Source organism: Phasianus colchicus, chromosome 4 (assembly GCF_987193195.1).
Source record: "Phasianus colchicus chromosome 4, bPhaCol1.hap1.1, whole genome shotgun sequence".
Lineage (NCBI taxonomy): Eukaryota > Metazoa > Chordata > Aves > Galliformes > Phasianidae > Phasianus > Phasianus colchicus.
In genome coordinates this window covers 67,592,896-67,664,984 of record NC_143439.1, presented here as the reverse complement: position 1 = coordinate 67,664,984, position 72,089 = coordinate 67,592,896, and the positions used below count along the sequence as shown (strand labels likewise).

The following is a 72,089-nucleotide window of genomic DNA, read 5'->3' as shown; positions in this document are numbered from 1 at the left end:
TTGTGAGAAACAATAAGTTCATTGTCATCAAAGGAAAAACATAACCTCCCAGTACTGAAGTATGAACTACTGAAAATAGATATAAACCTAAGACATTTTTTAACATCTCTTCAGCTGCAGGCAGGATAAATCACCCCTACATTTAACCATCTAATAGCTTGACATTCAGTCCCTACAAAGCAAGATTCACCTCATCTTAAAACAAGTGCCTAAGAGCAAAGATCACTGTTTAATCATTGACTCTCTTAACTGGCTAAAGAGCACAAACAGCTGCTTGAACTTCACACCAAGGCTTAACTTCATCCTGAGAAAGGTAAGATCAACTGCCTGAGCAGTTCACCCTGAACTCCCTTTTGAGTTCATGAAGATTTTATTAGCACATTCAATAGAATCAAGCAAGTAATCCATCTCATGCTCAAGCAGACACCTATATTTATTTGATCAGATGAATCTCACCCCAAACTCTATTAACTGTATTGATTAAATGCCCCCTGATTCTAATAAAAGCTTACATGACTAGTGCAGTTATAGATACTGAGAAAGTAGACTTTAAAAGTTAGGTTAGGAGAATACTATTTCTAACTTCCATATTGCTAAATTCAGTGAGCTAGATCTCAGGCTGTGATCATCAAAGTTGCAAACTTTGGGGGTTGGTTGGTTGTTTATTTTGTCTCCCCATTCCTCTCCAGAACTATTGGCAAGCAAAGCCTGCAGGCAGGAATAGTTTGCATTTCCAAGCCTTAATTCTACAACCTGTAAATACAGAAAGATAGTGATAGTGATTTAATAGTGATTCTGTGCTGTTTCTTCAGCATCATATATTTCACTTTACAAGACTTTCTCCCAGCCCTACATCAGTGCTTTGGCTACACCAACTTGTATGGCATGGTGTAAGGAGAAAGTAACAACCCTACCCTGCCACCTATACTACAGGTATACTGAAAGTGAGCAGTCCCTGAAGGAAATGAAAATTACACTCTTCCTTCACTTTGCAAGGAAGCATACAGGAACACCTTACCTTCTTTGATAGAAATGAAAGGCATTAATTCTCTTTCCTATTCTCTGCTAAGTACTTTGCAACTTAAAGGAAAAGTTCTGAGTGGTTCTGCTTTTCTTCTCTTTGTGAAAGACACTTTGGAAGGAATATCTGGATATAAGCTGAGGTGCTACCTGTTTTTGTGTTATCGCAGTCTTTCTGAGGCTCTTTTATGCCTCTGTAAAGCTGTGAACCAATGGATATGTACTGGATTTATGTCTTTGACAGCATTTCATTGGTTTAGGAGCCATTCTGATCATAAGTCTATGCATTTAAATTACAAAGCAGTTGGGCCAAATTCTATAAAAGACAGGTGATAAAATAAATTTTGTGCTTCAGGGCAGTTATTGCTGTCTGTAAAGTTATAGTCAGCATTGGACAAGCAGCAGTATCTACTTTCAGTTTCCACTCAAGGCACCATAATGCTGCTCTACAGATGCTAAAAGAAGCAGTCAGCAAACACAAGCTGATTGGCAGCTGTCAATGTACACTGTCTTCCTTTTTCAAAAACGATTCTGGCTCGCTGGAAAAACATAAATAAAGGCTGGCAAATGAGTAGATTGAGAGCAGCCCTGTGGAGAAGGACTTGGCGGGAGGCGGTGGATGAATAATGAACATAAGCTGGCAATGTGTACTTGCAGTCTGGAAGGCCAACAGTATCCTGGTCTGCATCAAAAGAGGAGAGACAGCAGGGAGAGGGAGGTGATTGTCCCCCTTTGCTCTGCGCTCGAGAGCCCCCATCTGAACTGCTGCATCCAGGCTTGGGGCTGCCAGCACAAGAAGGATGCAAAACTGTTGAAGTTAGTTCAGAGAAGGCCTTGAGGATGCTCAGAGGCTGGAGCACCTCACCTACTAAGACAGTCTGAGGAAGCTGGAGAGAAGGGTTTAAGAAGGCTTTGTTGTGGCATTCCAGTACCTAAAGAGTCCTACAGAAAAGATGGAGAGGGACTCTGTCAGGTGGTAGAAGAAAGGCTAATCATTCTTAACAAGAAGAGTGTAGATTTGTACTAGATATTAGAAAGAAATTCTTAAGGAATTCTCCTTTAAATTATGGTAAACTATTAAGTGTAAGCTATTTAAATCAGCTAACATCTGATAAGCATCATGTGATTGATTTAGTCTTACAGATAAATTTCAGTACAGCTAATGAATTAGCCTTTACTGAAGTATGGAGGAACTCTATGTTTACTGATGAGCTGAGTCCAATAATTCTAAACAAATTACAGTGTATCAAATGCATAGAGAAAATTCATCACAGTATAGTATACATATAGTACATTAAAAAGCTCATTCCTTGGTGACTATTACAAAATATATTTCTCATGTAGGTTAGAAAAGTTACAGGAATCAAATCTATGTAGAAAAATTATTACAAACATTTTCTATATATAATTACCAGAGAAAATTATTTACAACTTGAGTTATGGTTGCAAACAAGGGGATCTGTCAGGATTTCAGAGTGCTGGACAACAGATGAACAAGCAAAATGCAGTCTCAGTCCCAAAGAGATTACTAATGAATAACATAAAACATAAAAACATTCTCATCAGTCACCATTAGATTTAGGAATTCTTGTTAATATGCAACAGATGCTTCAATTAATCTAAATTACAGCCAATTTTCTATGTGGAAAAGCCATCACTAGAATTGTTTCTACTGTCAGTAATGATAATACTTTCATAGCAATTTTGAGCCTTAAAGTGCTTTGCAAACATTAGGTAACAAGCTTCCTAACACATCATAAAATTAATTTTAGGCAGGTGAATGTATGTTTCACTCATTATTTAAGAAAAACAGGCATTTATGGGTTTGTGGAGGAAGAAGGAATTACAAGAAATTACAATCAAATATCATGACTCTTAAGCTGTACTTCAACTGTTACATCATGCCTGAGAAGTACAAGACACCTATGTGCCCTTAGAAGGATAAGTGATATCTGAATATGCATCCCTTCATCTACTTTTTAGCAATGTCTTGCTTGCTGAGAAAGAGCTGGTGTGTCAGAAGGCTTTTCTGTTTTGGTTGTGGTTTTGCTTTTCTCACATGTGTAACTTAGTCTAGCAAGGCCTATTAACTCTCCTTATCAATGTGACTTAATGCAGTGGTACTTTCTGACCCTTTCATAAAAAAAGATTGGTCTGTATGCCCACATAGAAGAATAAAATAACATCTGCATGTAGACAGATGTAACAAACAAAAATCAAAGTTCAGTCACAGAACTCAATCAGGCCTGTTAAAATACCTGGCATCTATTGCATGAGACACAGGAAAGACAGAATTATTTACAACTAAACTGATGAAACTGAACCCATAAAACCTGTTCAATTTCTACACATGGGGGAAAAAAAAGAAAAAAATAATAATTTGGTAGAAAGAACAAAGGGACAGATCACCAAATAAGTTTTCTATTATTCACCAACTGTATCATTCAGATGAATATCAGTCGTTTCTATACTTCCCTTTGGAATGATTCTCTCTGCAATCCTGCCATGCCCTGACATAATATAACAAAGTTTCCCCTGCAGGGAAATACTGTTCCTTTTCAGTTTTGCTTGAGATCTTTTGATGTTTCCGAAGTCCATGTGCTATTTGATTCATAAAAACAGATGTGATTTGGGACTTTACAACAAAGGCCAGGTTTTTACCTGCCAAGAGTATGTTTTAAAAGCTAATATATATGGCCTAGATCCTCAACTGCTGTGGATTGAAGTAGTTTCATTAGTTTCATTCACACTTCAAGATGAACTTCTTCTATAAAACAAGATGAATAGATCACAGACATGGGCAGAGTACCCTTAAGCTTTTTATGATGAGACTCAGTTAGCCAAGGTCTTGAGGAGGATTTGTTATACCTTTTCTTTTGAGTCACAAAATGTTTATCCATCTCTAAACCTACTATAGAAATATAAAAACTGTAACTTTTTGGCTTGGGCAAATTAAAACAGAGGTTATGAAGACACTCAATTTCTCCCAAACCACCAAGTCCTTGAAGAGTAAATCCAGTATTTTCCCTGATTTAGAACCCAACAGCTTTCCTAGGCTCCAAAGAGTGGATAAAATTCAACATTCTGAACACAGCAAATGCTTTCTGTCCACACTGTGCAGGGCTCAGCTTAGGAATATACTTTGCAGGGAGTTTTTCCTTGCTTTTTTGGGATTCCCCTTAATCTTCCAGTGCTACAGTCTTTCCATATTTACACCTCTTGGGATATCTTGGGTTTTTCTTTTTTAAGTGCATTGTAGCATCTTATATATTAGATGGAGAATACAAATTAAGTTTTATTTAAGGCATAAAAAATTAAATCAGTTTGGGTTTTTGTGTCCTTAACTTTCATTTATGCAAACTGTTTGCCATTGAAGAATGCTTTTGAAAGACAATCTGAAAACAAGACAACTTGAAAACCATCTTGTGGTTTGCCTGGGAAGCTGCTTGCAAAAGAGTAAGAGAAAAAAAGCGGTTAGCAAAAATAATTTTTGATTTTACTTAATTCCTGTATTTCACAAGAAAAATGCTCTTGGGATTTTAAATCTTAGTTTCACTAGTATCTAACACAAAAGAAGGTGCAGGAAGCCTTCAAAGTCCAAAAAGACAGACGTATCTGAGGTAGAATTATATTTTCCTTGCTGTAAGTTGCAGCAGTTGCTACTCAAGACTGTGGTCTAGAAATATGTGACTTGAACATACAGGTGTAAAACAGGTTGGAAGATTAACACATTGTTTTCTTAATGTTAACTGAAGAAGTTCACCCAATCCATATCTCCACTCTGTTCAGGAAACCTGCTATTGACTGGTTGGCCAAACCTGGATGTGAAAGGTTCAGGTCAGAATAATTAACAAGCATCTTGAATTAGCATACTGGACAGAGATGTTGAGGATTTACATATAAAGGGATATAAAAGGTATAAAAGGTTGCTCTAGAGAAACTACTAAGGCTGCCAGCTTGCCACATGCTCCTCATGGAGAGCTGAAGTACCATCACATGGTTTTGCCACTAATGGGCAAAGAACAGTGTGACTCTATGTAAGGTCTTATGCTATACTTAAAATAAAATTGCTTGTTTGGTGATGGATTTCTGTCCCTTAATTTGCCCAGTGGTTGAGTTACCATTATCTCTCAAGCAAAATTGCAGCTTGTAAAATGTAATTTACAGAGGGAGGTTTTTAGAATTATATTGTAGCTGATGATTTCAGATTTTCCAAGCAAATTACAAGAAAGACAAGGGAAGCAGTATTCATAAAACATAGTTGAGATGGTGCTTTAATTTTGAGAACAATAAAATAAAAAAAAATCAGTCTTTTAAAGAGCAAGCATTATTTGAGAACATGCATTGGATTCAGTAAATAAACAGGAAAAAAAAAGTGTGAAAGCATCTTTTTTTTTTTACTAAAATGGCAATTAACTTGTTCTGAAATAAAACTTTCTGCTCTGTAAATGCTGAAGCAAAACCTTACACCTCAGAAATACTGAAATGCCTTGCATTAACACTACCCAAACAAGCCTTTTGAATTCTGAGTTCACTGTGGAATTTTTTCATTTAACAAAGATGTCTAATTTAAGTAACTTATGTAAGTTATGGGAGTCCAAGTAAAAGGCTAAAGAGAGGTAATCATCTGAAATGAAAATAAATATTTCCTTTCAGGTTGAACAGTCTAGACCAAGAAATCCACTAGTTGTTTAATGCAGTTACAGGAATATTTTATATTCTCTGGCTTATAAAATAAGCTCTGTATCATATGTGTGATAATAAAAGAACCTTCACTGCTTTTCTGAAAAGCCTTAGGTTTTGGTTTTTTTCAGATGTATTGTGCCTTGGAATTTTTAAGCATTGACAAGAGGAATGTAAATATTATACGCAGAAAGAATTTATGTCTCTTTAGGTACCTGCACTCTGTGAAAGGATAAGCGTGGATATTTTTAAGAGAAGAAAAAGTCACTGAGAATTTTAAGCAGGCTAAGAAGCTCTTTCTCAGCAGAAGTTCATCTACTGAACAGGACGGTAAGAGGAGAGACTAGTTAAAGCAAATGACCTGGCACAACTCCTTCTGTGCAACTCTGACCTACTAAGCTCAAGGACAGCCTCTGTATGTTCTTAGAGGGAGGTAATGACAATTTTCCCTGAAAACTGCCTGATAGTGTAGACATGGAATTAGCTATCCCAGGCAGCAGTTGTAGAAGATGTTAGGAGAAATAGGGGAAGGGAAGGGGAAGGGAGTGGGGAGGGGAGGGGAGGGGAGGGGAGGGGAGGGGAGGGGAGGGGAGGGGAGGGGAGGGGAGGGGAGGGGAGGGGAGGGGAGGGGAGGGGAGGGGAGGGGAGGGGAGGGGAGGGGAGGGGAGGGGAGGGGAGGGGAGGGGAGGGGAGGGGAGGGGAGGGGAGGGGAGGGGAGGGGAGGGGAGGGGAGGGGAGGGGAGGGGAGGGGAGGGGAGGGGAGGGGAGGGGAGGGGAGGGGAGGGGAGGGGAGGGGAGGAGAGGAGAGGAGAGGAGAGGAGAGGAGAGGAGAGGAGAGGAGAGGAGAGGAGAGGAGAGGAGAGGAGAGGAGAGGAGAGGAGAGGAGAGGAGAGGAGAGGAGAGGAGAGGAGAGGAGAGGAGAGGAGAGGAGAGGAGAGGAGAGGAGAGGAGAGGAGAGGAGAGGAGAGGAGAGGAGAGGAGAGGAGAGGAGAGGAGAGGAGAGGAGAGGAGAGGTCAATCGGAAGGGATCCATAACTTCCCTATTCCTGCTGGCCATGTACTTTATAACACATCCCAGGATGCCACCAGCCTTCTTGGCCACAAGGGCACGCTGCTGGCTCATGGCCACCCTATTGGCCACCAGGACACCCAAGTCCTTTTCTGAGCTCCCTTACAGCAGCTCATACCCTAACCATTACAGATGCATGCAGTTATTCCTCCCTTGGTGTAGGACTCTGCACTTGCCCTTGTTGAACCTCATATGGTTCCTCTCCTGCCAACTAGGAAGCCTGTTCCAGAGTTTGACCTTCCTCATGGTACAGAAACGTTTCCCAGTGCCCAGACCAGCTCTCCCCTGGTGCAGCTCTCCACCATTCTCCTCCTTGCATACATTCCAAGGAGCAGAGACAGCACCTCCTTCCACTTCCCCTCTTCAGGGAGCTGCAGGAAGCAGTCAAATTGCCTTTCAGCCTCCACTTCTCCAGACTGCACAACCACAGTTTCCTCAGCTTCTCCTCTCAGGACATGCCTCTAGCCTGGTACTAGCTTTAGTGCTTGTTCTGAATGCTTTCAAGGACTGTAATATCATTTTCGTATCGTACCTTTCTGGTTAACTCTGGGTATGCCTACATTGCACAGAACAGAACAGTGCAAGATACTTCTAAGCCAAGCAGAGAATTCAGTAATGTGGCTTTAGTTCCATTTTGCATCTCTCGGTGTAGTCATGTCCTTAGCACAGCATGCAAGAGCAGGCTACTTACCCACAAAGCATGTGATGGAAGTACCTAAAAATAAAAAAGGGCTGTGCATCAAAATTTATGTCCTTTTGCTTAGTCTGAAAGTCTTCCACAAAGCCTAATCAGTGGTTTACTGAACCTGATTGAGAGATCCCCAACAGCATCACTTCAGAATCCTCCAAACCCAACAACAGAGATAAAGGGCTGTTATAAATAAGAGGAAGAAGCGAGAGCTGTTCAAAGGATGTTTCAAGAGGGATGCAAACTCTGTGATGTTTAAACAGCACTTAGCAGATAAATTAAATGTCATTATTAAGAGCATACAGTATGTTCAGGGCTCACTTGCTCTCTGAAATCTCATGATCTAGTTGTCAGAATCAGGGAAAGAAAAATAATGTGGATAAAGAGAAAAGAAAACATGCCGTCTTTTCCAAAAGAATATCTGAAATACTGGAGAGTGAGATGTAAAAGGCAACTCACAAGTAGTTTGGGCTTCTCATATACAAAAAGGAGAGTGCCAAATGCCCCACTTGCAGTTGCACAGAAGGTGGAAAAGAAAATGCCTGTGCTTTGAATGGAGAATGCTACCTATTAAACTTCACACTGAGGGAGTCACAGATTGCTTTTAGAGGATATGGGGGATGAGGCACTGGTGCTGCTGTTCTCAGTGTACATCATCAAAGTAAGCTTCACTCCCTGAAATTACCAGAATTCACTCTGTAGCTGTCCAGCCAACCAGATTTCTTGTCTTCAGTCTCTGGCTGGACTGTGAGCTGGCAGCAGTGTTTCTGTAGGCACCATTCTCTTTCATTAGCACCTCTACAGGTTTCTTCTGTCAATCTCCCAGCCCCTTTCCCAGACCTTGCCTTGCCTGCTGCCATCAAAGTGACAGAATCACCTTGAATTCAGTTCTCCTATGTGTGAAGTGCCAACATCCTCTTCATAGTGCTTGCATCTAATTGCATGTCAGAAGACATAGGGCAAAACAGCTCCAGGCAAAAGCACATTCTGCTCAACTGCTAAAATATATTATTTGCCTACATTTTTAATCTCAACTAGTTGTACATACAGGGGGAATATAGGAACAAAGGTGCTCACCAAGAGCAGTGGATTACCAGGGACTTACAAAATGCAAAATGCAAAATTGCATACCTATCTTCCCCTGTGCAGGCTGATTCTAGTTCTTCTTGCTGCTCCTATGGGGGAATGCTGGGATGTATGGCGAGGTTATATTTCATGTAGGGATGTCAGTTCTCCACAACAGCACAAGGAAGCCTAAACCCCACAGCACTTTTATCTTCAACTGCAACTCTGACATCCTCCACCCAAACGGTGAAACAAATGATACAATCACAAAATTCAACCATTTTCAAAAAGAATTTTATATTACAGCTCCCCTGGATAATGTGTCAGGATATTTGGTACAAAAGGAATGGATCTTAACTTAAACTGTTAATGATCCTGCTGATATAATCTTCACTCTATGTAGTTCGGGAGAGCTATTTCAGACCAAATTTAATCCAGTTCTATAGAGAAAAAGCCTCTGCGATGCTTGTGGCTCAAAGACTGAAATTTCTGTGGTCAAACAACAGTCAGAGTATTCACGCTTCCCAGACAGTTATGTCCTGTGAGCATAATTAGTTAGCCCCACCACAATACTAAGCAGTGACCATCAGTGGACTTTCAACACTGCACCACTGTTCTGTATCAATCTGTTAACGCAGAAGCAGCCTGAACAAGCTTTTCAATGAGGCTGTTATGTGGTTTGGGTGATTCAATGGCATGAACACAGCTGACTGGCAGAGATGAAGTTAGTTCAAGCACCCGTCTTCTGTAAGGGCTGGATTGAACTGCTGCCCTGATACAATTTCTTCCTCGACTACCTTTTGCCTCGAGTATTAGGAGACTCTTTCCTCCTTTGCAAATTGCTTTATAATCTGAACTTTTATAACAAGTAAATCCCATTAGATTATCTCCTTATTTTCTCCACAATGCAAAACGTATCTATTCTTGTCTGTCCCAATTCCATTGTAATCACCGATCCAGTAAGTTCAAAGTCTGACTTTTCTTTTTTTCTTAAGCACATACCCTCAATGTAATTAAATATCTTGTTCCGTAATAACCAGCTGTTATCTTAGTCTTCCTCCCAGTAGAGGTTGTTTTTAATACCAACGAGGGATTTTCCACCAGCTTAATTATTTGATCTCCTGGTTCTGAAAGTGTTTGGAAGAAAAGCAGAGGGAAAAGTAAGTTGGTTTGTTTATTTTAATGGAAGGAATGGTTTGGAAAACAAGCTCTGGTGAATTTCTAATTTATTTAATTTTCTGGATGATAGGGTCTCTTTAATTTGACCATCTGTTTATTAGTGTTTGAATATGGATGAAGTTGGGAAATATATGTATTTTCAAACAAGGAAGTGGAGGTATACACAACCTCAGGCAGAAACTTAAGACACATCCTGGAAAAAAAAAAAAAAAAGAAGAAGAAGAAGAAGAACAAAAGACAAAGAAGGCCATAACAAACTCTCAGTGTTTTCTGTCTCTCCTCCGATTAGTGACTGTCTGGGACAAGTAGGCTTCCTTCCAAGTAGCAGATATTGTGCTGTGTTTTGAATTTTTGATGAAAATAGTAATGATAAGTGTGACAGTACCAGAGAATCATAAAATCATTAAGATTGGACAAGACCTCTAAGATCATCTAGTCCAACCATCTACTTACTACCGATGTTGGCCACTAAACTATGGTTGTACCACATCTACACATTTCTCCTCAAACTTCAGAGATTCTTTACCCACAACAGATTCTATGTAAGTGACTAACAGCTAGCTGAAACTTTGAAAACTTTGGTAATAATCAGGTGTACCTTGTTATTGAATCTCGTTAAACCACTGTCTTATTTACAACTAAACCATGTTAGATCACTACTTTGTATCAATAAGCATATCGCTGCTTCATACTTCCAAGTGAAAGGTTCTTGTTTCTTGACAATAACACACAGACATTTTAGTTGTTACTGAACAGCGCAATGTATTCAAAGTCCACAAAAGGAACATCCTCAAACAATATTTCAGATGTAGCTTGACTCTCAGCTCATGGAAATTCAGAGTCATTTGAGCTTCAAGATGCACCAAATACCCAAAAATATGTCCTGGAAAAAAAATAACTTCTGTAATAAACTGATTTTCTGATGAATGAGAAACAGGATGATACTATAATGCTTTCAGATAAACTCCTGTCTCCAAGCAGCTACGGATGACAGTTACAGTATGAGTTAGATAATTAAACTGCAGAAATAGTCTTATTTTTTTTTCTGAAGTTATTGGCAGTAAAATGACTGATTGAAACTACTCTTTGATTTAGAAAACTAAATAAAACAAACAGTAACCAAATACATAGACAAGAAAGACAAATTAGATGAACAGTTCAGCTGTTTTAACTAATTAAGAATTAATAATTTTGTAAGCAAATTGTTACAATTGGGGAAAAGGTTTGAATAAGTAAAATAATTTCTATATTTTCTTTCATTTTACTAATTCCTATAATTATTATATTCTGATAAAGAGAATAAAGCATTTCTATAAAAGAAATATGTTTAATAACCTGAACAATGTTAGTTAACTTTTTTGAATTCTCAGAATTATCAGTACATGAGTATATTGTCCATAATAAAGCTTCATTCTAGTCTTGCCTACACTGACCTGCTCATTGTTCATTTCAGACTTAATGCTTTAAGAACAAAGCCTTCATGCATGTTTTTATTTTCTTGGATCCAGCTCATCTTAAGAGCTTAAAGAAAGATGACAGGGTTCAAGAGAACACTATAAAAGGGGAGGAGGGCTTAAAAACTTTATTTAGAACTTATTCACCATTGAGAATTCAGAATATAAACTATTGAGTCAGCTGCACTCATCTGTTATATTCTCATCCTTTTACTATTCCAGAAGGTTTTTACTTCCTATCTATATATTTTTGGGGGAAATTTTGGCAATCCTGAAGAGAACTTGCATTTCCAGATTGTCTATTTGCAGTATCTGAGTTTCTTTTTAAAACTTATAGTGAGAAAGGATGGTAAATTCTGCACATGAGATATCAGGAAAACCTACCACTGAATATATTTTTCCTGACATAAGTTCCATTAAGATTTATTATAATTGGAAGCATTAAGAAGTCCCTTTGTATCTGACCTTCTTATTGAAATAATTGAGCTGGACATCATCCCAATACCCTGCACAAGTATTTATGCAGATATTGGCTACATATACATATTGAAAGACATTTGCCCACAAAGTAACCTCTAGATTCCAGGTAAGTCCTGGTGCAGAATAGCTCACATATTTTCAGTCTAGCCCTCTCTAGAGCAGTCTGGTCATGTGCAGAAATTTGCCCGAGTTTCCTCTAATCTCCTGTGTTGCAGCCCTGCAATTGTTAAGGAAGTCTCACTTTCTGCCTATATTTTTTCTGATCCCAGAATCCAGAATAATATGAGATTGATCAGAGCTCACGGCCACTCCAGACCTTTGTGTTGCCTCTGATACTCAACACTCTTTGACCACAGTTTGCTGTCCTCCTTCATCCCTCTGTCCTTACTGCTCAAGCTCTGTAGGCTCCTATCTTCAACAAAGAACCAACTTTCTCAGTCCAGAGTCTTAGCCACCTTTAACATGACATTAGCCCTTACACGTTCCCTCTGGTGATTTTAACCATCATACTGCTTGCTCAATTGCTTTCAGGTTTTTTTTCGAAATAATTTAGCCTGCTATATGTCAACATTCAAACAGGTGTTTTTGATTTGGTATTTTAAAGTCTGCTTTTCTTCCCTGAGCTTTGTCAAGTAATTATTAAGACAGTCTGTTTGGGACTTACATATTAACTTCAGCATTTGAGTCCCCTTTTCTATTTCAGGTATTAAGATAGAGGATACAACATTGTTTAGGAGTATAGTTTTACAAAATTACAGCTCTTGTCTCCTTCATTAACCTATCCTACACACATCATAGTTCTTTCGCTTTAAATCAGGGGATGTATGGTCTATATGATAGCCATAAAGTGTTAGAGTGTTTTATAACAAAGCCAGGAATAGGGCTAGTGCTACTTCCAGGCAGGTTCGTCGATAATAATGTCCTCTTTTCTATTGTGATGTCTCCCTGGATAGATTGCCATATTAGCAGCTAAAGTTACCATTGGAGTCTACCTGTTTTTACCCTGAATCCATATAGCCCTTAATTTGGATAAGAGGGATTTTCATAGTATTTGTGGCTCCTACTCTAACCTTACACAACATGCAATCTTGTGGAAGTGCGATCAGTGCTGCCTTCAAGGCTGTCTGAACAAATAATGATTGACTTAAGGTAAATTAAAATTTATTACGTAAGAGATGAGAGGGATTTATCTGAGGCATTTCTAGTAATAAAAAAGTTCAGTATCTGTGGCAATTATTTCTCTCTCAGAGCATCCAAGCTATTGTTCCCTTTTTCTGTTGCAGACTATGAACAAGTGACCAATTTCTCTGAGATCAGATTGAAGATGCCAGCAACCAGAACACCCAGATTCCCTTTTGCGGGGCTGCTCTCCAGTCCCTCATTCCCAAATCTATACATTCAATCCAGGACTGCCCCATCCCATGTGCAGAACCCAGAACATGCTCTTCTTCAGGCAGATGGGACAACCCTCAAATTTGCCAAGAACTTGGTGCAAGGCCTCCCTATCCTCAAGGGAGTCAATGCTCCTCCCAGCTTAGCATCATCCAAAAATTTACTTAACACAACTTCCAGAACATTATTGGAAGCAATAGAGAAAACAAAGAGAAACGGCCTTAAAATGGAGCCCCACAGACTGCCACTGGTCACAAGTAGGGCAACAATCAGGACATAGCATCCCTCAGCACAACACAGACATGTTTTGGTTATCATGGGACATTCTTAGGGTCACAACACCATGACCTTATGAAGTCACGAGACACTTCCCTGACAACTGCTATGAATATGAGGACCCTGATGTCAGAACATCAGTTGTGACACAAGCCAGCCAGGTAACAAAGGCAGGCAGGCAGGGGCTGCCATGGGAAGCCAATCAGCCAGCCATGGGAAGAAGGCAGAGACTGTGATGCCAATCACCCACAGGAGAAAGGTAGGGGCCACGAAGCCAGCCAGCCAGCCAAGGCAGGCAGGCAGAGTCTGTGAAGCCAGCCAGCCAGCCAAGGCAAAACAGGCAGGGGCTGAGATGCCAGCCAGCCAAGGCAAGGAAAGGCTGGGGCCACGACGCCAGCCAGCCACCCAAGGCAAGGCAAGGCAGGGGCTGCAACAACAGCCAGCAAAGGCAAGGCAAAGCAGGCAGGGGCTGTGATGCCAGCCATCCAGCCAAGGCAAGGCAGTCAGGGGCAGCAATGCCAGCCAGCCATCCAAGGCAGGCAGGCAGGGGCCATGACACCAGCCAGCCAGCAAAGGTTAGGCAGGGAGGGGCTACGATGCCAGCCAGCCAGCCAAAGCAAGGTAGGCAGGTGCTGCAACACCAGCCAGCCATCTAGCCAAGGTTAGGCAGACAGGGGCCGCGATGCCAGCCAGCAAAGGCAAGGCAGGCAGGAAGGGCCTGCAATGCCAGCCAAGGCAGGCAGGCAGGGGTCACAACTCCAGTCAGCCAGCCATGCAGGTCTGTTTTGGCAGGCCAAAATTTTAAAAATAAAGTATTCTTTCCTCCACTACATACAGTTTTTTTGTATTTTCTTCCATGCCAAGGAGTAAATTTTGCAGTACACTGCACTTAGCAGAACACGGTTACATTTAAATGCCCATTTTTATTTAGTTTCATTTTTAAGCATGCTTGCAACCTAAAAAAAGACTCCTGTAGAATAAATATGGATAAAGTCAGTGTAAGCTTGGCCTTATCTGGGCTCTGTACAGAGCACGCTGGGGCTCTGAAGTGTCACTTTTGGAAAGCAAAGCAGACAGTCACCCCCACATGAGGTAAGAGTGCCTTCAGAGATCAGAGACTTCACTCCTGAGATAAGAACTCCATCTGCAAGTTGAAACTATGGCTTGATGCAGGATTTTTCTGAGGGGCTGAACTTGTGTTAATGGAGGTGAAGCCTGAGCCAGCAGTTTTTCCTTACTGGCTGGACACACATATCTTCCTGAAAAATAGGTAATCTCATTGCACCTACTTCAAAAAAACATTTAGACACAAACTTCCTTATACTTTGACACTGTTTACAGAGATCTTTTGAAGGAAAAAAAATGGCTTCTTCTGCAGTTAGACAAAATAGGGACTTCTTTGAAAGGGTAACAGCATGCAGATACTCTGTCTGCAAGCCCTTTGTCATCTTTCTGCTGTAGGCACTGACTATATAGCTTGTGAGGGCTACCACTGCTCTGGTAACAACCAGGAGGGTGAGAAAATGCATCTGTTGGAGCAATACATTCACAGTGCAGCAACAAACACCGGAGCACTGCTGAGACAGGTAGCAGAGCGCTTCCATTAGTGGTGAGAATGTTAACCCCATCCAATCAACACTGAACAAAATGGGGACAAAGGATAGACTCCACAAACAAAAGATAATATGCTCTGCTGGCTTTGCTGTATTCATTTCTTCGGGTATTTTTTGTTTGGTTGGTTTTGGTGAGATGCTAATAATTCTTGCAAACTCCCCCATACACAACCAATCCCTATCAGATGATAAGATAAATGCTGAGATAAGTCCTTCTAGTATACAATTAAAAAACAAGAAAATAAATCACAGATTTTGTAAAGCAGATAGATATGAACAATAAAAGCAGAGGTACAGAAAAGAAGAGCTCGCTTGCACAGCAGCAGGTAAATAATGGACCCAGGAAAAACACCCGTCCATAACGTTCACACCCATATCTCATCCTGCATAAGACCCAGAACACCACAACTTTAAAGTAAAACTAGCTGACCTGTACTGGATTGAGCCTCTAAGCTTCTCTGCTTCTGTAATGCAAGTTTGTCTTTCTACTTAACAGGCAAACCTCATCATGAGAAGATGACAATATGGGTGGAATACATATGTAGCCAAATTCATACATTTAGAGTCAGTGTTGTGCATGGAAGGAAGGAACCATCAGGAGCACATGAAGGTTTAAAGTGCCATTCTTCTCTCACTTGTACTCCAAATGATTCCTTCTGCTATGTAAAGCATCATGGGAATCACTCAATCACGAGCACTCTCCCTAGTTTTTATGTCCAAATAGACGTGAAAAGAATCACAGAATTGCCAGGGTTGGAAGGGACCTCAAGGATCATGAATCTCCAACCCTCCAGACTCTTCTCTGGACAAGATCTACGTGCCCAGTATACAGCAGAAGTAGAGGCAAGACAATTTTAAGTACTGTATTGCTTTCAATATATGAATATTTTTAGTATTTCAGAAAAACACTTCCAGCATCAAAAGGACAAACAATACTGTTAGGGTGATGCCTAACTATAGGATGCTACCTTACCATCTGACTGCAGAAGGCTTGGTTTTCTACTCTGATGAGTCCCACCCATGCTACTCAGAATCACAGTGGCACTGAAGTTTGGGGAAACTTCCTCAACCAAAATGAACTAATACATCATCATATAAAGTTATTGGAGATACATCACTGCTCATTGTAGAAGGAATGAGACCATAAGATGTGTTCAGATACTTGACTTTGCTGCTGTGCATCTAATAACAAATGATGCAAAAGCAAATGATAGAAAGGGAAGTTTCCTCAGAAGTACTACAGCAGTTCTGCTCAATCAGGTTTTATTACTCTAGCCCTCTGCCCTCTTCCTTAAATTGCATAGAGAATTCCTAAAAGGTTTTCAACACTTCAGAAATTAGTGAAGAGGTGTGGTTATTCAGACCATACTGAAATTATCTGTTATTACAGAGAATGTGTTAAATGACTAACACAATTTATTGATAATGTAAACTAGAACTTCTGATGCTCATAGACACCAGCTAGACAAGAAGAGTAATGTGACAAGTCTATCTTATTTTTATTTTAATGACTTTATTTTCACACTTAATTGTATATTAAAAGATTAGAATCATAAATATAAATCTACCAACCTCACCTGACGTGTTCATTTTTGCTTTTTTAATCAGACAGTGAAATGACAGGGGAGGTTTAGGTTACATATCAGAAAAAAACTTATTTACAGAAAGGGCTGTTAAGCACTGGAATAGACTCCCCAAGGTGGTGGTTGAGTCACCATCCCTGGATGTGTTTGAGAACAGTTTGGATGTGGTGCTCAGGGATGTGATTTAGCAGAGGGTTGTTAGAGTTAGAGTAGTATGGTTAGGTTGTGGTTGGATTTGAAGACCTTTAAGGTTTTTTCCAACCTGAGCAATTCTATGATTCTCTGATTTTAAAATCTCGTTTTTCAGTATTAACTTACAATATTGAAAACCAAATACGATCGAACGTGAAATATTAATATCAAAAGATCAAATCGAAGATAAATAGGTCTGTCTTCTTGGGAAGTGAAAACATAGAAAAAAGGTAAGCAACTATCTTATACGTAGAATCCTTAACAACAACAACAAAAAAGCAGTAGGGAAGTTATTTAGGAATATATTCTTGCTGTCTTGTTTTGACAGTAAAATGACAAGTTTTCCTTTCACATTTCCTGCAGTCTCTGCCAGTTCCACGTTCCTGCAGTTCATTCACAGCCAGTGATTATGTTTCATGGTCTTAAGTGTCATGACTGAAATCTGAGCCAGTCATGCAGTTAATTTAAAAACCAACAGATTGTACAAACTTTATTAAACAAAAAATAAGATTTACAACAGCAATGCAGAACAGTTTGTCACTATGTACAACTCATGCTGAAACACCTGAGAATTTTATGTTCTATCCACTCGCTGCTTACTTCTTTAGAATTTTCTTTCTTCTTCCCACTCCACAATTATTCTCATAAATTCATAACATTGTAAAAACGAAGCAAAACAGATTGATGGGTAGATAGCAACGAGTCTGTTTCTAACAAATTCTGCTGCAAGACTTCTTTTCTTTCAAGTGTTTATTTTCCATTTGAATGTTTGATGTGCAAGTTTCTTGTTTTAGTAGACTGGCAGATCAGAATTAAAAATCCTTCGACACTTGAGATTAATTTCTTTTGCCATTTTTCAGTCGCAAGACAGTGTGACCTGAAGATTTAGCAAACCTGGGTTCTAGCACTGATCTAGTTACTAAATTTTGCATCAGTTTGGGTAAATCACTTCTCTGAGTCTGATTTTCTCCTTTCTTGCTTCATCTGTCTTATGCAATCCATTGAAGCCATTTTTTTTTCATGGAACAGTGCTTGTTTAGAACACATTGTAGAAGTGAATGTACACAAGTAAGCATTTTCCCCTTTCATCTAGAGAGTCTTACAAATCTTTCGTTCAACCTGCCATGACACCTTTACCACACCAGCCTTCATCTTGCACTACAGTAAAATGAAATTAAACATGCAGATCTCATTGTGGCTCTTCTCAATACGCACATTTGTGTGTACGTACATGGATGTATACAAATGCACAAATCAGGCTTTTAAACAGCATAGTCTTTTCCTTGCCTTGTCCAAAAGCCAGAATTTCACTACTGATCCATTGTCCTTTCAGCCTGTGCTGTTATCATGCCTCACTATGTGATCAGCGCAGGTTTTTTTCTCCCTACCTACACATAAAATCATCCTAACAAAAAAATTAACACAAGTCAACACTGCATAAAAAGTGCCTATTTGTTGAGACTGTACCTGCTTTGTAGATTTTGACTCTGCATGAAATCTGATCTAATACCAACAGATGGTTTAAATTCAAACATTAAAGTGCATTGACCTGGCTCTTGCTAAGAGTGTAATGGGAAGAGCCATAAATGAAATCAAGTCTAACGATATGGTTATGGTGTGCTGCAAGGCACTGCCCATCTGAAGACATCTAGATCTAAGGATACCACAGGACTTTTTCTTCACTGTGAGCTAAGGTTGAGTCAAAACTCTTCACTTATGTTGAGTTCCATTTAACCTACAAAGGACCATACGTAAAACCCCAAAGAAATCAGTTTTTTTTCTTGAGGTATTAGCCACATCTAAATGTATAAAAGAATATTCATTTCACATCTCCTACACATGCCTGTATTTGGACAACATATTAGAAAGAGAAAATGGGATAAGTGATACAGATTAAACTGTTACAGTAATAGGAACACAAAACTATTTAGATATTTGGCTATCAGTTTTCTGGGCATGGAACAGTCTCTCCAGTGCAGTGGTCTTAGAACCAAGCTCCTGGAGATCAAGAAGCATTTGGACAACACTTTAAGACATATTGTGCGATTTTTAGGTGGTCATGGAGAACCAGGAGTTGGACTTGATGATCCTTATGGGTCCCTTCCAACTTGAAATCTTCTGTGACTCTATATGTTATAACATGGATGTACACTTCTCTGAGCAAACCACAACCTTCCTGAAATGCTGCTGCAAATAAAATCCTCTTCCTATTTTCACGTACGTTTTTTAAGCAATATACCACTATAATATTCAACATCATAAACATTTTTAATGCTCAGCATCCTGGTGAAATCTATGATACCAAAGCCCTCTTTATTGCACTTGGACCCCATGTATTATGGAATTGTTGCCTTTATTGGTCATAAAATAGAGTTCTGGCCACAGAATATATACCAACAGCCATTTTAGTCTTAGTCTGCTGCATAAAAAGATGCAGCATCATGCAGCTTTACCACAATTTATCCTCACTGTTCAAAGTTCTATTAAAATCAATAGTGCAAGTACTTTACCCACAAAAAGGAGTTTGTATCATAAAGACAGACTGCAAAAACCTTCTCTATATTACTCGGTAAGTTACCACTATGGAATATACATGTGATCAAATTGCATGTTTAAAGTTTGGTGTGCATTTATCTTCTGTTCACATACACAAAAAAAAAGAGTGCTGGTGCACACAGGCAGGCCTCCTGCCTACCTACCAAAAGCTGGAACTCCAGAATAGTATTGGACAACAAAGGAAACGAATAGAAGAGGAATATCAGACAAAAAGACTGTAGGGACAGGTTCAATCCTTGGCCCACATTTTATAATCAAAGAATCTATCTGTGGAACTGTGGAAATAACCAATGGTGACAATCTCTGGTGACTAGGAAGATCAAACCACAACTTAGGATGGAAGATTTTAAGAACTCATCCAGATCACTTAGATACACATGCATATGCTTTCCTTAGAACTGAATAAGTTTATTTATTCCATAACTAACATAGTTTTCTAGTCTATGTTTTCAAATCTGTTGATACATGGTCTCTCTGATGCTTTTCAAAGGGTAGAGTTGTAAAGGCTTTTCTAAACATTCAGACTGAATATCCCTTGCTTAACTTCAACTTGTTAAAACTTGGACTGTGTGGAATACACATAGAGAATTCATGAGCTCCTGCTTTGCAGCAACCTCTCATATACTACAAAATAATTACCAAATTTCTCTTTAGACTTCTGATTTGGTTACACAAATCTAAATGTTCCAAGCTAGCAATGAGGGAAAACAGGTAGTTAAGGATTTGTACATCTGAGGCAGAAATGCCTGTAGATTTAGCTGCATTAATTTTCAAGTGGAATGAGTCTTTCAGAAAGCAAGAGTAACACAGTGTATTCATCACTCCTAAAAGATGATGGTGGAAGGGTTTTGAAGGAAGTGAGTGAAACGTGTGTAGCAAAGACTGAAAAGACACTGATGCTGCTGCCATCGTATAAATGAGAACGTTTAAAGTATCTTTGTAGAATCAAGGGAAAAGAGAAGGGGAAAAAAAAAAAAAAAAAAGCAGAGATCTTTGGATGTAGTTTGCCCTTCTCCCTCAGCTTTATTCCACACCAGGATTTTGCTCTCCAGCAGATCTGCAAGTATTCCTGGCAACACAAACTCACATACAGAACTCTGTAGCAACTGCTCTACTCCCAGCTTTCTTCTTTTCAAACATTTCAGACCAGAAGTGTAGGAAACCAGAGAATCAGGGGACTTCCTTGCTAAACGCAGTTGTAAAACGCAGCCAAGTGAAGGCATTTGCAGTGCTTAGCAAGACGTTTTCTTCCTCCCTAAAACCACAGAAGTTAGCTCCACATCCTTGAGCACCATCTACTGGCTTCTCATCTGCTGGCGATTTACATCTAAAGGACTAGAGATCCTATTTGTCCCACCAGCACATCGCAGTAGCTCAGAGTGGTGAATAACAAACAACTTGAGACCAGCCCAAAAGTCAGACTCAGTTTCTATAAAATGTTTGTCCAATAGTTCTGAGTAATTAACAATTTCATGATAATCGAAGTCTGTTTCTGGACAGTTTTCAGTGAGATAATAAGGCTTAACTGAGCCAGTGAATTCTCTGCTGTGAGCAGTTCAACCAGTTGTATGCTGTGTATTGCAGATTGTACCCTTTCAGTTTCTTCAACTCAAGCGACAGTTGTTATGTTAAAAGGATGAAATAAAGCCTAAATCTCTAAAAATAATAATTAAGCACTAGGGAGAAGTAAACAAGCAAAATAAAGTTATTAGTAAGTAGTTTTTAGCACTGTAAAAAAAAAAAAAAAAAAAAAAAAAAGCGTAGCTTATTTCCAGGTCTTTTTTTCCATAATTTGTTTTCATTGGATGGCTTCCAGATTCTCTGTATTCTTCTTCCAGATAATCACTGACAAGCCAGAGATCATGGCTTATTTTTACCAAGCTTGTTCTATATATTCCACAAGTGAAGGATCATATAGAAGCTACACAAACGAAGATCCAAGCCAGAAACAAACACATGGGCTTTGTGAGCTCTGAGATTTTTTTTTTTATAGTTAGACTCTCCTCATCGAGTCCATAATCCCGTATTTTTTCCCATTTGTCTGGTCTTCCATTTCCATGAAGGACACTGTTACCTTCTGTATGGAACCCACAGCAGAAACAGAGCAGGATTTTTAAATGAGAGAGAGGTGAGGTTAATGCTGTAAGGCAGCAGTAGCAACTTTGTGTGCAGTGACATGTCAATGGTCTGACTCTATAGACCAGATTCAGATACAGATTTTGCCTTCTCCATTCTCTAAAGTACTTAAAATTATCCTTAAGCCTTACTAATTTCTATTGCTTAAATTTATTTCCAAATTAAAGATCTAAGGAGATAAGAAAAAGTTCACAAAGCATTCATGTGTCATTTTATACTTCAGTAAAGGCAAACTATCATAAGAAATATGAATAAAGTTAAGCAATCGATCCACCTCAGATATCTGGATTGGCAGCTTGGCTCATGAACTTTGCACAAAGCAGATTATTTTTTTTAATCATGTAGTGATTTAAGATGTTTGTGTACTCAAACGTTCAACTATTTGATACTGAATGAATTAGAATTGATATATGCTTACATGCATGTGTGTGTGTATTCATAGAATAGTTTTTCTCTCCATTTAATGTGAAGGAAAAAGAAGAGAGGAAAGACACAATCCTTCTAGGACATCATGTATTTTCTTTATTTGAATCTTGGGAAAAAAGGTTTCTACTGTGTTAGTAAATTTCTTTCTAATAGTGGTGGGTCTCAGGTCTTGAAACAGAGGATTCATTTACTGTTCCATTAACCTGATTTAACACGGGTACCTTTGGTCCCAATGACTGTGCCTCTCAAATGTGACATCAGGGCACCCCAATAAGCTTATCTGTCACTGTTCTGTAATGGAGGATCCCCAGAGATACTCTTTCAGCCTACAAGAGCCTTCATGCATCACAACTCTTTCAACCATATAAAATAAAAAAATTCCATTAGAATTAGCACTTGCGCAACTTCGCTCTTACTGTCTCGGACAGGACCTGTGTGATATTCTTTTAATTAAGCAGCAAACGAAGCCTGATAGAACCTTCAACTCAGCTGGAGAATAAGGCACATGGAAGCTTCCATTGCTGACAATGTGTTTTGAGTACTCCTTACTGTCCCTTGTTTTAGAGCAACTCTTTCACAGGACTCGTGTTGAAACACTGGAGAGTCTCAAAAAGCACTAGGAAGGTCAAAAATGAGAGCATTGATTTGGTTCCCACACATTTAGCTGTGTATTCTTAAACACTGGAATTCATAAGGCTCTCCAATGTTAAGGCCAATAACCAAAACTGGTTAAACATCTCTAGTTGTGAGAAGACTCTTACGGAAAAAAAAAAAAATACTTTAACTGGGAAGAAAACCATGCAGCTTAAAAGCCCTCCTATCACTTCAGACTTTCAGTATCATGTCTACTGCCTTTCAGACAACAGCCAACTTCTACAGTACCTGGCAGTTGGAACTTGAACACACAGACCTGCAAGCTCAACCTTCAAGAGCATATCATTAGCCCAGTTTCACTGAAGGGATAACATGAGAAATATATCAGGTGAGTTGTTTTTAAAGGTCAGTGTCATTTACAGATAAGAGACATCTCCTACCCCTCACCTAAACAAAAGGAAAATTAGACCTGTACACACCAAGAGCAGAAAACAGATCTGCAGAAACAAAGATAAAATTGCTTTGCATCAGCTTTATTTTTCCCTAGCACTAACCAATGGATGAGACTTGAATTCTCAGCCCTCCAATTAGAAAAAAAAATGTAATTTAAGCAATGTATTTAAAACTTGTAAAGTGTAATACCCTTTTCTTCACAGAATTGCATTCATGAAACCAAACAATCCATGAAGCAGAATGCTGGGGTGCAAACACTGCTTCTGCAAGAAAAATGTTTGGCACTCTTTACCAACCCTTCAGAAAAAAATGCTCAAATACCACACAGTAGCCTATCTACCATTGGCTGGTATCTACCATTGCAGTAATGTTTTCATTCTTGCTTACTGCAACTTATTCAAGCACTTGACAATTCTTTGCTGGGTTTTGCTTCTCCTATAAGCAAGACTGAGCATAAATTGATGCTAGTGGTTGAGTCGCACACAAAAATACTCAAAAGTGACTATGTTGAGCTAAACGTAACTTTGAGGAGCTTTTTTGCCCGCACTTTGCTAGAGCTATTTTGGAAGAGGACAAGGACAGTACCTTAAAACATTTCAGTTCAAATGCTGGTCCAGGACATGAAGTTTCTGTGGATTTTTTCTTTTTCTTTTTTTTTTTAATTACAACAAACCTCCAAAAATATGCCTTCTACTATACTCCAAAATAGAACACAAAAGTAGATTCTTTGACTGGAATAAAAGACATCACAAAATACAAACAAGGAAGGAGGAGTCCAATTGGAAAATACAAAAAGGAATGGAAAATTTTTATTGTCTCACTGAAAGCAGATTTTCCTCTATGTATGCCTAAAATCTCAATCTTTTTATTTCACCTGGGTGTCTCACTTCAGTTGGACAGATCCACATATATGAGCCACAAAAAAAAGCCCATCACAGAAGTCATGGTAAATTTCCTCAATACTGTCTGCTCTCTGACCCAGAGGAGAAGGATGCTTAGCCACATTTAGTCTAGGTTTCTGTAGAACAGATACTAGCATCTGAGCCAGTACTTCAGGTTTTCTTTCTTCATAGTCAATGATTCCATTCCCCTGACCTATTTTAGAGGAATCACATCTGAGGAAGAGATGAATCGCCCACAAATGTCTCTCTGCAACTATGAAGAGATGATTAAGATAATTAGATGAGTTCTAGATAGTTACATTTGGCCAGACAAATTCCACCCAAGAGGTCTAGCATGTATATGAACAAACAAAGCAAAAAGAAAACAAAATCAAACAAAATCACAGCATGTGCAAATGAATGCCAGTCCTCAGTATTATCTGTGTCTGCAGGCTCACAGAGTCATGTCTGAGCCACCACACTGCACTTCATTATTCTACTCGAGACCAATTCTCAAGTGTAATACCTGTGTAGTTGTATCTCTACTCAATGGCATTCACATTAGGCTAGAGAGACTTTGCAGATTTTTGCCTCTCTCTATATAAGAATTTGTACTTGTCTGTTTTAGTACATGGAACATGTTTATTGAATACATTTTTTGCGTACATAACACTGAGGAACAGTAAGAAGGAGAAGTAAAAAAACAGGGGTATCTGACTATGAGATACACCAGTTTACCTTCAGAGCCAGGAAGAGTGTAAGTGGTGTTGCATTAAAAGGTTAATACCTACTTCAGTGCTACAAGCCCAGTTGTTTTCAAATTGGATTTGTATGACTAATCTTAGGAAAACTGGCCACTCCCAATAAGAACTCTTAAGAACAAAACTGGTGAAGGGTCTGGAACACAAGCCCTACAGGCAGCAGCTGAGGAAATTAGGATTTTTCAGTCTGGAGAAGAGGAGGCTCAGGGGAGACCTTACAGCTCTCTACAACTTCCTGACAGGAGGCTGTGGTGAGGTGGGTCTCTTCTCATGGGTTACAGTGATAGGACAAGAAGTAATGATCTCAAGTTGTGCCAGGAAGGTTCAGGTTAGATATTAGGAAGAATTTCTTCCCAGAAAGAGTGGTAAGGCATTGGAACAGGCTGCCCAACGAAATGGTTGAGTCACCATCCCTAAATGTGTTTAAGTAAAGGGTAGTTGTAGATACAGAACTTAGGAACATGGTTTAGAGGGTAATATTAGTAGTAGGTGGATGATCAGACTAGATGATTTTAGAGGTCTTTTCCAGCCTTAATGATTATATGAATTTATCCATCGTGCCTAGCACTTCCATTTATCTGTTCAAATGGACTCATACAACAACTCTTAAGGAGCTTGACCATGCCTAATGAGAACTCTTATGACTACCCTATAGAACTGTGCTCTTTATTGGAGCAACAGATTCTTTTGAATTTCTGGTGATAAATACACTGTCTGCGAAGCTTGTGTACCAATAACGTGAATAATGCAGTCAACCACAAACACATTAAACTAAGGAATAACCATAGAAATTTCTATATTTTCTGGGGGAAGCACTCAGTATAACTGAGCGCACAAACCTTACCCAATAATTGTTGCTATGATGGGGAGGGAAGCAAGGCTCAGCTCACTGACTGGTTCCAGAACTACTTGACTTGTCTCCAATGGTACCTTCCCCAAAATCCCTTCTCTCAAGCCATTTTTCTACTATTTTTTAACTTTCAGGTGGAGCTTGTGTGACTATAACCATACCTGTCTTTGTTGTTACTGATGAATATCCCAATTAGTTATTTCCAATAATTACTCTACATAATCCACCCTGTGACTGTAGTCACTCAAGCTTCTCAGTATTTAGAAGGAATTGGGAAGATCAGATGCAGTCATAGAACAAAAAGAAAAAAAAATCATGGAATCTTAGAATGGCTTTGGTTGTAAGGGACCTCAAAGATCATCTAGGTCTAACATCCCTGCCATAGGCAGAGTTGCCAACTACTACATCAAACACAAGAACAGGCTTCCCAGGGCCCCATCCAACCTGGCTTTGGATGCCTCCAGAGATGGGACATCCACAACTTCTCTGGGCAGCCTATTCTGGTGCCTAACCACACCTCAGTAAAAAGTTTCACCCTGACATCTAATCAACATCTCCTCTTTTTCAGTTCAGTATCACTCCCCCTTGCCCAGCCTTGTTAAGAAAATCAGAATTTAAGGGCTCTCAGGTTGTTCATCATTTATGGGGTAAAATGATTGGCTCATGGTCATATTATTTAGCAGGACAGTATTATCAGTTCTGAGCAAGGTCTCAAGCATCATGTCCATGCTAAAATAGAAGGCTGAGGGGAGCACACTGCCATAGGTGAAGGAAATGGACTAACAATTGCCCCACGCCTCCGCTTTCTATATCTATCTATAATAGTCCTCTTATAGAGAGATACTAACAACATTTGAGAGAGGTCAGGGAAAGGTAAACCAACAAAACAGGGAGGGCCAGGAGACAAAAGTAAAATGTTTTGCTCACAATAGCCGCCTATTAGATGTTCTCAACTTCCATTACTGCTTTTGTACCATTTTTTTTTTCCTTTTTCCTTCTCCACAAGTATCTTGGCAAAAATAACAGGCTTTGACAGTTGTAACAATAAAACCTACCTTCCCAAAGGGGAAAAAAGAACCTAACAAGTAAAAAATTTGCTACTCTTGAAAAATATGTTGTCAAAATCCATAGAAGACATTTAAGACACAAAAAGGAAGGTGCATCCCTTTGTGATAGGTATTTTCTATTAAAAAAAAAAAAGATGCACATCACTCCTTCAGATTGTAAAGAGGTGACTTTTTTTTATCTCAAGAATGCCAGGAAAATAAAGCCCAGCAGAAAACTCTGGTCAGGCTCTGTTCTCAGATAAGCCTAGTAGAGGTCACAACCTAAAGGCATCAGCAAACTGATGTTGTTTCCATTCCCAAAAGCCAAGCTAACCAAAAAGAATAAGTGCACTTTGCTTAATGAATGCACATTGGATCTATGTGCTGCGTTTACAACATAGAGCAAAAGTGTCCACCAGCTTCCAGCCCTCACTGATACTTTGCTGTATTCTCAAGCCACATCTCATCCTTTACATGGACTGTAACCTCCTTAGGGTATCTTTCTCTATTGCATTGAATAAGCAAACAGTGCTTCTGAAAGCCCATTGTTGGCTTGCCAGATATCATATTGAGATTAATCACAGAGACACCGTGACTGTAATATGCAACTACATTTCAGAAAATAAAGAGCAGTTAGGCTATTTGTCTCTAACACTTTTGTATCGAATGAAGAGAGAAGCATCTCCAGAGGTAATTCATCCCACGGTAACTTGGGGCTGGATTCAGCTTCACACGCTTTGACATCTAATGACCTCTAATGCCTGGAGTATTCCAAACATCTGCACAACGCTGAGAGACACAGCAGAAATAATAAAAGGGTCCCATACATTCCTGAGTGCTGGAAGGCAGCCAAGATACCCTATGACATCCCAGATGCGCTAAAATCCATCTTTGAAATGCTCAAGGGAGGTAGGAAATAGCAACAGTTGTATTTTCTCAGAACTTTAATGGGCAACTCAGCAGATACCTCTTACAACACCAGATTTTCTGACAGCTCTTGGATGAAAATGGTCAAAACTCAACAGTCTTTCCTTTTCAGACAGACTGTCCAGTTAAACCCCGAGCTTAGTTTAAGAATCAAACAATGTGCAAAACCCACCTGCAATGCATTATTACAAGCAGCGCTTGTAAGGCATGTCTGAAAAAACAAGGGGACACAATACATGAGGGTTTTCTTTTTTTCCTTCTATTTTTACTGATACAGATCCCATTTCTCACTTTCAATTTCCTGAGACAGAGCAACAACAGCAAAATTAATCACTTTACTATTGGCTCTGGTCTATTGTGATACCAGAAAATAAAAGTTGCTTTGAACTTACTAGAAATCAAACCAAGAAATAAAGGCATTCTTCCCTCTGTTAAGGGGGTCCAACAATTGTAGAGTGAGATGTTATGGTGCTTTTCACACAAGGCGACTAGGTGCTGTCTCCCACAATGTATGCAGATCTACCTTCTCATGGCTCAGTGCCTCTGGCCACGAACTTCATCTACACAGCAGACATCTGGAATCGATTCATGGGTCTCCCATTACAAACTCAAAGAACTAAAGGTGACAGGACCCCGAGTTACAGGGTAGGCATCCCATGAATTTAGTATCAAGCCAATACAGATCTTTTAGACACTTCAGTTCATTAACAGAAGAACAGAATAACCATGATTATTTCAGTTTTCTTTTTTCTTAAAAATGTTTAATATATTTTCCCAACTAAGAACAAAAAGTGTAATGGCAGCTTCCAGTTTGTCTCTTGCTATGGAAAGTGTTTTTAAAATCACAGCTAAGACAAATACCCATACTCCCCATTGAGTGAAGAGCATAATCATTTTTAAAAATGCACTCAAATTCACACTGCTGCAGTTGGATGACCTAGGCCTATAAAACTGCTAATTGAAATGAGAGTGCTTTTATATTACAGTCATTTTAAGAGATGGACAGAGTAGTTCTTTGTCTTACATTTGATATATTATTTACCTTCAGCTTGCATCCTGACTTTTTTTTTTAAATCAACAAATGATGGATAGGGTTACACATGCTGTGTTTTCGATGAAGGTCATTATGTGTCAACATTAAGTAGGAGAAGATTCAGATCTGCACATTATAGACTATTGGAGATACATATTTGCAATAATACAAACGCATTAAACTAAATATGGCTAAACAAAGCCCAGTTCTGAAAGAGAATTCTGTTTGCTGTTGAAAGAGAGCTGTAACTAAGCATTCTGAACATCAGTTGTTAAAATGAGACCATCATATCCATGATACTTCTATGGGAGCATAGGTTCACCTCCAATCTGAGGAGTCCCATCTGTAGCTGCTTCGTGTTCCTCACAGGATAACAATGTCTAGTAAATACTAATGTGGCACTACGTAGAGGTATGTATGTTTGATTTTGAGCTCAGAGAAGATTAAGAACTTAAAGAAACAGGGTGATTTATAGTAAACATCTCGCTTGCAAAGCAAGGGTCGTTGTCTTTTAAAACATCGCACTATTCCGTTCGTATTTCAGTCTCCATCTCTTGTTTACTTCTGTTTTTCCCTGCCTCTCTGCCCTTTCACATGAAAATAAATCCTCCTCAAGTCTCAGCTTTGCGAACAATTTCACACATCTTTAACTTCACACAGATGACCAGATCCTTTTTACCCAAAAGAGCAGAGCTAAGCCCAGGCATTAGCATTCAGAGCACAGAGACTCAGCATGGGAACTTTTGTCGTTCCAGAACAGCTTTCTGGAATTCCACCCATTTGGGTCAGCCATCCTGCTCTGCCCCTCCCAGCCCCTCACTTAAAAGGGAACAGGAGAAGCAGAAAAGACCTTGGCTCCATGCAGCACTGCTCTGCAGCGACTAAAACATCGGTGAGTTTTCACCACTGTTTTCATCAATAATCCAAAATACACATCATGCAAAACTCTACAAAGAGAATGAACTCGATTTAATTTCTTACCTCCCTCAGAAAGTTGTTTCTATGTTTAATTTCCCTCAGTTCTGGTAAAAATGAATCTTATTTCCAGGCTGAATACATCTCACCTCACGTGCCAATGCACATACACATTACACATCTTCTTTGCAAGAACAGAGAGTCTTCTACCATCAGATTCCTTTCCTATGCATCAGCTCTTAAGCAATAAAGTTGCCTTTCCACTTGGATAACAGTTTGGAACAGTATTTGTATTTGTCAACGTAGTGGTTTTCAATGCTGCAGTAAACAGATGTTTACATTTCCGCATCCTTTTCAGCATTATCAAACTGATAGGGAGATTATATTAATCACATTGCTTCAACTTCTTTAAAAGTAATGGTGAAATTTGAGGTAAATTTGTTTGTCCTTTGTTCCAAAAATCTCATCGCAACCTGCAGCTGAACTGCTCCTCTTTCAGTACTGTAAGTGAACATCAGGCAGTACAACAGGCTAGCAATATTTAATCTCAAATCTATATGTATAATTATCTACTAGACATACAACCGAGAAAAATACTTTTGTTAAAAATAATAGGTTTATTTTCTAGTAAAGTGCTGCCTCATATGTAAACAGTAACACTTTTGATCTTTAGATCTCTTGATAAATGCACGTGCACTTAAAATACATTTATTAAAGCTGTCTTCAGTCTTGTAACATTAATTTTTCATAATAGTAAGTTCAATGTCTCTGGGTTAGAAAACAAAATAACAACCCATGCAAAGAGGTACAAATGTATCCTGCTGGAGCTGATCAGTTTTGCCTTATCAGCAGTTACATGGCCCATTTGGACACTGCTTTGTCATGTGATACTCCAACATCATGGTCTCAAAACCCCAAATAACATGTCACTCATGTTTCCTTTTTGTAATAACACAAACATGGACAGCTGGGACACTTCAGAGATCTACAGTCTGATGTATTCAAAGGTGATCCATCAGGTACTTTGCTGACATATAGATGGAAATCTATGAAAATACTACAGCGTACACTGATAGCACACCTATGTGAAATTTCACTAGAAGGATATTTAAAAAATAGACATCATCCCAAAGTTAATGAAGCAATTTGGAAATTAGTTGCTCTTTGACACCCTTAAAATCAGGGCATAGTCATGGCAATAAAAAAAAAAAATCTCTACCTATAATCAGAAGCATACAACACCATAGAATCATGAACAGCAGTGCAACAGAATAGCACAAACTTCAATCATGAAATCAACACAAAAAAATCAACCACCGTACAACAACTTGGGTTGGAAGGGACCTTAAAGCCCATCCAGCTCCATTACCCTGCCGAGGGCTGGGTGACCTGTACCAGATCAGGCTGCCCATCCAACCCAACATCGAACACTTCTTGGGATGGAGCATCCACAGCCTCTCTGGGCAGCCTGTGCCAGTGCCTTACTGCCCTCTGAGCAAAGAATTTCTTCCTAACATCTATTCTAAATCACACATCTTCTAGTTTAAAGCCATTCCCTCTTATCATATCACAGACAGTTTAAAAAGCTGGTCTCCCTTCTATAAATATTTATCTGTTAAACAGAAAAGGAAATAAATGAGTAAGCACAAATACATGTCTTGCACTGAAGATTCAGTGTGAAAAAGAATGACACCTACCTTATCTGCGTTCAGGCATATTTTTAGAGAATGTCTGAGGAACACTGAGGATAGGTGTATCTTCATAAATTAAACTGTAGGGACAGAAAAATCTCTCTATCAGAGAACTATCCTTTATTATATTATTAATAAAAAATCATACAATAAATACTAATAAATATCAGATACTCATAAACAAAGTTACCTACCCTATGTAATTGCCTAAGCATATTCTATAAACAATTTTGCAAATAAATGTGTGGGTGTACAAGCATACATACATATATATTCACATGCACATATACCAATATATCCACAGTACCTGTCAAGTCTGTTTTCTGACTTCCGCCCATGAAAAGGCATGGTTTATTTTCACTTCTGATTCTTTTTTGTTCATCTTTTCTAATCACATTGTTTCTTATAATGGAGATGAATGTCTTTAAAATCTAAATTTTTAACTCATACTTAATGAAGCTGCTTGTGCTCTGATATTATGCCTTTTAACAAAACAAAATTCAGTAAGGTAATTCAGTAATGTATTCAGAGAATACATTTGTACTCCTGTTTCAAAGCTTGTGGTGATCACTGCTTTCAGGTCTCAGCACTGTCTGTAATCCCATAGGTCTAAAAAGTCATTGCCTGGTGTAGATTCAATGCAAGCTATGCAATGTGTGAGCTATTACTGCATGAGCTAGAGTCCAGCTTTGCTAATCAGCAACTCTGCAGCATCTGTATTTCCTATCACTACAGTGATTAACACCACAATCATACAAGAGCAAATAAACTTGGCTGGCTGAAACAGTGCAAAGATTGCGTCTGCTCAGCCACTTTAAGAAATAGACATAGAATTTGTGCATTTAACTTGATTATAACATATACTGGTTTGTTTGTTTTCCTTTTCAGAGGTAGCACTCAAGTCAGCAAGCACGTTTTTTTTTTTTTTTTTTTTTTTTTTGCCAAAGGCTTCCCATTTGTTAGGCCTTCAGTGACCTTTATGTTTTCAAATTAAGTCTCCTTGTAGCTTTTCCTGGACTTATGATGGCACTCAGCTTAAATAAAGCAGAACAGTCTGCAAAATATCAGTTTCCACCTTGCATGTCCCTGTCTCTTCCCTGGTAAGAGTAAACTTATCCAGCAGTTTCAGCTCTTGTAAAAGTAAAGATTTATGTGAACAATCTGAGGTACTTAGAGCTTCAGGTTTGTAATGGCCAATAGAAAATGTTACTATCTGAGATGTTACAGAATGCATGCTTTGTTTCCAGCCCTGAAAACAGATCTTCTTAGAAGGCAAAAACACATTATCTAATCTATAAAGGCTGTAGGAACCAAGGCAGATTTAAAGCTTTTATGAGTTATCTGTATGAGTTTTTCTACATTGTATATAGTCATCATCTGTGACATGGATAGTAGAATGTTTTTTGCTTGTTTTCAAACTCATATACATGGTGTAGTTTTGTAATATCAGAAGAAGTCACTAAAAGGAGAATGGTAAAAAATATATATATATTTGTAGATTTTTTTTCCCTCCTTCATCTTTTGGAGGAGGATTTATCCATCCTCAGTGAGCTGGATTGCTGTAGTCCAGAATCCATTCTCCTTTGTCTATTAGGAGAAAATCTGCAGGATTTCAGTAGCAGAGGTGATCTGTATGGGAGAAGGCCAAGAGCTGCCCTGGGTGATGCACAGCTGCTTCTATTCAGCTCTGACAGCCAAAATCTCAGCCCAAGGAGCACACAGCCACTCAAACATGTTTTAGAAAGAGTGGCAACTGCCTGGGGGAAAAGTGGGAGTTAGGGATACAAGAGGCATATTAAAGGAGAAGCTCAAAGTTCCTCATGGAAGGGAGTGCCTCACTCCAAGCAGGGATTATGCTCGTGGGAGACTTACACTGGGATAGGGATGGTCCAAAAGAGACTATAACTTGTGGATGGCTCACACCAGGGCAGGGACACCTGTGAAGAATCTGTGTCCTGTGAATATCCCACAGAGGGTCAGGGGTGATTCAAAATGGATGACAATTTGTGGGTAACTCATACCAGAGCAGAGGAAAACAAATAAAAAAAGCGAGGAATGATAGACTGAAACCATTATGTGCACAACCCCAAACTCCCGTGCTGCTCCCTTACTGAAGGGATTGATACAGGCTGAGTATAACTCACAGTGAAAGCAATTAAAGTTGAGACTAAGGGAGTGGAGAGAAACTGGGTTGGAGCTGAGAATGGGTAGGGGGAGAAATGTTTCCCTGTCAGTTCTCTTAACTGTTTATTTGTTCTTATTTTTCTCAATGGCCAAATCAGTAAGTAAAATTTTAAGTGGCAATAAAATTAAAAAAAAAATTGCAAGTTGAGACTCTTCTGAGTGCAATAATACTAAATAGTGTTTGTGTAGCAGCAGGGAAGGTAAGGTATGCATTCAAGGTCCTGCCTTTTTGGTTGTCTGATACCAGGAACATTTTATAGCTCTTCACTACCTGCTGCCTTTACACTGGATGGGTTTTATTCCTGGCATGCATTCAGAATAAAGCCAGGCTGTGTGCCCCAAAGATAGAAGATCCAAAGCACTCTTGGCACCCACAGCTTAAACATAAACTAAGAAAGATGAGCACTTCCAGCAGAAAGTCAAACTAACTGCACAAGGAAGTGTGGATGGCATAAATTAAAATAATCAGTAACTACAAGATAATCTGCCAAAAATAAATCCCCAGATGATTAAAAATGGGAAATATCAACACGTGCATAAATCTCACAATAAAGGTTCTCACGTTAGTTTATGTTTAGGTGTTAAGCCAACATAATACTGTACCTCTTCTCCATAATTAAAACAATATATTTAATCTTGTACTCCCATTTCCCTGGAACTATTGATACTGCAACCTGTATTTTAACAGATTATGAGTGTTTCACATAGAGAAACTCCTGTGTCAGAACTTCTTCCTTGTCTTCTGATCACTCTGTTTCAAACAACCGAGCTGCTTTTCATCATTATACATTGACTACAGGTTCCCATAGGGCGCAGAAGGCCACTGATGGTCAGTGGAGCTACACCACAGCCTTGCACATCAGTTAGGGCACATCCACACAGGAAAAAAATCTTGTTTTAAAATAATGATAACATTTTTTTAAGCATAGGGGGAATCCTAATCCTATATATATATATATAAATATATATATATTTATGAACTTAAAAGATTTATTCCTCAATTAGTGTATTTTATTTTCTTTGTTTTGTTTTTTTATCCTAGGTGTGGATTAAAAGATTCTTCTGGTAAAGCGCCAGATAAGCAAAGAGTGTCACAGTTCCCCACATGATGTTCAGGCTGACCCCACTTGGTTTAGCTTGCTGAATAGTACAGTTCCCCAATGCTTTTTTCAACAGCTGACATGACTGGCCTAGAAACATTTCTTCGTACCAGCAATAAATGACACACATAAGATTTCCATACTCTTTCTTCTCCATTTTCCTCCAACTAAATTCACACCTAGTGTAATGCAATAGAAAACACAGCAACATCAGCAGAGCAGCAAGGTCCCAGGCTGCAGCAAGTGAAGATTTACTCAAACACAACAGCCACGGGCATACAAAGAAAGAAAAGAAGCAAAGAAAAGAAGCTGCTTACCTTCAGAAGGCCTCAGGTGTTCAGGGATCTCCAGCAAAAGATACCCTCACCTCCACTGCCAACTCTTACATGAGTTCTGGGAGGGGGTGGATCCTGGCTCCACCCCTTGTGGTCACTCAGAGGCATTGCATACACCTGAGCTCCCCTGGGTTGGCCCTGCCTTCCCACCAGGTGCTCAACCACTGATTCAAGCTGTGGGCTTAGCTACACCTCAACACAGAGAACAGTTGTAAAAGAAGAACAAGAGACAGGAAAGGAAATACCTACTTGTTCTTTAATGAGAATTAGCCACCAGGCCAGCATCCAGCTATGATTGTGACAACTATTTTGTTCTAAACTAGGAAAATCACTTTCAACACTGCTGTGAACAGATGTCTACAAGAAATACAGGATAGAAATGAGCAGTTCACAGGGTGCACAGCATGTAGCATGAGGGTGTTCACATGGGGAAAAGCTGATGTGTCAAGATCTGTCTCAGAAACACAGTTCCTGTGCTCCTATGTTCAAAACATTATGTGCCTCAAGAAAGTTTACAGCCTAAGGGATATATTTCAGGTTGGATAGCAGGAAAAATTTCTTCTCTGAAGGATAGTATTGCATTGACACAGGCTGCCCAGAGAGGTGGTGGAATCACTATTCCTGGGGGTGATCAGAGATGTGGCACTCAGGGACATGATTATCAGGCATGATGGGGATGAGCTGATGGTAGGACTTCATGGTGTCAGAGGTCTTCTACAATTTTAATTATTTCTGTTCTTATATCAAAAAGCAAAACTACTAGGAAATTTATATATATTGCTATTGGTTTGCATTCTGTTGGGTGCTTGAAAATCAGCCTAAGCATAAACATTCTGGTGCAGTCCACTCTGAGATCAGCCTGGCAGAAATGTATCAAGAGCACCAATCTCAAGCAAGCTGATGGAGCTGTAGGTGTCCCTGTTCATTATAGGGGAGTTGGACTAGATGACGTTTAATGTCCCTTTCAACTCAAAAGACTCTATGCTCAGAATCTCAGAAAGTCAACTGATATAGCAGATAAAGCACAAATGGTTCTACTGGGTTTTCCTATGGGACTTGTGGCTGTTAGTATCCATTCAACAGTTTTGTCTTTATTCACATTTCATACCTCTTCTTAACAATACAAAGTCATAAATACAAATACAAATGACACTGCCCTCGTGAGAAATAGATGGGTGGTTGCCTTCTCCCTCAGGTAACATATAAATTGCCTATATTGAGGAAAGGTGTTTAAGGTGCACTGGTTTTATCGTTTCTAACCACTTGCCATTATTACACACCTCTTTTCATTTGAAAGCTATAAAGACATCCAGTTTTTATACATTTTAGACAAAACACCTCACGGACAGAGCTAGCTGAAAGAAACCATCTTTCAGTATGACAGTGTAATAGTGTCTATTCGTCTCAAACAAACAGCTTCTGCAGTAGAATAGTTGAGAATTCATAATAATTCCTCCATACAGAATGGAGTCCTTTCATTCTGTACATCACTGTTGCTTGCACAGTGGATTCTTCTGTGTCACAATTTAGAAAGTAACTCATAGATACACCTGTACAGTAAATGTGATCAATTTGTTTCTTCTGTATATTTTTCCCTTGAGTGTGTTGTTTGCTTTTTTTTTTTAAAAAAAAAAAAACAACAATGCATCATTGTTTTAGAAACAAGTTGGATGGCTGATCTGACAAACACACATGACAATTTTAGTACTTGTAAACAAAAAAAATTCTGGTGGCTACGCAGATTTCTAATAGTAAATGCGTGTCATCAGTGACGCAAAACTTGTCAAATGTACAGTATAACCAAACAGCATTCTAAGTAAGGCTCCCACCTAAAATCAGTTTAGAACTCTGTTGCCTATTGGATAGAGTAAATTCCCTGGAAATCCTACACTGATTTCTGTAGACCTTCAGTAAAAACCGAGATTAGGAGATACTTCCTTTGCAACCATTTGCAGAAACAGCTGAGATTAAACACCTGTCTATCCTTGAGGATCTTATGCTTCTGTGATGGAAAGTACGGTCTCATAATAACTAATACAGATCTGTTCCTTATTGAATCACCCAGCAGAACAGGGTTGGTCTGAGGACATTGTTTTCCATCTTTGATAAATTGCATACGGAACAGAATATTCAACAGCTCTTACTTCAACATCAATTTTATACTGAAAAGGACAGAAATGATACTAAGTTATGATCAAAAGAATAGCATACCTCTACTAATCAAGTCCAAAGGGAAAAGTCCACTTTTTAAATTCCACTCACTGCACCGGAGTCAGAACAGCAGCTCTACACCAGTTCAGTTCTCTGCAACATGTGGCCATAGCAGATTAGCCCTAAGAGTCACATCCTAAAACTGAAATTATCCATTCACAGCCCAACTCATTTCACTGGCGACTATTATTCCAAGATTTCAACCAAGAAGCAGCTTCCAGGGCTGGAAACATGAAAGAAACCAAATAGTATAAACAGCCTCCTAAAGTCACATTTCCTCCTTCTTTATCCAAACAGAATTGTTCTTTCTTTCAGCTACAAAGCAAGTGAGTTTAGCCCAAGCCTTAATCTTCTACCAGTGAAAATTCGCTGATTTTCTGTACATACTGTTGTAAAGAATGCTGTCTTCCATTGTACAGGGGTAGAAACAGGGCCTCTATCCACCTGAGAAAGAATTTTCTGAGCTCTGTAATGGGACCCAGATTTCTACTCATTGTACCAGGTCTTAAATTAATTGACTGCATAGAAGAGCCCATTCTGTACACCTAGCCTGATTTTTGATCTTTAAAGCCACGTGTAACATCTCCAAGACATTTAAGTGCATTAAAAAATACATCCTTTCATCATCCTAGCTTTGTGCTCACCCTCTGTGTCTCTCTCTGTCCCCTTCCTGCCATGCTCTCTCTGATCTGTGCAGCTGGAACACACAGTGCTTTTTAGGCACTTGAAGCACAGACATCCCCACCTGAACAGTCTGTCACCCATTTTAGGATCTTTTTTCAGTTAGAGGAATTGTGCCCTAAAATAGCACCCTTTTCTAATCATGCAACTAGCTCCAGTACAGGAACCTGACTGATCAAAATTAAGTGGGGTGAACAAGTCATATGGTCACAGATACACACACTCAATCCCAATTTGGAATAGGAGGAAAAACTGCCTAAACAACAAAGCAACATGTCTATCAAGCCAGCAGGATTGAACCAATCACGAAGCAAGATGGAAGAATGGTAGATTGTTGCAATTCCTTTATCAGACAACCACAGAGTGATAAATGAAAAACATTCCTTGCTATTTTTCAAATCAGGTAACTGAAAGTTAGAATGCAGTTTCTCCAGTTTCGTATCCTCTTTAAGACACTCCAGTTAATTACTGCTATGAACCACCAACATCAAACACTGGAAGGCCAAGAGTTCCAAAGATTTCAAAAATGTCACTGCTTGGATTTGCTATAGAAGGAGAATTGCACTGTATTGTGCTATGGACTGAAAAATGATAACTTCTTCCTGAGGACCCTGCAAGATGAGAACATCATGCAATCCATGTTTTTTTTGTTGCTTCTTTTTCCTTCTTTTTCTCCCCTGCTGAAATTAAATGGAAGATTCTCATTTCTTATGATTGTTTTTCCCAACTGTGTTGATTCTGTGCCATTATGCATTTATTTCATAGAATTTAGGGATGAATCCTGTATTTTGCAAGGTCCTAGAGACGTACTTCATTTTAAACACTATCACTTGTGCTATTAGCTTTGAAACCACATGCAAAGTTAATCATAGCCATAAACATCTTCAGGATTGCAGAACCTGAAATTGCATACAGCAAAACTCCCAGTTACAAGTAAATATTTGCTAATACATTATGTGTATCTAAACAAGGATGTATTTTTAGAGGCTGAGAACATTCAGAGTTTTACTATTAGTGCAAAACTTTGCCCTCATTAGCGTGACTGGAAGACTTGCAATGGAAGCAGTCTAGAGTTTCTTGTTGTCAGCATTTCTGAATATCCAGCTCTTACCCTAAACACGGACAACAAAAAGTACGTTCCACAATCAAAGAGAAAAACATCTAACAGACACTTCAGCAAAAGAACTGGCCACACTCCAATAATCTCACCGTAATTACTTATCCATAGTTATCTGCATGGAGCTGGAATACATCATTATCTCTATTTCCCTCATTTGCAGTAGCTTTTGCCTTCTTTATCTCATGATTATACTGCAGTTGTATTCCTTCCTAATGCATGGGTGATTAGTTATTTCAGTGGAGCAGTAAATTTCTAATTGTTTTCCTTCATGTGTTGGGTCAGTAAACTTATGACCCAGACACAGATATAAAAATACTCATTCTGGGTTGATTACGAAATGGTTTAGAATGGGTCTGTGTTATGAACAAAGAGTCTGATACTCTTAGTTTGCCTGGAACAATTATCCTACACTGTTCAATTTGGTGAGAAATGACTGCAAAACAAGAGATGGAGAAGAATCACAAATATGGTCCAAAAAATGTTCCAGCACCTTTTAATCAAAAACAGAATGATGAGCGTGACATTCTTAAAACAATTGAAATTACAGAAGTGTTAGAGTTTGATATGTCCTAAATATTAGCCTTAGTGGCTTGCTGCTCTCTCCCCTGCAACGTATATCTCAAGCTTTCAATCATTCCTCTGTGAACTGCTCCACTGACTCCATTTCCTCGTTTCCATGATGGGAATGTGCTTTAAAAATAGCACAGTTTAGCCTTTAGCTAAGACAGCTTCAGATCACCACAACAGATGCTTTCCTGAGCCGATGAGGTGAATTCCCATCACATTTTTCAGCTGATGGCATTGTATTTCAGCTTCATTAAATGAAGTTTAAGTAGCACGAGAAAAGCCGTTCCTGGGCCATTTCATGCTCCATATAATCCTCAGTGTGCTGTTTTTCACCAGTATTGAGAGAGAAGGTGAGGGAGAAAGCTGCCATGACCACAGGTAGCAGGGAGCAGGGCTGCTGGCTGCCAGCAACATGTAGCAGTGCTAATAAGCCTGAGGAAAAAGGCAGAGAAAGACAGGTCCAAATAAATGGATGAATGAGTGGCTTAACAGTGGCAAAAAACAGCAAAAGTGTGCATGCATGCCTGGCATGGAGGTTACAGTGTAGTGAAAGGTAGTAAAAACAGCCACAGCAATGGAAAAACGTATTTAGAGGAAGAACAAAATCTGTGATTAGAAAGAAAGAGAAAAGAAAGTAACCTATACGAGTCCCCTGATATTGTTGCTGCTGATATTGCTTTAACTTTCCTTCTAGATTTATAGAACACTGACTTTATGAGACCTACAAGTAATTCAGTATTATCTCAGAAAAAGAATCTGCTATGAAATAACCATACATTTGTATTGTTAGAACAGCAAGTATCTAACATGACTGATTTTGAACAGGAAATATCATCAATGAATGAGAAAAAACAAACAAAAAACCCTGTTTTATTCTGTAAAATATCATGGAAACTATGTTGTACTCATCATGGTTTCCTTCAGGATTCTAACTGTTGGATTTTCAGTCAAAGATAAAGGCATTAGGTGCTGTCCAATAGTAACTGTTCAGTATTACACAGCTGCTTGCATGATATTCTTCTATCAGAAAAGATCTATCAGGACATTCATTCTTTTACCTAAAGACTGCCTAGTAGAAGGCATGAAGTACTAAGATGAACTACTACATGAAGTACTAAGATTAACTAAAACTAGGTGAACAGTTAACACACTACTCTGCAGAACATGCTCTCTCTTAAAAAAAAAAAAAAAGTTAGTGCTCCAAATCCATACCAGATCTATGAAACATAATTGTTTCCTTCGGAAAACTGTACCTTGAAAACCTGTACATTTCATTTTCAGAGTGCAGTACTTTCCCTTCACAATCCCTTGATTTAACTTCTACAATTTAATGAATTGCTTTGGCTGTAAGTAGAGATTAATATGCAGTATTACTAATACTACACAGCATTCCATAGTGTTGTCCTCACAAAATCACTAAGAATAGATTGCTAATTAATATTTCATAGAACTCTATTGATAATTCCGTGACAGTAAACTGAACTATGCAGCAATCTATATGAACAGCAATAGTGTCAGTCAGGCAGCATTTCTAAATTCAGAAGGGGAAAGCCTAGACTTATATTTTGGAGACAGATGAAACTTGCAAAGTGATCAATCTGATATCTAATCTTCATTTTATGACTTCAAGTCACCAGATGATAAGTTTTTATCTTGGGTTTAATTGAACTTGACATTTGGGAAAAGATCAGCTTAGAATCAGAGAATGACTTGGGTTGGAAGGGACCTCAAAGAACCAACATCCAGATTCATTAAATATAATTGACCATTAGATCTTTACATTTTGATTTAAAATGTGCTTAAATGCATTATCCCTCTCAATCTCTAGGATCCATCTGCACACTCACAGCACCACAATGGCTGCATCCAATTCCCTATTGGCTTTCCATTCAAATATCAATTTCAGAACTGTCAGATCAGTTGGAATTGGCAGTCAGTTTGTGCCTTGAGAAGCCTTAGGGTGGTATGAAGAAGCCACAAAACATGTATCTTTTCAAGCATCCAAATGGCTTCTAAATAAACAAGTATTACATTTGGAGGAGGCACTTCTATCCTATAGAAGAATCAACACTTAAATAGCAACTTTCATTTTAGATCTAAGTGGGATATCTTTTTTGTAACTAGGAAAAGTTTTTTCCTAGTAAGGTACATGATATCACAGAAATTCATCACTTCTCCACATTAAATCATATGCATTAAGTGCTACAATTTTATAGCGCAGTTAAATTAGGAAAAGCAAACTTATGCAATTAAGGGAAGTTCAAGTTCTGTTGCAGAAAGAACAGTGTGAATTCAAACATAAGTAAAATGAGTAATCTGAGAGAATATCCTTTGGGAACCAGAGAGAAAGCGTTGCCATGTAAGTTTGACAGGATTTTGAATTTTTAACCACTGTTCAACATATATTTGACATTTTTCTGGCTCTTTGTATACTTAGACCTAACAGAAAAGTGAGAAAATTGTGTCAATCTCTTGCCCTCAAAAGAATCTGCCCTGGGCAACATTCTTGTTGCCTATTTAATCACTTGATTAAAATCACTTGATTTTATCTACAGTCTTCACATGCAACACAGTAAACAATAATCTAATTTTAGCATGAAGTCACTCCTTGAGCTTATTTCATCTTCTGTCCCTCTCACTTGGGAGGAGCTCAGCTCACTATAATTTCACAAACCTTACCCAGGGATGGATACCAGAGGGAACTCTTAACATCTTACAGAGAACTCCAGAACGGTTTGAGTTGGAAGGAACATCTAAAGACCATCTAGCCCAACCATTCTGCCATGGGCAGGAACATCTCTCACAATATTAGCTGCCACGTTCTCCTAAGTCAAGAAAGATACACTCTGTAGCACTTTTTCCAAATTACTTTTCGGGAAAGAATTAAAAATACTGTCTTGCAAAACAAATTGAAATGAATAGCTCCAGCTACCTGCTCTTACAAGGTGATGTGATAACAGCCACTAACTTATGATTTACGTTGGGAAAACTCAAGTAGTTCACCACACACAATGTTCACTGGAACATTTCCTGGCAGCTCCTGCATTTGAGAAGTTCTGTAATTCATTCTTTCAAACAATTCTACATCTATTTTCTATAATTCGTTCTGTAATGACAGGCTGTAGGCAGAAGGTACACTTGCACCCAATACATTATTAATTACAGTCCAGTCACTGCCACGCTTGAGCTGCCTGCTCCATTATGCTCCACTTATGATATGCACAAGTAAGTGTTAAAGTTTCAGCTTACATGACATCTGCTTTTCCCAGGTTGACTCACGTCATACAAGAAACTCTTGACTTCAGATTTAGTACCACGTTAAGAATAATTCATCATTTTTTTCTACCATCACTCCTATTCTCTTCTACTCTTAAATTTTTTTGCTAAAAGTAATATTCTTTATTATATGGCTTAAGGTATCCTTTCATTAGTATAAATTAACAGCAATGTATATTTTCTCTTATTCTTTCTTCAAGAGAACTTTTCCTCTTCTCAGCTTTTTACCTTGTTTGTCTTCAACTATTGTTTTCACAGATCCGGTTACACCACTGCAGCTTAGCAAATCCTAGCTTTTATTTAACAGTCTGAAGAGAAATTTAAAATCCTACCCTGAAATTAAGTTATAAAGGAGAGAAGGAAACTGTAGTCAATTAATAATGAGGCAGAGAATTGCTTACTGGGCACTGAGCAGTTTTATCCTCGGAGCAAGTGATGCATATTCCACTACAAAAAGCAGTTTCTGGTTTGAAACATTTGTTACAGGCATTCATACTGTTTAAATAACAAACCACAGAAAATACAGTATGAGCTCATGAATGCTGAAATAATGAAACACAGTTACCCTATTAAAATTGTTAGCAGCACCAGCAGAATACAACAGTAATTTGAATCAGAAGAAAACAGAACCTGATTAAAATCTTGTCGCTTTGTCTTTTTAATTGCAAAATGGAATAGGTTAATTACATCATCATCTCCTAATATCAACACTGTGGCCTGTGAACGGGATAGACTGTGGAAAAAAATAATCTAGACTAAAAACTAGACTGTGTACCATCTGTGACAATATGTCTTATTGTCTTATGTGATAACTATATGAGATCTTTTTCTTACAAATTACTTGCATTATGTTAGCACTATAGATATGCAGACTCTTAGAAGCTTGCTATAAAATATTGAATAGAGAGACAACTCCAGGCTCTTACCTATTTCATTCCACCTGATGAGTTCAAATGCCATTGGGAGTGTCTTTACAGGTTATTCCACATACATTTCAAGTACTAATATGATAACATTTTTTAAATCAGTTTCATTTTTTCATTTTCAAAATAGGCAAAAAAAAAGATTACAAATTTTCATCAAAGTGTGCCTTGTTTGTCAAATGCTTAGGAGAAAAATACTAATGAAATATTAAAGAAATCAACAGCTGATATCTATTTGAACTTAGTAATTTCCCAGTGTATTTATATCTACACAGCCACATCCTAACGCGGCATAATATAGTCAAGTCCTATGAAAATTGATAGGACTACTTCAGTTTTTATGATCAGGACGATTAGCTTTGTGAAGTTGTGTATTTTCCTTTTTAAAAAAAAAAATAATAAAATCTACGTATCATAGAATCGCTCAGGTTGGAAAAGACCTTAAAGATCATCTTCCCACTCTGTTTAAAACACATCAATCTCTGACAAATGACTCAAAACGTATCAGTATATGAGTCTGTATTTACTATTATTTCACTTCCCAACCACTAAATTATGCACATGAAGGTGTTTTTCACAGTTCACAACCTTGCTTCCTATCAGAAAGCCAAGTTCTGTACTTTCTCATTTATGTATAATCTTCAATAACAAATATTCTTCTGGAAAAATTTAATTCCTACTCTCATCCAGGCAGCCATCCTGCCCACAACAGATTTAAAAGGGAGTAACACTGAGCAGAAGTTGTCTAGGAGATTGGAATTGAGTAATTGTACTGATGTTTCACGAGACAGAAAATGATCTCAATTCAATCTCATTGTTGTGCTGCCCAAGTAAGTCTGACAGGAGAAAAAGAAAGAAAACCAATTTTTCTCACTAACATAAGCAAATCAAAAAGTATTTCCCAGGTCACTATCGTCTGTCAATTGGGCCTGCTTATTATTTTTGTGTAGCTTCTTCTGAGGTAAGAAGCAAATACTTCCCGGCATCATCATTATTATTTTTTTTGTCTGAGATTTTAAATGTAAGAAGTACTTATATTTTTACTGATTTTTTTTTTTAGACTTTTCAGAAAAGTGAGGAAAACACAAGGACTGCACTTGTAAAATTTAATCAAGTAACCGGATTTTAAAAATATGCAAGAATAATTAAACATTGGAAATGTTTGTAAGGAAGAAGTAAGAAGGCAAATCAAAACTATCTTGACTCATTCAATTAAGTCTGTAGACCCTTTAAGAAAAAAACATTACACGTTAATCTCTCGGGTGTGGTGAAGAAATACCTGAGAAGAAAACTGACTTTTAATATTCTAGGTCCACAGAAATTATTACTTTCCTTCTTTTTGGCCGTAGCATCTGCAGTATTTTACATAACATGGTGTTACATATTTTATGTTTTACAAGTGAATCTGATTAAAGTTTCCTCATGAACTGTGACACAGCTCAGCTTTGTTGTAATCCAAGTCGAAGCGGTTGGGAGTAGATCTTTTAAGTAGGACCAGACAGCATTTCACAGAACATAGCCAGCAAATCTTGAAGACTGCTCAATGCTATTACTTCAAGTATAACTCACCAACAATGTTGGACCACAATGGAAATGCAATAGAGTCAAGCAAGAACTTGTGATTTAGAGGACTGTAAATGCAGACAGGTCCGTGTGATTTTGATTATTATGTTTTACTCTAATATGTATGCCTCTAATTTTTCTATCCAAGGAATTCTAAGTCAGGAGCAGGCACAATAAAAGCAAAGATAAATCCAAAAGTTTCTCTGTCTATCTTGGACATTAGATACTATTAGCCAGATCCCTCTTTTCCAACCAACCTTAAATATTAATGTTGCTCCTGCAGAATGAAAGCAATCTTTTCAAATAGTCTTCATAGAATTCAGAGTGACTGGAAATAAGGCTTCTCAACCCAAAAAATAAAGAACATCCCCAATTTTGATCAGAGATCATAACGTGTCTTGTCAAGAGTATCTAATTGTTTTTGTCCAGGATTTGATTCAATAATTTTGGAGGTCTGAAGGGAATTCCCAGTGTTAGCAAATTAAGAGGTTAGTAATTAGCTGTGGCTAGGGATACCAACCTAAGTGATCACTGAGAACATCTCCTAAAACAGCCCGGTCCTTCCCAGCAAACAAAGGAAAGGAGAAAATATGGTTAAATTGCATCTTGTCATTGAATTGCTTTGTTACGTAAAATCTAAAGCCTTGAGTCGTCCCAAAACATATGGAGCTGAGGACCTTGCGTAGAGTGTCATCTCCCCCTGATACCCAGATCCTTGATAACAGCAGCTGTCAGTCTGGCCTGGGTCCAGTAAGTCCAGGGCAGCCATTTCCCAGGCTGAACCAATGGCAAGGTTCACATCAAAATCCCAGCACTGAATACGATCTCTAGGCAGCATCCTCCTTTTTTTCTGAAATTTCTGCAAGTCATGCAGCTTTTTAAGAAGTAATGCCAGTACAGATGGAAATTACTGGACTTCTCAAAATTTTCCACATGCAATCTGGCCCAGTGATGAAGGAACTCATGAAAACAGGCCAGATGAACCTGGCTCTGTGGTAACATTGTCAAACATATCATTATAGGAAATAAGACTGTTTTGCTGTGCTGTGGCTCTGGGCAGCCTGGTCTAGTGGTTGGCAAGCTTGCCCATGTCAGGGGGGGGTTGAAACTAGACCATTGTTATGGCCCTTTTCAACCCAGGCTATTCTGTGATTCTATGAAGATGCAGGGATAATGTAATACAGGACATAGAGGCCCCATCTACTTTCTAAAAAGAAAATTCTAAAGTCTTTCTTGTTCAATTCCCATTGTAGAATTCATATTAATTAATAGAGTAGACCCTGAGTAATGTAAAAATCTTTATCAGGCAGATGGAAATTTAAAGCTCCAAAGCATAAAGACAATTAATTCAAAATCATCTGAAGTACAAATCCTCTCAATAATCACAAATCAGATTTCAACCCATCAAAGCAACTGTGGAAAAGCATTTTCATCACTGTTAATCAAAATTCTTGTTATTTCTGTACGGTAACCTTGTTAGCTCAAAACAGTATTTTACACATGAAACATTTATATATTTGTTTACGTGTATTTGTATTATGTGTATATGTATTTTTTTTTTTAATATATCTTGTATGTTCGTGTGCCTACCGATCTATATATCTGTCTTATAAAAACACCTCCTTTCACTTCTTAGTTCCATTATTCCTATTTTATCCTTCTTCTGAGGAAATTTGACAGGGAAGAAGTGTAACATCCTGATGTCACATAATCCTCACGAATTACAGAGTCCCTTTTTGACATGCAAGGACGTTTCTGGTTCAGGAATGGAACTTGGGTCGAGGGAGGCAGTGTACAGCTCTTTGCACTTTGGCTACCCTCTGTAAATCACTCTTTGGAGTACTCTGAGATGCATAAGCATTTCACAAGGTTACCGACCATGTTGTAGTATGAATTTGGTTGCATTTGTAAAACACAGAATAAAATACATGTTTTATCATATAGTCAAACTGCAAACATATTTTAAGACAAGAATCTGGGACAGGTCTTCCAGAAGACATTAAAGGTAAAATATGCCACACTTTACCTTGTCAAATTACTTATCCAAGATCAACTGACATGGCTGCAATGGCACAGCACTCCCCCACCTGTTATAACTATGATTTGGGGGATCTGTCTCTAGTGTACACCAGTAGAGTTTGTCTTTCACTCTTCACCTGTAAGACCTTATGGCACTCTATTGCATTATAGGGCATACTGCATTATGAACAATAAGCAGTAAATAACTGTCAACATCTTTTTATTCTTTTTTCTTTCTCTGGGTGCCTCTGTTTTTTAAACCTCCTTCTGAATAGATCTGACTACAACAAAGTGAAAAGATTTTTAAGTCTTATGTAAAGATCAGAAACAGAACTGGAAACAGCCCATTAAAATGAATGACTTATGATAAATGGAAGAATGTGGCAAATGAACCATTTTATCAGCTTCCAATGTAGTCAAGTCTGCTAGGATCTTCAAAGGCATTTGGAAGAATTGCTCACTGTCGTGTGAAATTTCTCTAATGAAATACCTCTCGTACTGTCTGCCCTCTATTACTCACACAGGGTGTATACAGACAGTCCATCAAAATACATGTATTCTGGAAACGAGTAAGATGAGTTCTCTCTGGACTCATAAGCCAAATTAGAACTGCACCTGAATCAACATAAAGCAGAAAAGCAGAAAGGAATAAAAAAAAAAAAAAGCCACGTCCTTTGAGGCATTATGCATGGGATAGATTGTTAAGCTGGAATTAATAAATATAGTGACACACAGATTAACAGATTGCATTTTAACCCCAAAACAGATTGTGTTTCCTTACACTGGAAACAGGAAACATTTTTAGTGTATACAAAATCCAGAGTAACATATTGGTCGTAAAGGTCTTTACATCTGAGGGAGAAATAGCATTTCTCACCTGGAAGACTCACCTCCAAACAAAGTCTGTTTGAAGAACATCATCTAGACCCCTGTGTACAGCTAGTCTGCAGATTCTTCATATGGATGTACATCCCTTTAAGATCTCTGTCCATATCCACTCTGTGAGTCACCCCTACAGAGCAAACTAGGGTGATAAACTCAGAGAAGACATTTGGCTGCATATTGGACACTGAAGTTAGATAAAGTGGGATCATCCTCATGCAGTATTTACCACTCGTGGAATGGTTTCACTCTGACCTGGTCCCTCTGAGCTCTACACCTGGGCCCTTCATCCTCCTTCAAAAGAAACAGAATTATTTGGCTGACTCACACTAATGTTCCCTTCTACTGATAATAAGTAGAGCTGAGAGTAACTGGATCAGATGTAGACACCATACATTTGAAGAACCCGAGATAAATCTCCACACTGCTAGTCAAAAATAAAACTCTGAAATGTCCACCACAACTCCTACAATAAAATTCAAGGATCTGCATCTGACCACACAACTGTTTTATGAAGCAGGAGCAAAATGTGGCGATGCATACACTCAGCGTTTCTTTAATGACTTTCTCCATCAATTTAATGACTGTTCTGAACTAAAGAACTTCACAAAGATCGCAAATGCAATGAGGCAATTAACACTTCACACTGAACAACTGTCTACAGAATTTGATTCCTTCCGAATCTTTTATTTCTGGTCCTGTACTTACATCTGAGCTTTATGAATCCAAAGGGAAATCTGGGATTACTGAAGATAAAGGCACCAATATCACTGATCTCAGCAAGTAAATATGCAGAAGTTCTCATTATCCTGTTTTATTGATGCACAGTCCAAGTTCCAGTAGTAGACAGGTGCCTAGCTGCCGGACTGTGTCAACCCACAGTAGTTGTTTAACTCCATACTTGGCTCTTCTAACAACAAATTATTTCAAGAATAATGGAAACAGTCAAGTCCATCACAGGCAATTCATATACCAGACTGACTAGTGACAGAATCTTCATGCTTGTTTGGAATTATTTACACAGAGCTCTTGGAATGGGTCCAGAGGAGGGCCACTAAGATGATCATAGGGCTGAAGCACCTCTCCTGTGAAGGAAGATTGAGGAAACTGGGATTGTTTAGCTTGGAGAAGAGAAGGCTCCAGGGAGACCTCATTATACCTTCCAGTACCTGAAGGGAGCATATAAACAGGAGGGGGAATAGCTGTTTATGAGGGTGGACAAGGGGGAATAGTTTTAAACTGAGACAGGGGAGGTTTTGGTTAGATATTAGGAGGAAGTTTTTCACTCAGAGGGTGGTGACACACTGGAACAGGTTGCCCAAGGAGGTTGTGGATGCCCCATCCCTGCAGGCATTCAAGGCCAGGCTGGATGTGGCTCTGGGCAGCCTGGTCTGCTGGTTGGTGACCCTGCACATAGCAGGGGGTTGGAACTAGATGATCATTGTGGTCCTTTTCAACCCAGGCCATTCTATAATAAGAAAAGCTGACAATACAAGCCTCAGCTCTCTTCATTATGCCAGAAAATTAGAAGGTTCACAATGTTACTCCAGCTCAGAAACCACAGCATCTTCAGATGAGGATCTCTGCATCTCATCTAAATATTTCTTCATCCCCAGCTGGATGTGCAAGTGCTGGAATACAAAGTCCACCTACCTAGGACAATGAATACCTGACTATTGTCATCAACCCCCACTTCTCTGCTTATAGCCAGCCCCTGGTAATTTGCCTCACACTGTAAAGAACCATCTTCTGAAGCACCATCTTAAAATCAGGCATTACTCAGGGCAGTATGAGTAATGCCACAGAAACTGAATGAGCACACTGGTATCACAGTCACTGCATGGGCACATGTCCTGCTATCTATAGGCTTCCCACACTAAGGCTGATGCCAAAGGTCGTTTATTATTCCATGACATAAATATTGAGCAGCTGCATTCAAAGATGAAAAGGAATAAAAAAACCCAAAAAATTCCAAGTTTTTTTCCTGCATTATTCATGATTATACACTTTTCCAGATCCTTTCCTGTTTCATTTTTATAACAAACAAATCCCATCTGTTACATATCTCTTTCTATTAGTTATTATAGAGTTTGCGCTGTTTAACTTCCTAGGATAAATGTCTTTTCTTCTTCTGTCTGGGAGAGGAATCTCAACCCTGCATTCAGCAGAAAAGAATGATCCAAAAAAGAATGATCCAAATAAATTGTTCTACTGATACCTTAAAATTAAGGAATTGATTCAGAATGAAGAACAGTAGAGGAGCCAGTAAGAAGTCTGTATTGTTTGAAACATGGACTAATGCCTTGAACCTAAACATCAACCTTCCAAATATTCTGAACAGAATGGGAATATTCTCTGAAAACACTGGAAAGAAAAACTTCCTTCTTGAGTCAGTTTCTATCTGACCTGAAACCTTCAAACACTGGAAGTAGTCAACAGAAAACTTCTGGACTTCATGCTATTTCAAAGCAAACAGAATTATTTGGTTGACTCATCTTAACACTGCTACCTTCTACTAATAAGTAGAGGTGAGGGTCACTATATCAGATGCAAACACTATAGAAGAACCCAAGATAAATCTCAACACAACACAAGAATTTACACATCTTCACTTGGACACTAGTTTAAAAATACAGAAAATCTTTAGTTTCCAGATCAATGTGACCAACACTGGACTTGTTCCTCACTGGAGTGGTACACCCATTTGAAAAGCTAAAACATGGCTTTCATTATCAAAGATGCTTTTGTAAACTATATTTAAATCAAAGACTTTCATGCTCTTTTTTTTCCATTTAATTTAACAAAGCATATACCAATTAAGCTGATCAAACATCATAAAAATGTTTCTCATCTTTGTATATTTTACACAGCTGAATGTCTTTGAGCAAAGTTGAGGGAGACAGAAAATCAGAATATAGAAGAGAGTAGAATAGGATGAGTCTTCGGTATGTATAAATATATGAGACAAAATAAAATTGCTTGTTACTTCATGTATCTGCATTTGGAGTTTTGAATTGCAAAAGTGTGAGGGGAGAATGTGGCTTTCCCTGAACATTGCAGAGAATAAAAGCCTCCTACTCCTGGACAATATTCACCAACTAATCAGAAAATTTCTTCATTCCAATAAGCAGTATAAATGTAGTATTTATTATTTAATGTATCTATATATTTTCTATGTGTGCACATACATATTTTTTTCCAAGTAAATCCCATTTATCCATGAGTGCGAAGTGCAACTGCTTCAAATTAGTTTGATCAAAGATCAGACATTCATTGCTGAGTAATGAAAACTAGTCTAATAAAAATTCCATGGCTTCTGGCAGAGAAAGGAGGACGATAATTTTCTCCAAAACCAACTCCTTGCAGCCTTTTGTAGGGCCATTTACATGTAAAGAAGGCATTTTCAAGTTCACAGCGGTGTTAGGAGGGGTTGAATTTGGAATATTGTTCCCAAATAAATAGTTGCATTTGTTTTTCTGCATCAAGTTCTTTCAGGCTATTTAATATTGCTATTACTTGCACTGTACCCCCAGCTGAGATCGATATCTTTTTGCGCTTAGATACTGAACAATCATTCAAACAAAGGCAACCTCATTACACAGTATTTATAATGGATATTTAATGTAAATAGCAAACATCCAAGCCAATACTGAGTAGCAAAAAAAGGACAAAATGCTTTTTACTCTCTAGTGAAATATTGAAAGGATTCTTGCTGATGATTGATACGCATTTCTGGACTGGCTCAGCTGCTATTCCCAAATTCCTGCTAGCAATAATAGATATTTGCATTGTTTATCCATAAAGCTGTAACTTCATAAAAACAGAAAATATTTGAGGGGAAATAAAGGAAAGAATAGAGATTCATATGGATTCAGTATAAAAATGGTGATGTCAGGAAAAGAACCTAGAGCTACAAATTCCCAACCAGTGCTGCGCCCAACAGAACTTACTTTACTTCCTATCTGGTTCCAACATCAACTGCTCATGGCTGAGTAGAACCCTTGTATAATACAGAAGTTTCTACATAGGTTAGATTATTTTACCGGGATGGAAAATTAAGGAATTGCAAAAATACCTAACAGTCTCTAGCAAGGACTCTTCCTCACACATTTAACTCTTAGATACCCCGTTTTATCAGCAGATTTTCATCAGATAGGATAAAACTTGATGTCATTTGATGCTCTAGCAATGAAGAGGAACACAGAGGAGTTTCATATGAGTCCAATATGGAATTTAAAGATGCTCCCAGTTCCTTAGGAGGCCTTCTGCCTGCCTTCTATGCTAACCCATGGAAAGATTACTGACACATTCCCTGAAAAATAAGAAACAATTACACTAACTTAAAAAAAAAATTTTAAAAAAAGAAAAACCCAGTAAACAGCATTTAAAGTATATGATTAAAAAAATAAATGAAAAAATCATTTGTTTGCTGCCCACTTAATTTTTTCTCCTACCACAAGAATCTATCTTTCTCCGTTTGGACACGAGTTTAAAAGCACAGGAAATCCTTAGTTTCCAGATTAATGTGACCAACACATTGAACATCACACACAGCTCAAACCTTGTAAAACTTATTTCTACCTATATAATAAATATAACATGGCTTCCAAAACAAAATTCTACGAAAAATAAAAACAGCAGCAAAAACAACCAATTTTCCAAATGGCTTCAGGCTACCTTACCGTTCAGCCCACATCATTTTCCCCAGGGTCTTGCAGTAAGCTCAGATTGCCACCCTTATGGCATTATAAAAATAGTTTAAGTGCTCTCAGATAACCAACAAAGACAGCAAGGACAGATAGCTTTTAAAGTCTGTTAGGATTTCAAATTCTCTGTACAGATGCTTATAAACTGTTAAACAACTGTCTTCCTCAGACGTTGGCTTTGACTTTCACCCTACGCACCATTTTATTTTTGCCACTTGCAAAAGATGACTTGAGGATGATTATAAATGCACCAAGCTTCCAAAAACCCAGGTTGTATTATTGTTCCTAACCCATCTCTGGGCAAGATAGGCAAATACAGGTTTGTATTTTATAAACTCACTGAAAGACATCGAAGTTCCTAAATGCAATTGGAATCAGAAGAATCAGCAATACAAATTTTTTTAATGTTCTGAGTCCAAATAACACAGAAAATAGAAGGGATGTGGGGAATGCCTTTTCTTTCATTCTCCTTCCCCAGAATAAACTAAGCAACTGGAAGCATTAAGCCTCAGGAAACACATTATTAAGTTTCTTTTGAAGAAAGGAAGTTACTGGTCTCTCTTTCTTACATGCCAATCTTTACAGGAATTTCCACACACACGCATAAAAAAACAAAAATGCACAAAGATTCCAACAAGATTTAAGTGCTTAATACCTTTAAGAACTCTAGTTTCGGATTTTATAATTAACACTTATATACCAGCCTCTCTGGTCTCAGTCTGCATCAGTAAAACAAGTTAACTTTACTGTGTTCTATGTAGAAAGACCGTTCTTCCAAACCTTACCACATCTTCCACCATGGGACCCAGCTGACACACTGGGAATTCTGCAATTACGTGCCTTTTCTGCCTTTGACAGTTTGTAGTTGTGTCATGAATTATATGTTCTATATTGTTTTGAGGCTAGTGGTTAAAAATCTCACCTGAATAACTCAGAATACTGTAAGATGTATGAATACGCAGTTATATTTTTAAAGTTAAGAAACGGGTGGAAAAAATGATTTTCAATGAACTTGTCTTTGCAACTGAACAAATGATTATGCTGCAACAGAGCAGCCTGACTGTTGTTTCTTCCATACATGTCCCCATCTCCTTTCCAAGATGTAATACAGCATTCCGCAACTTCCAGCATGCGTTTCTAAATCATCAGTGCTAAATGCCTGCTGTTAGCATTTTGGAGACTTTTATTGAAATAGCACTTAAGACAAAAGTTCTCTACTTAGAGGAAGAGCCTCAAGGTTTTGGGAGGAGGAGGACAGAAAGAAGGGTGTTTCACAATTTGAATTTATTTATTTATTTATTAGATATGATCACCAGAATGGGAATAGAAAGGCTGTTTTTCAGCTCATTAGTATGTACCTGAGAAGCAGTACCAACCTCCTATGATGTTTCTTCTCTTCTTATTTTTGCTTTATCTACTCAATGACCTAGGTAAATGGATATCTTTGAGGAAAAAACATCTCCAACTTTTTTTTCTTCCTTCCCTTCTCTTTCTACTCCTCTTAAATTTATTTTTTAATTTCAGGGTGCACACTGAAGCATGACTGCACAGTGTATCAAATTGCAAATGTGTCCTGAGAACCAAGTGCAAAACTCAGTGCTTACCACTGTGAAAGAAGAGAAATGAGCACAGAGGATTTATCAACACACAAAAATTGGCATCACATTTCCATCCAGAAAGGGACCAAGATTCCAATTCTTTCTGCTCCACCTTTTCCTAGAACTAATCTCAGAATTTTTCAATAAACAGTGAGGAAACTTCAATAGAATAAATCATTTGAATCATAAACTTCCAATGTGAATCTTGTCTGAGTTTTGGCAACTGATTTTTTGGCAGATTTTACAAATTAAGCTCACTGCCAAGGACAGATGTCCTTGGGACTAACTCTAGGCACCAGGTTAGCACTGCCTTTTTGCTGTCCTTTGTTGTTCAAGCTATCTCCTATTTTACACTTTTCTACTTTTCTTTTAACCTGTTTCTTTTCCCATCTGTGTTTAGAAGGAAATGAACACGATGTAAATTCTCTCCTGTAAACACAAGACAGTATCCAAACAGAAGCATCCAGAGAAAGTATTTTAAACGATACAGCAATTGTGAAACTCATCATTTCCTCTGCACTGCTCTTTTCAAATCAGCATTTGCCAAACACAGCCGTGTCCTTTTACAACACATTTACAAATCAGCCCATCTAAAATGATCAGAATATTTCTACAGGTGTGCAAGATGAGGAAGGCAGGCTAAAAGCCCAAAAGGACAGGCTGTCTTCAGTTCACTATTCTTAGCACAGACAGTAACCTTTATGAGACTAAAGTGCTCCCAGCCATCTCGCACTCTGCCTTTAGAGCTGTCAGTAGTTCTGTCTGTGCCTTTCAGAAGGACAGCCAGCAGATCCAATGTATGGGCCACCTGTACATTATCACTGGAAAAAATGATGGGTGCAGGGGAGGCCAGCTGGATTCTCACTCGTAAAACTTTTTAATAATAGCTCTGGAAACAGGTAATTGACCTGCAATTCCATATGAAGGCAATTCACAATAGCTAAAGGCTATGTAATAAAGTAATAGTATGTGAGGAAGTCTAACAAAAGAATTACTTCTGTTGATACTTTGGTATGCCCTCTAATTCCAGCTTTTTCTCTAGCATCTTCCATGGTATATGACCATGACTGTTCAGAAGAAATGTCCATCTAGCCCAGTAACCTGCCTCAAACAGACTTTTGCTATTGGTCACTAGCAAAAAATATATAACCATGGCAAACATACTACATCCTCCCATCACTCCTACTCTCAGTCTGCAATTCATAGCTTGGAGCCAGTATTTATGTTATGTAAATAATCATCCTCAGTGGGTTTCCCTTTAATTAACAAAGTCTGCCCTTCGTCAATTTGAGTATCCACATTTTCTAGTGTGGAGTTCTACAGCTTACTTTCACAACGTAACTTAATGTTTCCTCCTACTCCCTCAGAATATCTTAATGCTACATAATTTTCCATCAGCACATCTCAAACTCAGAATTAGGTGCAATATTCTCCAGCTGAACATACAGGATCAATAAAGTCCCTAGTTTTTGTGCATGAAGGCAACAACAGGTTGAGCTCACATACATTAGCTTGATGCAGAAGCAAATGTTTACCATATCCACCATCTAGACAAGATGACTACCTTTTTTAAAGAGTACTTGTAAGCTCACTGTGCCAACTGTATTTCCTACTGCTGGTCACAGCAGATGAACTGAGCAAATCTGGGGGCACAGGTAGGTATAGCAGCAACCACATGAGGGATTCCAGTGAATAGTTTTACCTCCAATCCAATGAAATCTGGCCTGCTTCAGAAGGGAATGACAAGCAAACAGGTTCCTAGAGGAATCATGCCAATGTTATCAGACAGAAGGAGCAAGCCTGAAGGGCCAACAGAAAGAAAATAACCACAGTGTGGGTCCTCCAAAGTAGAAAGTGGCTGCATTTTCTCATACCTCTAAAAAATCCTTCTGGAAACATGTATGTAGATAACTGTAGCTGAATTAACTATCAGTCATATGAACAGCTGTTTTTTTGTTTGTTTGTTTTTTATGTTGGGAAGGATCACATGGTTTTGGAATTGAGCATACATCCACTGGAGTAAGGAGAGATGCTACAAAAGCGACAAATCACCACAACCAAAGGAACCAAAGTGTTGGCATTTAAAGAGCTCTGCATGACCTGTTAGAGTGCATGGGGGACACAAAAAGGTGCCAGAGCATGCACATTCCTAATGACAGCACCACAGTGGATGAAAATTTGGAAATCCTGTATATCCAAATAAATGGTAGACCACAGACTGGAAATAGTTGCATAAGTGTCCTTCTCTATTTTCCTTTTCCAAACCAGGATGATGAGAAGGTAATCAGACCCATAGATCATAGTCTTTTAGCATTTATGTAGGAACATAAGAAAAAAAAGGAAGAATGAGTTGCTGGAGAGCCTCTTTTTTTTTTCATTTAAATTTTTTGCAACAATTTCTTTTTACATTAGAACAAATTCACAAGAGTTGCACTGGGCTTCAAAAACAGAAGCTACAGAAATGAAGAAGCCCTTAAAAAGCAGTTCAAACTGCATAAGAGAATAATCTTCCAGTTGACAATAGGCAGGGTCAATAAGGGACAATAGAAAACCTGGCAACTTAAACAGGATATGAAGTATGATAACAGGTATGAAGTAGTTTCTATCAAGAAATTGAGATTCATAAAGAATAAACTAGAATTCTCCAATGACATAAAACTGAAGTGAAAAACAAAAACATTCAAGTTTAAAAAAGAATTTCAGGCCTTAAAATAATCTATTTCTTGTCATCCCAAATGTAGACACCAAGTTGAACCTGAAACAGCAGTGTATCCTTACTCACAACAAGGGTAACATCCTTCTTGTCTGCACTAGGCAAAATACCACCAGCACATTGAGGGAGGTGACCTTTCCCCTCTACTCAGCATTGGTGAGCCACACCTGGAGTTCTGGGTCCAAATCTGGGCTACCAATAGAAGAGACCCCAGATATACTGGGAGGAGCACAAAAGAGGCCACTGAGGTGCTGTGGGGCCTGGGGCAGATATCCTTAGTGGTCTTTTCCAATTTTGATGATTCTATGATTAGCAAATTACCAGTAACTTACTAATTCATGTTTATTCCTAAAACTAGAGAAATAGACTGAGACAGAACTTTTGACAAAGATATTGCAGCTTAAGAGTAAACAGCAAGCATGTGGCTGAACTCTATTAGCAATGAGTTCCAGGCGACAGGTGCTGCTGTTTAGAACACAAAAATTAACAGGCAGCAACATTAGTAGGTGTAATTGCAAGCACACCATGGTCAGAACAGTGCTTCTTGGGATAATATCAAGTTTTGTGTTTTCTATCCCTCTGCCAGCCTATGCAACTATGTTCCACAAAACACAAAGTGTTAGAATTTACAGAGTGTGCCAAACAGGGGAAAAACAGTCTTTGCATAACAGCAGCTTGTAGCAAGGACTCTGGAGTCTAAATTACACTCAGAATTCTATTAAAGCTCACCTTATTAATTCTAGACTGATGGCATGGCACTTTCTTTTAGGCAATAATAATGGTTTTACTTGTCATTAACATAAACATACAAACCAGCCTCTGCACATTCGCAGGGGACTTCTCATTATTTAATGGAAATGGAGAGATTGAATTATGTAGCATTTCCATTTTGGCCTCTAAAAAAAGCCAGGGCTGTGTTTTCAGAACCATAACACACCTGACCTTGAAGAGCGTGCAGATTCGTTTCACAGCTCTGAACTTTCTTCCTTCTCTTTGACAGACAGCTAATGTCTGTCAGGAGAAGGAATGTTGGTACTTAGCACCCAAACATCCAAAGCAATTAGCAGGGAATGAAAAAATAGTTGTCTTGCATGAAGTTCACTGAAAAAACTGGCTCCCTGTTCAGGATGAGATTAGCTCACGTTGCATCATGGAAAGAGTACGTGTCAAAAACACAGGGTCCGTGTGCACCTTCCTCTCTGCTACCTGTCTCACCTCTCCAAGAGTTTAATGTAGTTAACAACATGTTTACTACAGGTTTTGCAGGTTTCAGACATCTTGCAAGTACTTCAGCTCCTCATCCAAGATATTGCTGTGTTGGTACTCTGTGTGAACAGCAAAAATTATTTCCACTATCTAATGTACTATATATTCTAATGTACTCCTTCCCTTTAAAATACTTGCATTTCTATTCCCATTTCTCTCTTAGAGCCCTTCACTGTACTTGTCAAAGTAGAGCAATATCAGGCTGCATTTGAACAAGTTACAAGATCCAATTACCTTTAAAACATAATTTCCTGATGACATCAGAGTGGTTGCTGTACTGATGTTACATTATCTGGTAGTCATAAAAAAGTGTTGTCCTGTAGATGGAAAGAACACACCTACAGGAAGATGCAGCCAAAACAATAAAGTCAGATCAATTTATTAGAAAAGCAAGATTGTTGAACAGCATAAGGTAAGTCTAACAAATTGCTCTTAAAGATGAAAACCTCATACCTGAACAGTAGCAAACACAGATCATCCAGTTAAAAAAATATAAAAATGAAATTTTCAAAATGCTTTCAGTACCTCAGAATACAACAACTATGCCAAACAACTGGGCTGTCACCAAGGTGAATTGTATATGTGAGCAAAGGAATGAAGAATTAGGGCTCCCCACCTCAAATAGGGATACATCTGTAAGAACAAGGAGGATCTGGCAGTTAGTGGCCCAGGAGCTATCCTGGGAGGAAGAAATCACAGCCAGTCCACATCATTAATAACCATTCCCTGGCAGCAGATAAGAAACAAGAAATTAACTGTGATTCTACTCCTTGTCTGGCTACTTGCGAATAGTCCAGCTCACACCCCTCAGGCAGCTCTATTTAGCACTGCCTTAAATAAGAGAGCCTGCCTCTCCCCACCTTTAGTCAAGCTGAGTGGAATCCAACTCTGTAAATCATCTTGGGAACGACTGCTGGAAGAAAGGGACTGCAAATCATTCTGCCTGTAGTTCTGTAGGGAGCATCTTCTTGTCTTTATGAATGATGAAGAACAGCAGAGCCACAGCCAGGCTCAGAGGAGAGAGAAGTGCTTGAAATGAGCAGCAGTGACCACATCTAAATCCTTTCTGTGCCACTGCTTAGACACTGGCTGGAGCAGGCAATAAGAGAAGCTTTAATAAGAGTGAAGGGACAGAGAGAAGTGGTGGTAACAGCTTCATTACCACCTCAGGTTAAAAAAAAAATAAAAAAATCAACAGGATGATATAGAAGTCGTGGAATACAAGGCTACCCAGGATGTGAGACTAGTAAACCAGCTCACAGCAGCTTGTTGCAGTTTTGGTATGGAGGGACAGAACAAACAGAACTGTCTTACAACTTCCAGGTATTAGCTAACAACATTTATTGTGTTTACATAAAGAAACAGCTTTCAGATCAAAAGGAAGAAATACAAAAAATATCCTGTTAAAATCCAACCCATTTGGCTTAGGAAGAAAACTGTTCCCCAAGAACCACAGAATTAAGGAGTTGCTTTGAGGTGTGTGAATGAGTAATGAATGTATTGAGAGCACAGATCCTTGTTGAACACTCATTAATTTTCCAAGTATGGACTATAGTAAAACTGAGAAGACATTCAGACAGGAAAAATGGGCAAAGAAGAGAGCTAAGCAGGGAGTTCTAAATTGTACCCAACACATTTTTTCAGCTACAGCAGTAAATAACATACACCTAGAGCAAGTAGTCTAAGAACTCTTACAAGAAACCTAACACTTCTGTCACTGAAATCAGCAGGGAAAATCCAAGTGTAGATGAAACTCTATTCTAAATTTTGCTCAAATAAATGATTTATCTTTCAGCTTCCCCTTGTCAAAAAAAAGGGACTGTTAACAGTTTGGCTCATGCCTTGCTCTTGTAATATCAGGGCTCAGTTAGAGGACTAGGAGTAGAAAAAACTCTAGAAATAGCACTTGAAATACAGTCAATGTTTATTATAATAATAACATCATAGAATCATAGAATGGCCTGGATTGAAAAGGACCACAATGATCATCCAGTTTCAACCCCCTGCTATGTGCAGGGTCACCAACGACCAGACCAGGCTGCCCAGAGCCACATCCAGCCTGGCCTTGAATGCCTGCAGGGATGGGGCATCCACAACCTCCTTGGGCAACCTGTTTCAGTGTGTCACCACCCTCTGAGTGAAAAAACACACTGAGAAAGTTAAAGATCAGCCAGAAGCCATTGAAATCAGCCCAAGGATTTCCTTCTGTAATAAGAACTCAACTGGGGAAGTTTGGATTCAGTGAGTAACTGAATACTCTGAGAGCATGAAACCTATTTGACATTTATTATAAAAATCTTAGAGTCAGTAGGGAGCACGTCACAATCGTGCAAAAAGAGAATGAACAAAGTCAAAGTCATCTGCCCCAGGACAACAAAATCTCCCCCAAATTAAACATTTTCTTTGCAACTTCCAAACACGTATCCAAAGAACCAGCAAACTGCAAGGCAGAGATAGGAGTTACATGTGAATAGCACCGATGTACATTAACAGATGCATACAGTCCTCTAATCTAATCAGGATTGAAAGCAAACCTGTAACTGATGAAAACTAATTGTGTACTTGTTACATTTCAAAACATACAAAACCAGAATTCTGTAGTCTTCAAACATCAGTGACTTCTAGAATAACTGTCCCACGATAAACAGTAATTTTATTTAATTCATAGCACAGACAGACAACAGCCTATTTATTACCTTTGAGAGTTTTGAAAGATTCATTACAAAATCCCATCATCATTAAAAAAATAAACCAAGTCAAAATGTCAAATAACAGCAAGAGATCTCTCTTCTCTGCCTGATCTTTAACAAGTCACAATCTTATCCATTATTGCAGAATTTTGTTCAGAAGGAAGTCACCTGCATAGATGATAGAGGGAACCTGAGCAGAGCAAAGGGATGCCTTTTAATCTCTTTTTCTATTACAAGGATGCATACTAACATCATAACTACTTTAATTGTGCAGCCTTTACACTGACAAAGCTGCAGCCTTTTTCCTGATTTCACCTACATAGTACACTGACAGCTGTTAATGATGATTTAAAGACAAATCTGTGAGTGGCCGCAGTGCAACACACCACTGAAAGAAAATTCTTTGATTTCCCTTAAGGTAGCAGGAATTGCAAGCCTGTCTCCAACGTTACATTTCCAAGGGATGGAGATGTATGATACGACCAGTTTTCCGGGTATGAAAATAATAACTCTTACTCATCTGGTCAAATAGTGTTAAGAAACCCTGCTTAAATCTACAGTATTGCATGTCCAATGCTCCTTGGAAAACATATACTTTATAAATGTTGGAGTTAAAAGAGGTAAAGAGCAGGGGAGGAATCAGGAAGAGAATGGTCTCTGAAATACTCAGATTTACACACCAAACAGATTTGTTTGAAGCTATTTTGACACTGAACAAGAATAAAAACAAGAATTTTCATTTGGTAATTTATTTGTGGCTTGTTATTTATTTACTCTTAACATTAATCTCAACATTTTGACTATTTTCTCCTTTAATGACAAATTAACAACTTTTGTCAGGAAGATGTGCTACAGTAAAATTTGTAAGAATGAAGAACCAATAGCTATGGATAATTGACAGTATGCTGTCATCTGCATATTAAATTGCAGTCACAGAGAAACCCTCCATTACATTTAAATTTCAGTTTCACTTCTTGACACAAGGAGCTTGTTTCATCCACGTAAAAATTCTACCCTCTGACATTAGATAAGAAAATCCAAAATAAAAATAATCTATTCCTCTACTTGCAAGTAGTAAAGAAGTATTTCCTATCTTCAAGAACTACAGCTTGTCCAGCTGTTTCTCTGCTCAAATGTCACCAGATCTGGCAGAAGCAAATCATCACCATGAAAACCAATCTTTTTAAACCTTGAGATGACCTTAAGAAGCAGCTTCATATGAGAGGTAAAGGATACAGCAAACCCAGATCTGGAAACTCCACATAATTAACTTTTTCCACCAGTAGCTTCTCTGAAGCAATCAGGTTTCTAGCGAAAACAAAAATGTTGATGGCTTTTGTGCTTCTTAAACAATTGAAAAAGGTAACAAAGCAAAATGGTACCTCATACTATAAGTAGAGGAAAATAGGATGTTCTTAGCTGAAGTGAATAGAGACAGGCCATTCTGCTCAGATGTTTGAGCACTTGTCCTATCTGTTGTGTGTGAACTGAATATCTTGCCTCAGTGTCGTAACTCAATCACAGAACTGAATCAGAACAGGTGGCATTTTGAGCGTGTTAACTTCTTATCTGACGGTGTTTTTGGATGGAATTTATCTGACCAAATGCATTTCACTCTCTTCCAAATGGAGACCCAGAGGGCATTAAAAAAAGCCATGTCAGAAGCAAGCCCTGAACAAACGGGATGAAGTAGTTCTTCATACAAAATAGAGATGGTCTCAGAAACTGCCACCTCTCAACCATTATGGATGCTTTCATTGCTTTTTTGATTGAAGTTTATAGAAAATAAATGCATTGGGGATTACATAGAAACCACATCCAAGCTATTAAGTCTGTAAACTACAAAAGCATGCAAGCAGGGAAGATACTGGAGAGTATGAGATATATTTGCTTGTTCTTATACTTTCCCATCATTTCCTGTTGTTGGACACCATCAGGATTTCCTTCTTTTGAGAGTACACACATGTACAAAGCTAACACAACTAAATTTAGTTTTCTGTTTAATATTTATTTATTCACTTTCTTGTGTCTGTTTCACACACACATTTCTTTTGGCTTAAGTACCTGTGTGTGAGAGATTTTACCCTCTGTTTACCCTCTGCTCAGACCAGTCACTTTCAATTGCATACCCGAAAGTTCCTATTGATCGGGCTCCTCCACTGCTAATATTTCTAGATCATTTTAAAACACAGTTAAAAAGTATTTCTGACACAAAACCACCAGGTAAACAAGAGAAAGAGAAAGATCAGAGAAAAAACTCTTAACCAACCCTGGCAAAAAAGAAAGCAATTGATCTGATTCTCTTTTTTCAAATACCATTTGTCTTATGTTTTTTCTTGCCCTGGTGTCACAACTGAAATCAATATTGCTTCAGGATTCTGGATGCTTTTGAAGAGTTAAAAGTCCCTCTTTTAAGTTAGAAAAGTTTTACTTTGCAATACACTGCGTCATGTCTACACGGGTTGCTCTTAAAAAAAAGCAGTGGCAAATATAGGAATTAAAAGATTTCTGTTGCATTCATTTCAAGCTATCTGGTGTCTTCAGTTATGTTATATGATATATATACTTTTTAAACATACACTTTATATATATATATTTGTGATATATATATCTATCACATCACAAATTCAAATGGCAATTCTGCTGCCTAAACATGTTTTCAAGTTCTGGACCATTCCCAATTAGGGAAAGTTCTCAGTGATCTGGGAGATGCAGTACTTTTAACATAGCAGAAAGCAGATTTTGTCCTGCAGTGACTCCAATCATATATCTTGTTTCCTGTGCTTCAGAACTTTGAGCAGATGCTCTGAAATTCATAGTTGATTCTGATTCCTACCCATTAGTCTCCAGATAGCCATAACAATGAACTCCAGAATAAAAGCATGGTGAGTCTACAAGAGGACTGGACTGCTCATTGTAGGGATAATGAAGGTCTTTAGGAAACAAACAAACAACAACAAAAGAATGGGCATATAAAAATAACAGAACTATAGACCTTAATATGATCATCACTACAATTCTACAACAGGCTGTACTGTGATGAATGCCTAAGAACACATCTATACTGTACAATGAAGTGAAATATGTGGCTATACATGGCCTCAGCAAGATTTGCGACACAAATAAGTCTATGGTAACTGCCTTCAATGGAAAGATGTCAGTAACACAACCTGACAACTGAACACAATTCAGATGAATGTGTACTTTCCAGGATTAAAACATTGGTGATCAGCTCTGGTAAAGTCTTTGCATTGAGGTTCTCAGCAGGAGAGAGGCACAATGCAGACTACATAAACTTCAGACTAAAAAAAAAAAAAAATGCATGATAGTGCATGGGTTGTTTCAAGAGTCTCAGTTGTTCTTAGACCCACATCGCCATGCCTTTCCTTTTGTAGTTGATGAAGAGAATGAGATGTAGTTACCGTGATTCTCTTACTTTTGGATTCCTGTACACAGAACAATTTTGGTCTATTTTAGAAGTTATTACCCAATTTCATTCTAAGGCATATTATCATCTCTTACCCTCATCTTTCACATACTGTCAGCATTCTAATGGCACACAGACTTCTGTAACATTTTCCTTCTGAAGATATGAAATCCTACACAAATCATTAAAGCGCACCTACAGCGATTTTGGCATTGGGAAGCCTAACAAAAGGAGCTAAGTCATTTGTCAAGATGAATTGGTAAGGACAGGAATAGAAAAAAACCTGGGCATTTAACACTTCTCCCTAAAAACAAGATGAAAACTGTGTTATATCATCAGCCTGTCTTCTTTCAAGTGAAATCCTTTCCACCAATACATGATCAATGAAATGAAACTTCAGAGACAACAGATAATAATTTTCTTTAGTTTTTAACTAAATACATAATGCTACTGTTTACTTCATCCTACTCCATGCCAGACAACTAGGAAGGAGTAATACCCAAAGCCTAACCACTATGTATCTTCAAGAGGCTTTTCTTCTAGAACAACGCACAAAAGACATTTAGGATGAGATCTTTTCAAAGGCTCCCTAAAACTTCTAGAAAGTAAAACGCCATCTAAGACAAGAACCTAACTTTTACATGCTCCTTTTATGTGGAAAGAACGATTATTTCTATAATCATGGTCTTTCCTGAATCCCAGACATGCAAATATGTCTTCAAATATGTACTATTTAAAATGAAAAAGTTATTACTACCCATTTCATTCTAGACATAGAGCAACACTGTTTTTTTTTAAGCAGTATGATGTGATAAGCTTCTTCATAAAGCTAATATATTGCACCCTTCACACATCACTTCTTCATTTGCAATCACATGCTGCACCTTGTTTAGAAATTTGCCTGGAAGAATAAGCCATCTGCACTCTCAAGATGAATGGTTCCAGTATTAAAATATCAAAACGCTTTTAACTCAGAGACAAGAGAATTAGTATTGACTTAAAATGAGGACTCCTGCACAGATTTCTATCTTGCATCATTTTGTTTTCTAATGTGGAATCTTTGAGCCAGTCAGTTCTACTTTGTTTCTGTCAGATGAGGAACAACAACATCTGACTATCATCTGCATAGAAATTAAACTTTTGCTCTCGAGTCACATTTTTATTGGTTCTGTGCTTTATTGAGTTAATATGACAGACATATTACAGCACATTCTAATGAATTGTGTGAGTTTGTATTAGTTTGAAAGCATTTTTTTCCCCCCCCCAAAGTTTTGAACTCAAATCATTTGCAGTTCAATACAAAAGGGAATATACCAAGGAAGCTATTGTACTGTACACCATACTGATCTGTCTCATTAGTGTCACAGATTAACTGCAGCATGCACAAACATTTTTTTCTATGCAGCAACATCCAATTCCAATTACTAAAGTTAGCATTTATGCTAAATGTGACATGGACCCTCCTAAACAGTAAATATTGTTAGGTGTGTAACTTAGTTGCCAGTACACAAATGAGAATTTAAGATTTTCACGTTCGATTCTGTCAGACTGGCTACAAATCTATGGCATAATCAAATTCTTCATGCCACAATTAAAACTTTTCCTATTTAAATCATTCATCTTCTCTAATTTTTTTTGGCACTTCCATATTCTATTAGCTTCAGAAAAAAATATATATTCATTGTATTGTCTATACTACATTTCCATATAAGCTGATGTTTAGTGACTATCTAAATCAATCTACCATTTCATAGATGGCTTTCCCTTGAAGGCAGTGATAAAGTGACAGAGGGACTTACCAGACATTTCTAAATTCAACATGAATAGACATTTAAATCTACACATCTAAGTTTGGTTAGAGAACTCTCAGAACACAGAAGAACTGCCACAGCAATTTGGCAGTTTTTAGGACAACTTTCTCATTACTTTACCTGGGATGTCTCACTCTATGTGTGGTCATATGAACTCTCCCATTGTAAGGGTGAGAACAGGTAAATGGGAACAGAGTAACAGTAAGAACAAAAAGTTCTGATGCTTCTACTTGGTCCAGTTAACCAACTTGGATGGACAGGCCTTAGTTTTCATAATGCACACATTCTGATTCATTTTTTAAAAATAATAGATAATAATGAGAGTAGGACAGACAGATGTACAGTAGATGTGATAGACAAATAAATATGTTGAAAATATGAAAGACAACCTTGGCTTCTTCCACTCATTTGAGATTTTTTTTGCCTTCACATTAGTATCAGTATGTATCAACAGCCCCAAACCATTTCTACTCCTTTAATTCCCTGGCACCCCAAATATTTTAATCTTTAATTTAACTTGAGAAGTTTCCAACACTTAAATTTCCTTACTGTGTTAAATGCTTTCTGCCAGGAAAAGAAGATGAAGGACATTTCTAGATTTCAAAGAAAGTTCTGGGGTTTTGATTATAACTGCATTTGGTTCTGATCAGGCTTTTGTGAAAAATACCAAGTCTGACTTCACAGAGATAAATTTCAGACCCTATGCTCCAAACATAAAAGCATATTTCCCATGAGCATGACAAGATTCTGCTAATGCCCATCTTTGTATACCCAAATACACACACACACCTGTCTCTATATCACAAAAATTAAAAATATATGTATTCACCAAAACTGTATTCATCTGTTTAGCTCAATTAGCATTCTAGTGATGACAACTCATTTTGTTTCCCTCTTATTTTGTTTGCAGGGCCTGGAAAGAGTCCCAGTCAGAAGTACCTCTAGCATGGCTACTGCTCTGTGGTTGATAAGGACAAGGCTGCGTTTGAGTGTTTCTAGTCAGGCTGGGATGCATTGAGTGAGCTCTCCAGGTACCAGAGATGCAGCTGGCAGCAGACATCTTGGCACCAGCTGCAGATCAGCCATGCTACTGGATGGACCTCCTCACCATTGCTCACAACATTCAGCATTATCCTCCTGACAACCACATAACACACAGAGATCAATGCCATTTTACTGCTAGCCTTCTGCTCCTGCATTTTACTTGATTTATTGCGTCTGTAATACGGGAAGGGGGTGCAGATGTCTTTTAATCAGTTGGAGGGCAGAGATGGAGTGCCTCCACTACACAAAGCTGTGCTGCTTTATAAAACAAAGTATGTCAGACTCCAGAGGACATGACATTAAATACCGAAGGTGCAAGAAGGAAAGCTTCTGGTGTCAAAACAAAAATTAAACATATGGCTCACAGTTAAGCAGTAAAACCCGTTGCCACAGTCCACTATTACTGCTACACTCTACTTCAGGTCAGACAGTAACATGAGAAATTCAGGGTGAGGCAGAGGAGCAGAACATCCATCAAAAGCCTTTATACATACAGTAAACTCCCACTAAATTCAGAACCACACATGCCAGCAGACTAGAAACATACAACAGGATCTATACAATGGGATCTCCAGTGAACACTTGGCTTCCTATGTTCTTTCTAAGCACTCAATAATTCTCTGGGCTTGAGGCAAGGGCTTGCTGGGACAGATTGCCCTCCCCATCCTCCCCAGATCAGATCCTTACATCCCACTTATCTGCCACTTCAGGATGCAGAAACAGCATGTGTGCACCCGCAGTCAAGGCCATAACACAAATCCTTTTCAGCATCCAACTTTGAACCACATTGGGCCACAGCTAACACACTCTGTGAGGGCCCAGGACATAAAGGAGGCAGTGGCAAGAGCTACTGGAAGAGCCCATTGCGATGGAGGGAACCTCACCCAACCACCACCAGATGCTACTCTGAGTTGCCTCTGAAGAACATAGCTGCAAAGATGGCAAAGATACTAGAAAAGAGTATGTATGAGAAGTAGCTGACATCCCTTGGGTTGGTAAATCCAGAGCAAATGAGGGGGAGACCTCATGGCAGCTCAGGGGAATGGCATGGAGTTATGTCAGAGGAGGGTTTGGTGGGGTTTAGGGAAAGGGCCTGCAGCAGAGGATGGCAGGCATGGAACAGGCTGCCCAGGGCAGCAGGCACAGCCTCAAGCTGCCAGAGCTCAAGAAGAATAATTGGATAAACTGGATAACAGTCTCAGACATAGGGCTTAGGATTTGGGTTGTCCTGTACAGAGCCAAGAGTTGGAGTTGATGACCCTCATAGGTCCCTTCCAGCTGAGGATATTCTACAGTTATATTACTTCAGATGGGAGAGCAGCCATTTGTGGGGTCGTCCTGTTTGAAATTTACACAGCTTCTATAGTTATTCCATTTGATCTTTCATTTTTTTTCAGTTCATAAAATACCAATGGAAGACGTTTGGAGCACAAGTGTGATACATTTTTATGCCACAAGCAGCCATTTTTCCAAAGTTTTCCAATCCTACTCTGCAGTACAGCAACTTCAGGAGCAATATAAAGGTGATGTAAGACTAACTAGGCCTGATGTATTTTACAGTGACAACCCGTGAATTGTAGAGTTCTCAGAATACTTTGGTTTTTTGTTTTTCGGGGTTTTTTTGTTTTTTATAATGCACTAAGAATAAGTCAGAAGTGCCAGCTACTTGTTATACATCTCTCAGGAAGCATTTGAATTAAACTATTCCAAGATACAACGATAAGAGAATGGAATGTCTTTGTAATTTCCTTCCTTTTTCAAGGAATGTTTATTGCTTTCTTTCTTAAGAGATTTTGGATCTTACAAACCAGGCTGCAGTTCTGTCATGCCTTTTGAACTGCCCAGCTTTTACACTGTTTTTCTGCACAGCAGGAAGAGGTTAAATCCATTCTAGAAAAGCCAGACCTGAAGATAGTGATTTCCAAAGTGAACCATCCGCATGTCAGTGTTAAAAACATGATTTTTTTCTGAAATTAATAAGGAATTCTGAAGCATCTTTCCCAAGTGCTTACAAGCGCAGCTAGAAGATGCACATGCAAGAGAACGTTTTACCCACTTCCCTTTGACCTGTGGGCTGATGCAGCCATAAGAGATAGCTGTTTGGGGACAATACACTTCTCAGCACCCCTCCAGCTTCTCCCTATTCACATGTCAAAGGGAAGCATTAATTCTGTGGAAGGGGTGTTTACTTCACTGACAAGAAGTTGGAATACAGTTTGGGATTCTCCTTGTTTAACCTAAAGGTCTTAAGATAAATATCTACAACCAAGCTTTCTCCCCACCGATTAGAAAGCAAGTTCAGAGAGCAATTGGTAGCCATTTATCTGACTCATTTTAGACATCTGAAACCTAGAAGCACCCATTTCTGTCCATTAAGAAAAAGAAAATGGATAAACAAATATTAGGATCATAATCTAAAGCTGAATGTAGTAAACTTCTGTTTTTCATTTCTCTGCACAACCTGTGCCACTCTCTGATCATAAGCAAATGCACGAGGGAAATTTTTACCAAGCAGTGGAAAGCTTTAATTAGAGAATGTAAGGATAATTCAACTTCTCTGGCTTCCTTCAGATAGACATGATCCATTCTCAAACTCTTATTCCCCTCCTGCCCACTCATTAGAGAAGTTTTTACTGTCCTTAAAGCCCCAGTGTTATTTCTTCTCAGAAATGTGATCACTGTAATTGTATTCTGCACAGCAAATGGATGCCTCTATAAATGAAAGAGGTACAGAAGCAACTGTTAGACCTTTCACTTGCTTGTGAATGAGTAGTTATTTAAACTACAGCAGTGGGCAGCCTAAAAGCAGGAGAACTTTAGTTTTATATACTACATCCTATATGATGTGGGCTATTTCTCATAGCTGTGCAAAAGTTCTTCACAGAATGTTGAACCTGCAAGAACACAAGGACTGTGACTGACTGTAGAGCAGCTCAATCACTTACTTTTCAGTAAACTTCCAATTAAGCAGCATTGTTAGATGAGATACTACTTTGAACGTGTATGGTAAAGATATTCAGTTTACGCCTGCAGCTCAGCTTGCTGTCAGTCTCACTCTCCATATGCAATAGCTCAGATGCACACTGTGTTTATAGTGAGACTCTTAGGTAGTTGCTCCTTCATGCCCTGAATCAGTGTGTACATGTCAATCTGTTTCTAGATCCAGCAGTTCACTACAGGAACTGCAAGACCACTGAGACATCCTAGGAGCAATAAATAGAGTCACAAAATATCCTGAATTGGAAGGTACCCAAAAGGATCATCAAATCCAACTCCTAAATGATGAATAAAAGAAATAAAAGAATATCAGGAGGGGTAATGTAAGCATTTAAATGAAATGATAAGTTGTGTAAGAGAAATTATGGAAAGTATATAGATGGAATCCTTTGGTGAGACTGAACACGAAGCACTTCGCTGCTGCAGCAGAGGTCATTATTATATCTGCTCTCAGTTCAGGAATCCTGTTCATTCAGGAAAAGCTTTAGGAATTTCATTACAAATTACAACGTAGGATGCACTTTAAAAAAAAAATCTTCCACAGAAATTCATAGTTCTAATCTACTCAGTGCTTGCAGTTATCCAAAATGGAAGCTGCCACAGACATTTTTCACAGTTCAGATATGGAAACTGTGATGATATAAACACAGGCACCCAACATAAAGCTCCATTAGGTGAAATGGGCTTTGTAAGACAGTAATCACAAACACTATGCTAACCCTCACAGCCTTTTTCTTGAATCCTTCTATACTTCAAAATCCCCCTAGAAAATACTCCCAACCCATAGACTAACTCCAAATCACCACACATTTGAAAGATTCTCTTTCTTCCCCCTCCCTTTTTTTACACCGATTCAACTTTTCTTCAGTAACCAAAGGCATATTTCATGCATTTTGGTGTGCCCTTCAGTTAGAATTGGAATATAAGAGGGAAGAAGTTTGCAAAGCAAATGAAGGAACATTATCATGGATTTCAGATATGAAAGACAACTGGCACCTTCAGAGCATTCTAGTCTCCAGGCAGCTCTCTATGTTGAAAGGAGTCAGGATTGCAGAACTTAATTTAGAGGCCTTTTCTTTCATATGTATGGATAAGCTTCCATTTGAAGCAGGTTGTGAAGTTACCTAACCTTGCTTGCATGATTGTTCTCTTCTTTCCTGGTATAAGAGAAGGGAAACTGAGGTAGCTCACTTTTCATACTTCTTACTTTAGTGAAAGAATCATTTTGGTTGCTGAAAAACTCTTGTTGCCATGGGCACTGTGAAAGCAGAAATGTTTCTGTAGGTTTAGATAAGGAAAATCTTTGGAGGAAGTGATAATAGAAAAATTCACAGTGTGAGAAGTACACAATAATTCTGTGCCACCTCTGAAATAACCTTGTTTTACTACTGGCAGAAGAGAAGCTTAAGCAAAAACTTATAACTGAGGAATCAGCTTTCCTTGGCACTACCCTAGGAAAGATATGGAGACAGACAGATGCCTTCTGTCCTATGTGCTTATTAGCACTGAATTTATTCCTTAGTGTAAGGTTTTGCTATGTAGTACAGGATCTCTACTCACAACAGAGACAGAAGTGAATATTAAATACAAATACACTTACATTTTCTATATATTTTTTTTTAGTCAGCCATAGTTACTTTCACATAGCATATTCATATTGCATTTACTTTATTAGCCTCCTGGCCAGAATACTTCTCAGGAGTAATGCCTATTGGTGATTAGAAGGCTGCATATTCTTAAAGCACTACTCATCACCAGCCAAAGCCAGTTTTCATTTGAATGACATAATAAATTCCTAATAAAAGTTTCCAAACAATAACTCTTCTTCAGCAAAGATTCATAGCCTCAAGTAGCTTTAGTGCAGCAGCACTGAGGTTAGCAGAACATACTGCTATGAGAGGTTTGCAGCTGTGGCTTGAGTAAAGTTCAAGGCCTATAATGCTTGAGATACAATATGGAAAATTGTGATGGATTTAAGAAAAAAATATTTTCTCTGTGAGGACAGTAGATTAC

General features: G+C 38.4%; 1 long non-coding RNA gene across 1 annotated transcript; it reads left to right on the top strand.

The window, feature by feature from the left end:
* Positions 1-13,471: 13,471 nt before the first annotated feature.
* On the top strand, positions 13,472-34,372 carry LOC116226002 (uncharacterized). Its single transcript, XR_004166193.2, has 3 exons — positions 13,472-13,565; positions 22,672-22,794; positions 34,190-34,372. It is a non-coding gene; the product is annotated as an uncharacterized LOC116226002 (long non-coding RNA).
* The last annotated feature ends 37,717 nt before the right edge of the window (positions 34,373-72,089 follow it).